Source organism: Pinus tabuliformis, chromosome J (genome assembly GCF_031772625.1).
Source record: "Pinus tabuliformis cultivar Carrire ecotype Pingquan chromosome J, CPIR1, whole genome shotgun sequence".
Lineage (NCBI taxonomy): Eukaryota > Viridiplantae > Streptophyta > Pinopsida > Pinales > Pinaceae > Pinus > Pinus tabuliformis.
In genome coordinates this window covers 513,434,711-513,506,799 of record NC_142295.1, presented here as the reverse complement: position 1 = coordinate 513,506,799, position 72,089 = coordinate 513,434,711, and the positions used below count along the sequence as shown (strand labels likewise).

Below are 72,089 nucleotides of genomic sequence, written 5' to 3'. Positions count from 1 at the left end.
CCTTTAGTGAGACTATGACATAGACAATAAAACTTCTGAAAACTACTAACCAACAAATAACCTTTTGTATTGTCTATTCTTGTTTGTTGATATGATGCAAAGTGAAGCAAATGTCAAACTACTCTAGCTGTTTACTTATTTGTTTTAGCAAATAAATTATCTATCAAACTAATAACTGTAAATATCAGTACACAATTAAACCAAAAAAACAACAACACAAATGTCATTTTGCAAAAACATAGCTAAAAGTAATTCTTGCAAAAAAACTTGTTTTCCCATTCCATATAAATAAATACCGATAAAAATAGAATGAGCTCACAAAAAATGATATTATCAAAATGCCATGTTTTTCTTCAATTAAGAACAATTTATAAAATTACACTTGGAAATTTAGATTCAATACTTTGAAATTAGAAACTAAAATAGAATAGTTTGGTATTAGTTTCAAAATAATTGGCCTTTTTTTAAGCAATTAGTTAGGTCTAAACTTTCCTTGTATATATGAACTTGAGCTATAAATTCATCTTCTTCTTCACACATAACATCATAACTAAATGAACTAAAAACTACATGCACATGAATCATGTATACAAATAAGCAATGACATGCCACCACGTGGCTCTTGTTTTATTAATCCCTATAAAGGAAAGAGGACCTTGGTTCTCACGAGGAGTCACATTCTTTTGGTTTATTTTTGTTTTATAAGTGTTTTAACATTTTTTATTTTTTTTGTCAGAGAAAAATCGTAACTTTCTATTAATAACAAAAAAAAAAGTTACATTTGTAGATGCATAATTCCATTAAAAAAATTGTCCCTAAAGACCATTGTATAGCTTAAAGCACTTGTTGTAGCCATACTACCAAAAAGAAATCTTAACCAGATAAAGTGGGTTTTTCCCTTTTACCTTTTTTCTTTTGAACTTTTTGCCAAACCCCAGATTTTGTAGAGGAACAATGGTAAGTTATTTCCCTTCTGAACATTTTGGCACTTCCTTGTTAGAGTTTGAGCTCTCTGAGACATGTGTTCGCTTTGTTCCACCCGCTCCTTGGCTTTTGCCCTATTTTCCTTGATGATTTTTAGGACTTTGAATCATCGATAGGTTGGAGGAAAACTCTGCATGTTGGGATGGTCCCTTTTGCATATGTTCTCCCTCAGTGTGGGGATCTTGTTGATTTTGGGCCTCTTGTTGTTGCTAACTCTCAAACTTTTCTTCCTTTTCATTCTCCGAAAGAGGAGGATCTGGAAATTTCCAACCCTTTGGCTTTTGTGGTTTCTTCTTTGCCCTTTTTTTGCTCGCGGACATGAATTTTGCAAGTGCCTTGTTTGTTGGCAAATATGACATCTGAAAGTTGTGTTTTCAAAATCTAAACTTTGTGTCCACTTGAAGTCTTGGTGGATCATATGGATGCGATTTGGAAGACTTTTTCTCATGTCAATCTCCACACATATACAGGAAAAAAGTAAAAATTCTTTTCTCCATTCTTTCCCGATCCATCTTTAGAAAACTTCCCAATGAGTTTCCAATTCCTTCTAGGACTTGGTGATTACAAAAGGAGAGAGAGATATTATGTGACCTTACCCATACCAACATCTTCGTAACTACCATTACTATGGCATCGAAACTAGGAGACCATGGAGTGACAAAAAGTCATGGTCTTCCCCAAAGCTATGGTCTTTCATTCAGGACATAATCCATATCTTTCTGAGTGTCAAATTGAACCACAAAAAAACCCTTTTGCACAGAGATAAATATCGCAATTTTTAGTCCAATTAAGATAGATCCATTGATGAAGATCATATGACTTTGGCCAGAAGCCATTAAAATGACATATAATAGCTCTGGTTTGTAGAACAATGAAGAGACCACTTGCCTCAGGCAGGTTAATTAGAAAATATGGAGCTTTTTCCATCTTCTTGACTAGGTAAGGACCTAGAATTGTCGAATTTGGATATTGTTGACTTGTTGGGGTAGATTTCCCTTTCATTGCATCCTTAAATGAAGTTGGACCTTTGGTAGTTGATGATGATGGATTGTTCATTATAGGGGCTTCGCCACATAACCTCAAAATTGTAATAATTGTGAAATTACGCTCGATGCCATAATCTCTCATGTTGAGGCCATCTTGAAGTGATTTGCCCTCAAAAACCAGGTTTTGGATATTGGTCAGAATACCTTGTTTTTTATGCACCTTCGTTTTCAGTTTTGATACCAAATTTCCATTTAAATCCTTAAAAAAAATTGGAACTCCTCTTTGTAGGCCTGAATTGAATCTTGATATTTACAATTCGGATATGGAGGGAAAGTGGTCCATATCGTAGATCTGGGATGATGCTTGAATACTCCAACTGGATCCAAATCTGCAAGGGCATAATAATGGGGATCTGGACCCCACCTACTCCATGCATCTTCCGCGATCAGGCCTGAACTTGCCTTTTTTCCATCAGATGACCTAGTGATAGATCCATAGTCGCAAGGCTTGGATTCAATCTCCATATCCTGATGGCATGGCCCCGAGTCCATATCTCCCTGCCCCTTCTAGATACCACACTTAAGGTAGGGTGATTTAACAGATCCGACCTGAAATTTTCAGGTTCTCTCATTAAATTACAAATAAGTCGAGTAGTCAGGTTCTGTCTATTCGATCCATCGAATGTTCGCTGACAAGGACCGCGAGATACCCCGGTGGAGAGAAGCCGCCATTGGACACGATGCTGAGCACATAGCCTTCGGTCCAAGTCGGCCTCGTTTGTTGTATTGGAGAATAGTTCCAAAACCCTGCCCTCCCGTTCTGTAAAACAATTTTGCAGAGGGAAAAAACATATGACTCCATCAAAAAGCACCATGAAAATCTAGATTATTGATTGCCGTATGAGAGCTGAAATAATTTGCTTTAAGCAAACAATAATACAGGACCGAGTCTAATCAAAACTCCCTTACGATCCCGTCGACATACTCCTCGGATCTAAACCGGAGCCGGAGCTCGGTAGCGTAGGCAGAGGCCCGCAACATTACGCTAACCCTCCATTCTTTTTTGAGAATAGCAGGAAGATATCGCAAATTCACTCTTTCTCTTTCTTTTTTTAGATTTAAAAATAAAATTATTTGTTTATATTTTTAATTTTAATTAATATAAAAATTAAGATGGAATTTAATTAATTGAACTATAAAGGAAATTATATATTTACGAGAGATTTTTTGGCCAAAATCACATGAGATACCATTTGTCGACACGTTTTTAACCAATCAGTGTGGTTCATTGTCATGAGAAGATGAAAAAACCAATCCAGCTTAGCATGTTAAATGGTCTTAGCAGAGCCTCCAACGGTTAACTTGACCAACGACTAATTTTGACTTTTGGACCAAGGTTATTTTTTTTTTTTTGAAGGAAATTAGTTATATTAGGTGACCAATCCCGTAAAATATATATATATAATAATTTTAATTGGTGTTAATAGTTAGTTAAAATGTATTATTTAATAATTAAAAAATATGAGTTATTTAGTATTCAAATGGAAAGTAGTTATATAAAGGGCCTTTCTTATAATATATGTCTAAATTAAATGTATATATAAATATAAATATATATTAATGGGTTGTTAAGATAAAAGTTAGTTAGAATTAATAAATATATCAGAACGAGAAAATAAAATTAAGTTAACTTAAAAATCTAAATGAAAAAAATAAATAAATAATAGATAAATAATGAGAAAATAATATTAAGTTTAAAAAAATAAAAATAAATAAATAACGAGATAATAATATTAAGTTTAAAATAAATAAATAAATGAAGAGAAAATAATATTAAAAAAAATAAAAATAAATAAATAAATGACGAGAAAATAATATCAAAAAAATAAATAAATAAATGACAAGAAAATAATATTAAGTTAAAAAAAATAATAAATAAATAAGAGGAGCCAAAAAACGAGGAGGGGGCAGAAAAAACGACTAAGAAGAGAGTGTTGGGATCCAGCACCTACTGATTTTCCAGCCATCCTCTCTATTGAGATTGCTCAGCCTCTTTTCAATCTCAAGAGCTTCCCTAAATTTCCGATGATGGAAATGCGAAACCTTAGCAATAACACTAGCCTCCTCAATACAAACATGATGATTGGTTTTTTCTGCATGTTCAACTAAAGCGGAAGACTTTGCTCTTCTATGCTTAAGGTCAGTTGTGTGCTCACTAATCCTTTGATTAATGGAGCGACCAGTCTCACCAATATAAGGGGTTCCACAGGAACATGGGATAATATATACCCCTTTCATATCTTTGGGGTCGATAGGATCCTTCACTAATCTGAGGGACGAACGAATGGTGTTAAGGGGCCTAAATGTCACAGAGACACTATGCATCTTGAGAATCCTTGCAATCCTTGAGATTAATAATGATTCTAACATGAAAAATAATAAGATATTGGATTTTGATAATAATAATCATAGTTCTAATGGTATTAATAATGATTCTAACAGGGAAAATAATAATATATTGAATTTTGATATTAATAATCATAGTACTAATGGCATTAATAATCTTCACCCTTCTTCTCATTCTAATAACAGGGTTATTAATCTTTCCAGTTTCTCCTTTCCCCCTTCTGTTTTTAAAGTTTTGGGTAAAGGGTTAAATTTTGCCTTAGCCCCTAAGAAGATCCCTGTGGATGATATCATTTGTGACATAGAGTTTGGGATCAGAGGTTTACCTGATAGGATCAAGGATACTATTAGGCAAGATTGTGTGGTTGTCTTGAGAAAGGCTAAGCCCCCTAAGAGCAACCTTAGCAAGGAAGAATCAGTAGCTCTCAGATCCTTAAACCAGAACAAAGATATCATTGTTCTAAAGGCAGACAAGGGTGGTGTTGCCGTCATTCTTAACAAGGTTGATTACCGCAGCAAGATGTTGGATCATCTTCATAATAGTGGTAGCTACAAAAAGCTTCCCAAAAATCCTTTAAAGAAGGTTGCTAGGAATGTGGCTCTTGCCATTAAATCCATTAGCTCAGTGAGTTCCCTGCACCATAAACTCATTGAGAGCAACCCTATCACTCCTAGAATCTATGGTCTCCCCAAAATTCACAAGGAAGGAGCTCCCTTAAGGCCCATTGTCAACACCATTGGAGGTCCTACCTACCTTCTTGCTAAGTTTCTTGCGTTAAAGCTTAAGCCCTTAGTTGGTCGTACGGAGTCCTTCGTTAAAGACTCTACTTCCTTTATTGATGAACTCAAGGACATTAAGCTTGACCCTAGGGACATTCTTGTTAGTTTTGATGTAGTTTCCCTGTTCACTTGCATCCCTATTAATGAGGCCATGGAGGTGATCAACCGCCTAACTGATCCTGATACTGCCAGGTTAGTTGAGATCTGCCTCACTTCCACCTTTTTCATTTTTGAGTGAGAGTTCTTCGAGCAAACCTATGGGGTCACCATGGGCTCACCCCTATCCCTTGTTGTTGCTAATCTTTTTATGGAAGATTTTGAGTCCAAGGCTCTAAACTCTTCCCGGCTCTTGCCAAAGCTTTGGAAAAGGTATGTGGATGACACCAATGTCATCTGGTCTCACGGCTAAGAAGAATTAGATCTCTTCTTCGAACATCTCAACAATCAATCCTCAGCCATTAAGTTCACCAAGGAGCAGGAAGTTGATGGTTGCCTCTCGTTCCTTGATATTCTTATTTCTAAGAATAGTGATGGTTCCCTCGCCCACCAAGTTTTTCGGAAGAAAACGCATACGGAGCAGTTTCTTCATGCTTGTTCCCACCATTTCCCAGCTCAAAAGATGGGTGTTCTCAATACCCTTGCTACTCGGGCCCTAAGGATCTCGGATAAGAAGAGTTTTGAGAAAGAAAAATCCCATCTCCTTGATGTCTTTGTTGAGAATGGTTATAGTAGATACTTGGGTCAGAAGGCTTTCCTTAAAGCTACCAAGAATTCTCTAACTAGAAGGGTACCGAAGGAATGGATTCCAGGTGTCCATCTTCCGTTTGTTCAGGGGACCACTGATAAGATTGCAAGGATTCTCAAGATGCATAGTGTCCCAGTGACCTTTAGGCCCCTTAACACCATTCGTTCGTCCCTCAGATAAGTGAAGGATCCTATCGACCCCAAAGATATGAAAGGGGTATATATTATCCTCTATTCCTATGGGACCCCCTATATTGGTGAGACTGGTCGCTCCATTAATCAAAGGATTAGTGAGCACGTAGCTGACCTTAAGCATAGAAGAATAAAGTCTTTTGCTTTCGCTAAACATGCAGAAAAAACCAATCATCATGTTTGTATTGAGGAGGCTAATGTTATTGCTAAGGTTTCGCACTTCCATCATCGAAAATTTGGGGAAGCTCTTGAGATTGAAAAGAGGCCGAGCAATCTCAACAGAGAGGATGGCTGGAAAATCAGTAGGTGCTGGATCCCAGCACTCTCTTCTTAGTCGTTTTTTCTACTCCCTTCCTCGTTTTTTGGCTTCTCTTATTTTTTTTTATTTTTTTTTACTCTCTTTTTTTAACTTAATATTATTTTCTTGTCATTTATTTATTTATTTATTTGATATTATTTTCTCGTCATTTATTTATTTATTTATCTTTGATATTATTTTCTCGTCGTTTATTTATTTATTTTTTAAACTTAATATTATTTTCTCGTTATTTATTTATTTTTTATCATTTAGATTTTTAAATTAACTTAATTTTATTTTCTCATTTTGATATATTTATTAATTCCAACTAACTTTTATCTTAACAACCCATTAATATATATTTATATTTATATATACATTTAATTTAGACATATATTATAAGAAAGGTCCTTTATATAACTACTTCCATTTGAATACTAAATAACTTATAAGTTTTAATTATTAAATAATACCTTTTAACTAACTATTAACACCAATTAAAATTATTATATATATATATATATATATATTTTACGGGATTGGTCACCTAATATAATTAATTTTCTAAAAAAAAAAAAATTGACCCTGGTCCAAAAGTCAAAATTAGTCGTTGGTCAAGTTAACCATTGGAGGCTCTGCGCAGACTATTTAACATGCTAAGTTGGATCTGTTTCTTCAACTTGTCCCGACAATGAACCACATTGGTTGGTTCAAAACGCGTCGACAAATGGTATTTCATGTGATTTTCGCTGAAAAATCTCTCTAAACTTGATATGGATCACAGAAGCCTCAACTCTACAAATTATATATTTTTAAAACTATTAAACATATTTTTATTTATTTTTATAAATATTTATGTAAAATTATATTTTAATTTTAATGATTTATTTTGTTTATGAAAATAATAATATAATATTTATATGGTTAATTAGGGAAATCATTTATTTGTTTATTTAAAATATTTAATATATATTTTAAGGCGTTTTTTGTTATAGAAAATACATTTTTGAATGTTTAAATAGAGTCAATACCTTCCAAAACCTTCTGGCACTCCAATTCTACAAATTAAACAATTTAAACTCAAGTTTTTAAATTCTCTGCCAGATTTTGGTAAAAATTAACTAGAAAAAACTATACTACGCTTATTTTTAATTATTGATAAATAAATTTTAAATAACATAAAATTAGTTAAACTATTTTTTTTTTGTCGATCAAACCACTTCTATTAATTCGTCAAAACATTACATATTTTCAAGAAATGCCCTTCTCTCTCATCCTCACTCTGACCATATTTGTTGGTCATGAAAAAGAAACAAAAACTAATAGCCATATGCCAAAAATTCTAGCGAGTCCACACAAAAAATGCACACAGTCTCCAAAATACAAAGAGAATACATATATAGCCAACTATCATCACTAATTATGGGGTGGAGTTGGAGCTTTGCCGACGTTAAGGTGGTTTGGGGTTCTAGGACCCCCGTGTACATGGAACTGCAAGTGATTGTTCCTGCCCTCAATCAAATCGAGCCTTTCGTGAATATGCCTTTGACTCCTCCGAAGAGAAGCCAACCTATCGTACATTTCCCACCGATTATGTTGTAAGTCGTTCATGAAAGCGATTATTTCATTGATCGTCGTGTTTATGCTGCCCAAACTCTACCAAGGGTGTAGTTTCCCTTTGTAATTGTTCGTCCTCTGACTCCAAAGAAGGAGGCTCTACCGCAAGAACAAGCGTAGGAAAATTTGATTGTGCGAATTCGACTTCAAAACTCGCATATGCACCTCCTTCGCCATCTGCGACACTCGCTCTATTGCCTTAGCCCGCCATATCCCCACGAAGAGCCCCCACATGCCACGATCACCCTCTCTGACGAAACATACCTCGAGAGTGTCCCAACCACCAAAACCAGTTAAATACCACCCCCCATGCACCAGGGTTTATTAGGGAAACCTCCCTATCATGCATAGAAACATGGAACCCCTCTAACCCAACAAAACCATACCATAATAATACAGGAGTTGCACCCTCCAAGAATCGAGGATGCCAATAAGACACTACCAAAGAGTTATTATTTATGGGGTGGGAGCCAAAGACACAATATATCAAACACCCACCCTTAAACTTGAGGCAACCAACAAGCACAAATCCGAAGCATAAACCAATGGAAACTACTAAAACTCCACTAAAAACCACAGAGCACATAAAACAGAAAACACAAGAATCTCATGGCCACCACCCCAGAATATCCAACAGTGTCAGAGTTCTTAAAGCAAGGACAAAGTACAATGATACTTAATAGGAAAACCAGAAGAAATTGCCCCACCCTTTGGATATTCATAGTGATGTCCCACCGAAAAAACCTTCTCCATGCCTCAAACACCCAACCTCTGAAATTCTTCACACCACCTTTAACCAAGGTCCTAGACTCTGCAATGTAGCGCTTTGATCTCACCAGGCCAACCACCCCATCGCACAACATGCACTTTCCTCCCTACAATGCTCAAACTAGCAGGCATGCACAGGGTGGCAACCTGTGCATACACAACGTTCCCCTTGCCACCTTCCAATTCTCCCATAACTAGACAAACTATATGCTGGAAGCAAGTCACCATCCAAAATATAAACCACTGAGCATTTCTCTTGAAGTTTTTAGGCTTGCGACGCCCCTCCTTCCACTTGGCTCTAAGGCTCATCATCAGCTATCAGATCAATCTGTGGGATTAACCACCCCCACCCTCATTTAGTTCACTGCATTCATTCATCCACATCAGGGTTCTTTACTAGTTAAACTAATATTTTTATCCAATAAAAAAATATAATATAATTTTAAAACTAACATTTGCACCAAAAGGGTGCAAAGACATGCTTATAGAAGTTTAGATGAATGTAGTGTGTTTTTCACTATTCGATTGGGTTAATCATATTTTTCACTTTTTGACTAAGTTATAGTTTAGATGATGTGCTTTACACTTTATCGACTCATTAACTCTCGATTTTCCCTTTCCGATTAAGATAAATAAATAAGTAAATATTACCAGTTAATATGGGGTGGTGGGATAGGAGGAAAATAAAACACAGTTGGAAGAACTTGAAAATCAATGTCATATTCCCATCGCGCCAACTGCCTTATGTTGGCTCCATGAGTGTTGTATGTAGTGGGTCCATGCAGAAGACATATAAGGAAATTTCGGAGGTAAAAGTGGTGGAAATAAAAAATAGAAATAAGATAAATTAATCTGCCATCATTATTATCAACGACTACAAAGCAACATGAACCTTAACAACCCTTACTGGAAACGTGTGGAGTGATGCATGTCTTATCATTTTCTTTTTAAATGATGCGAAATCCCCGAAATTGCATGCAAAATCCCACACCCAAACAACTGAGATTTTGTTAACTCCATACACAGGTAACATCAGGACAATCAAATCAAAATTAACGAAATTAGAAACTAAATAAACTAAGAGATTGTATACAATGTAAATTTTTGAAACATTGAAATTTCATAAACTTGAGTATGAAGATCTCACTTCAAGTAAACCAGTGGAGTGTGAAGATCTCGCTGCAAGTAAACTAGTCTCTATCTGATGAGCACTTCAATTCAAGTTAATCACATGAAATGACCAGAATGCATGAGCACTCCCTCGGCTATCAGAATTCCAACATTTGATAGATCAACCTGCTTCCTTCTCCATGTGCCAAGCTTCAACAATAGGAAATAGACAATTTTCAAAATTCTGGGAAAAATAATTGGGTGTGGAGGGAATTACTAAACTTCTTGAACCATTAATCTATGTACGTCATGCCCCATAATCATACGTCATTTCGCATAAACGACTTCAGATTTTGCAACTTTCCTATCACATAAGTGGAAGAAATGATGCTAACCAGTGTCATGCCATTTGTTAAAATTGAACAGTTGGTTGGAGCGTCATCTACAGAGGCGATAGATTTGCCCGTAAGGCAAAAAATGGTTGGAATCCGATATTTCTTTTTTTTCAAAAAATATGGAAGTAGAAGTGTTTGAATCATGTTTTTGAAGGTGGATTTGGATTCAACACCACAAAAAACCCATGGGCTATAACCTGGATTTACAAAAAAATTCGTCCAATTTTTATCAAAATCAGGTCAGAATTTCTAAGATTTTCTGGTCAAATTTGAAGCCTAATTAAGGTGTTGGGGAGTGAAAATCAGTGGGACAACGTGTTTGGAATCCTTGTTAGGAGGTACTTGGGTAACTTGTCGGCTTGTGAATGTAACAACTGGAATCTATGTGAAATGCTAGTTGGAAAAAAGTGCAAATTGTTTGGAGTTTTGTTAAATTTTATTAAAAAAAAATCAAATATTCAGAAAATAAATCAATAAATAATAATGTTGAATAAGAAGTAAGAAGATTGAGAAGTTACATTGTCATGTTTAATAGGCTAGATATATTAAAACAACAAATTCAAGTCCAAAATAATATTTATTTGCAATGGAAATTAAAACAAAAGTCTCATTGATTTGGAAAGAACAAACATCTTTAATTCAAGGAAAAAAAATGGTGGAAGGAAGGAAATTTTGAAATGCAACAAAAATTTGATAACTAAAGCAAGCAGATTTGCAGACAAAAAATGTGAATTTAACCATGACTATGCCTAAATTAAAGATTAAATATCCAACTTGTAGTTTTTTGAAACCTTAGAATTTAAAATCGAGGATGGCGCTAGCCTTGGACTTCAAAAGGAAAGAACACTCATGACACTGCCTTAACAACACATAGGGTTTCCCACGACAAAGATAATATCAACCTACCGTCAAAGCTCACGAACATAGAAACACAGGGGCTTCCACAGGTTGAGAGCGACATTTACCTTGCATCAAGTGTTGTTTAAGAATAAAATCTTCCAGTGTTAAAATAAATTTAAAATGTTAGATTCAATAAAACAAAATTTTTCTTGATATACAAAAAATAAAGCTTAAATATTAACCGTCCATAGTTGCAAAGGTGCTCCGACTAAACCTATTGAAAATATAGGTACAAAGAACGAAAATTTGAAGTCCAACCATGAGTGCATAAAAATAACTACCAATGTATCTTCTCCATTGAAATGAAGTGCGCTTGTTCGAAGAAAGAAGTTAAAATGTGTAGAGTTAGGTCCTCCTGCTGGGCCTTCAATGTTGTAAGCATAGGAAGCCATAATTGAAACTTCACAATCCCTACCCCTATTCATTCTCATGGTCCTCTGCAACACTATGAGACTCAAAAATGTAGAAAATCTATTCCCCACAAATGTATCAGCATGGAGGCATACTTCATAATTGAAGATTGGATGAGATAAGGATACTTTTTGTAGATATCCAACACACCCACTATCTTTTTTTCCTAAGGGGCTAAGAAGCCACTCCATCCCTCCAACAACGTCTTGTCCTCCAGAAGACCATCGACAACAACTAGATAAACAACATACAACTTCTCTAATCCAGGAATGTTAGCAACTCTCTTTATAATTTCCTCCTTACTACTGTAAATTCTCAAGTCCTTGCCATTTCTAGCTCTAGGCCTCATCTCCGGCTTCTTGCAATGGGCCATCCAATCTTTCTCAAGTCTCATATGGACCGTCACATATTTGGGTTGAAACATGACTAGGCTCATTGTTATTTTATTATGATCAATTCCAGTAGGAGAGATCAAGCTCTTGAGCTTGGATACAACTCTAAAGACTTCGACGGACAAATTATGGACAAGGACGAGACATTCAAAGACACTGGCATAATGCCAGATAGGTCAATGGTCGTGCCAAAGAAAAGGGTGCTTACCCTCCAATTTAATAATAGTGTGCCTATTGATCTTAGGGGCGCTGCATTTTTCCAGCTGCACCATATCCCTCTCCTCCATCCATTGCCGCTCGTTCCCCTTGGCCACAGCGAAGACATCAAAAAACATGCTCGAATTCATGTGGCTTATGCGAACGAAGCCGCTGTAGAAAGAATTGAAATGATTTAGGGAGAAGAGGGAAACACAACTAGAAGAACTTGACAGAAACGCATAGGCCGTTGTAGAAAGAATTGAAACGATTTAGGCAGAAGAGGGAAACACAACTAGAAGAACTTGACAGAAACTGTTGCGCTGCACTACATTTATTGCTCCGTGGCAAAATGGTCAGTTTAACGAAAAGCAAACCTTTGTATGGGCACTGTTGAGAATCGACACTGTTGAGGACAACGAATCTCAACAATATCACCAATAAGAACCTCACAATATAATGCCTATCAACATAAAAATTGAAAAATACCTTTAAAATGAATAAATATTAATTAAACATAGAAATATCTCCAACTATCATGAAATTTTTTTGTTTAAAACCACTATTAAAAATGAAACCAATTAGACTCCAAAGTAATTGCAGTTATAATAATGTTGTTCGATACTAGGGGAGAGATTCCTAATGTTGTGCAGGGACCAGTAATTGATATAGTACTGGTCCCACCAAACTACCATAAATTGAGACTTTTGAAACCAATATTTAAACAAAAATAAATAACATTAAGTATAAATAGGTATTAATTTATGTCCAAAATTTCCCCATACATTGACTGGGCCCACAACTGTCCATAAATAGTATTTTACTAGTTAAGACTGCAAACCATATTGACCCAACTAGAAAACAGCTAAAACCATAAAGGCTTCCAAAATGGTCTATTCCAGAAGTAGAAAGCAGCAGTCACTTCAACCCCCACTCATCAGAACTGCAGCTTTGCATCCCAAATAAATATGCCTACCTGCACATAACAAAAGGGAATGTATGTCAGCCATAACTGTTGTGTTGTTCAACAACTAAACCCCATATTTTCAATAAATGACACCCAACCCAATAACATTTAAACCCACTTTGTGCAATAAATGACACCCAAATCCAATAACTGCAATAAATGACACCCAATTCACTCTATTTCTCATTAAAACAGATCAAAGCACACGGATCAACAAATAACCAATTCCAAACCATTAGATCACATCAAATTAAATCCAGACCACACATTCAAAATGAAGCCATTACAATCCATGTGCATCCATGTCCACCAATTAAATTCAAGTGCCCAAAACTATAAAAGAAGTCCACCCACTGTTGAATTTGCATCTTACGCTTTCAAACCATTCAGCAAACTTAAAGACAACATCACAAAACAGTTGCCAATATATCCAGGTTAGTTATATGAATTACAACTCATTCTTCTTACAGTTTTGTTTTCATTGTTTTCATTTATCAGATTTCTTACATGATCTGTCTGGCCATAACTGCTAGAAGGATACCTAGATGGTTTCACAAACAGCCATTGAAAGTCATTGTTCTTACAGTTCTGTTTTCATTGTTTTCATTTATCAGAGTTCTTACATGATCTGTCTGGCCATACTAAATATTTAGAGTAACTAAATATTCCGAGGGAGGTTTTTCTTGGTTTTCTTGAAGATAATAGGGACGCGGTTCAAAAGAGTTCCATGCTACTGTAGCAAAAATAAATTCAAAATTTTATTTAATAACCATGCGGCAACAATGATGATAACAAGAGCAGACAATCTCGATTATAATTTATCATAAACTAGAGACACATCAACAGGGCTCTTTAGTGCCTTCATTACATAGGTAAGCCTATGTTTTTGGTAGTCATTGCTTGATGCTGGATAGTGCACAGAAAAACTATGTTCGGCTTTAACGTTCAAATTCTCTCTGATCCAGGAGTCACCCTTGGATCTCATCATGAATTATTTTGGCGGCTGAAAGCATTTTAATTTAAATTGGCCGCATTGAGATCAAGATCAGAACAATCGAACAGCAACGCATATGGAAATTTACAGAAACCAGAACAATCGAACTGGAAATTTACAAAAACCAAGATGACTCTAACGATTGCTTCCGAGTCAAAGTTCAATTCCAGTAATAAGAAATTATCCCAATACAGTTTAGCGTCAAAAGAGACTTCACTAATTTGAATGAGTATGGTATCAAAAATCATTGTGGTATTGGCATGGACCATTATCTTTGTTGTGTTTTATAGTGAGATATGGGCTCAAAGGAATCATGCTTTGAGATGGTCAAAGGAGGAAAACAAAACATTGATAAACTACTCGACAGTTATCCTGGTTTTCATCACTTCTGAGATTTTGGCATTGCTTCTTTTTATTCTTCCTTGAGATTGTTGCTTGCAAATTTCCTCTTCAACTACTATTTCCAAATCAAACATATGGTCTCTCCAATGAACGCAAAATTGAAGATTAAAAATATTCCATGCAAGTGGCATGTTTTACTTAATCAAAGTAACAAAATTTCTGTGGTGTGATCATGGGTCCTGGTTATTCATGTATTTATTGGACACCTTGATATGGTATTCCATTCTCACATCCTTCATTTTTTGTGGGAATATTCTCCCATCTTGGTGAGATAAGGAATATTAGACATTTGAGGTTGTGAGTGCTATCCAAAACCTAGAGAAAATATTAAAATGTAAATCCATCAATGTGAAAACTAATTTTTGCAGGTGGCCCTAGGAGGTGAATTTTGACTGCTTATTTCAGGAAAACGAAGCAAAATTTTGAAAATCCACGAGAAGTTGCAGTACTGAGACATTTTTGGCAATGCCAAATAGCAAAAAAAATGGAAATTGATATTTGAAACAACTATCATAGAATCCTACTTCAATCCATATAAAAGTTGCTAAACTGATGAACAGGCAGGCAATTGAGAGACCACAAGGCTGATCACAGCTGCAAGTTGTTCCCAACATAGAATTTATGCCTGGAATGGTGGCCATGGACTGCAATGGAGAAGTTGCAGTACTGAGACATTTTTGGCAATGCCAAACAGCAAAAAAAAATGGAAAATGATATTTGAAACAACTATCATAGAATCCTACTTGAATCCATATTAAAGTTGCTAAACTGATGAACAGGCAGGAAATTGAGAGACTACGAAGTAATGCAATTCGATTTCCTGTAACATACATGTTGATAATTTCCTGTAATAAAGGAAAAGTATTTTTGCAGAAGTAATAAAGCATAATTTACAAATATTTTAATGTCTAAAAGTATGCAATAATTTTATAGGTTGTTGCATCTATGGCAAAAGAAAGTTACTCTGCTCGTACAAGGAGAAGTGGCAGGAAAGTGACAAGGGGTGCGCAGCTGCAATGCACATCGTCTGATGATGACAGGTCAGCTGATGTCAATGCCAACAATGCACCAAGGAACATTGTTGAGGATGACCATGTGACATCAACTGATGTTAACACACCATCAGCCACAGAACCACCATCAACAACAGTCCAAGGGGCAAGCTCAACTAAAAAGATCAGTGCTATAAGAGGATGGACAAAAGAACAAACGTTAGTTGCAATTGACGACATAGAGTTTAATGGATACCCAGTTCGAGCATCTGCAAAAAAACATGGTATTCCTCCCTCATCAATACATTATTGGATAAATGGATTGACTCATACAAAACGTAGAGGGCCTCTTACAGTTATGACCGAGGAGGAGGAGGCCGAGGTGGTTGAGTGGTGTAAAGAGATGGCCCAACTGGGACATGGGCTAGAGTTGATACAACTCAAATCAACAGTTGCTCAAATCTGTCAAGGGAGGCCAAACCCATTCAAAGATGGGTTTCTTGGTAAATCATGGTGGTTTGGGTTTAAAAAAGGCATCCAGAACTTGTATTGCGTATTGCTGAGGGCCTTGACAGAGACATAGCATTAAATTTGCGCCCTGTAGTTGTGCAAAAGTTCTATGACACACTTTCTAGTGCTTACGATAAACATTCTTATGGAGCAGACCATGTATGGAACTATGATGAAACAGGTTTACAGGCAGGGAGGAATTGTGGCATACGAGTAATTGCCAAGAGAGGGAGCCGAAATGTGCCAAAGATTTTTCCCAAGAGCAGGGAGTGGATAACTATTTTATGTTGTGTCAATGCAATTGGTACTTCAATCCCAGGATTTTATCTATTCAAAGGTAAAAATCAACTGAAAAACTATATACAAAACTATGAACCAGGTGCATGCATGGCTGCACATCCCCATGCATGGATGACTAAAGAACTGTTTCTAAGTTGGCTTTTTCACTTTGTTGCATCGGTACCAGGTGGCGTCTCACCTAATAACAGACACCATGGCCATGGGAGCCACATGGTTGTACAAACAATTGAGGAAGCAAACAATTTAGGCATTGACCTGTTGACATTGCCAGCTCATACCACTCACAGACTGCAACCCCTTGATGTTAGTGTGTTTGGCCCTTTCAAGAACTATTTCAGGTCAGAGCGCGCTGCATGGATGGCAAAGAATCCAGGGGTTGAGGTGAAAAGGTTTGAGCTAGCAGAGCTTGCAAGTAAAGCTTTTAAAAGGGCTTTGACACCATCAAATATCAAGGCTGGCTTTAGGAGGACAGGAATCTGGCCACTGAACTATGATGCTCTTATGCATGATACTAGTTGTAGCCAAGCGTTTCATGTGGATGGTCAGGAAGAAGGGAATGCCCAAACAGGTGTTGAAGTGCAAGAAGTAGATGACCAAGATGATGTTGTTGCAGCTGGTAATATGATTTCCCTGTCTCAAGGACACTTATATGTTGAAGATGATGAAACTGTATGTGAAACACAATATAACAATGAACAAATTCGCAGTAACATGGAGATCGTTCCACCAACTCAAGAACATGAAATTCCTGTTGCTGATATTGTTAATGATATTGTTGAACATGCAGTTGACAATGACCAATTGACATTGCCAAGCCAAGTAACCCCACCTTCATGGCTAGCAGAAGCAATGATCAATATGAATGCACATAGTGTCTCAGCAACCAATGAAGAAAGCATGAACATGCCCTCACAACCAGCAGAATTGAACAGTGAAATTGTTCATTTTTTTGTGGACAATAGATTAATGGAAGAAGATGAAGGACATAATGAGACATCAAATGAAGATAATGATATAGTTCAATCAGTTCCAACAAATACTGAAAGGGAAGTACCAAGCAATGACATGCAGGTGAGAGGGGTGGAGAAGACACTTGGACGGTTCCTAAAGCTACCAGTAGAGAGAGTATCAAAGAAAAAAAAGCAAGGTGCACCGGGTAGTCTTCGTCTGGGCCGAAGCTCACAGTTACTCACCTCAGAGGACTATATAAACCTGTTAGTTGAGTCTTAAAAAAAAGAAATTTGAAATGCAAGAATTAAAATAGAAAAAGAAGGATCTAGTCAAGGAGAAGAAGGCAGCAAGGATTGTTGCAGCACAACGTCGACCAAATGAAAGGATTGAAAGAGATAAAGCAAGGCAAGTTAAGGACCAACAAAAGCAAATGGCAAGACAGGAAAAGGAAAAATGAAAGGCACAACAAATGCTTGAAAAGGAACAAGGGATGATCAACGATACAAGAATAGCTGATGAAACCAGGATTATTTCAAACTCATTGGACTCCATTGCAGATAATACACCATTATTCCAAGATCTCATAAACATTCAAGTGCCCCACTATCAAACTGAGGGTTTACCCACTTGCCTTGTTCCTACCAGAGTTGGTGCCAATTCTCTATATGCTCATTACACACCTCCACTTAATGTAGGGGTCAGTAGTGCAAATGTGAGGTATGGGTACTTAGTACCTCCATGGTTGGAAGCTGCAAATTGGAATCAATCATATGGCAACAATCAACCATTTCCTAATCAGCCCTTGACTGGTAGGCCAACCTACCTGGCTCAAGAAGGTAACTCGGGGAGTTTTGGCACTCAAGATTCTCAGGGCCATAAAGAATAGGGGTGTCATATGTTTTTGGTTCTAACCACATTATGATAACAATGTAAACTTTGAAACGGGAACTGATACTGTTACCCGTTTCGTAGAGATAGCAAAAAAGTGACCTGATTTTGAAAAGGGGTGATGCAGAACGAACATGTTTTTTTTAGAGCATAGTTTTTGACACTTTAATTTTTTTATGTACATTATGTTTTAGAATCGTTTTAGAATGGTTGTGATTTTCAGGCTGATTTTAAAAAGTGAGTATTCTGCATCACCCCCTTTTTTCAAAAGACCTGTTTTTTGGCTTTAAATTTTCTAATGTATAAAATGTAAATAATTATTTTGTAAATTTGATCATTTTTGAAGTGGTCATTTTCTTCACATTTTCTTGTTTTTTTATTTTAATTTTAACTTCTTTTTTTAGTGAGGTTTTTATAGTTTTGCATTTTTAAATTAGAAGGTCGATATTTAGAATTTTCATATTCTATATATTTATACATCCTTAATTAATTTTTCAATCCACATGAAATAATTGTTTCTAAAAAACAATATTTTTTAACAATGAACATAAAAATAACCATTTTTAACATAAATATAACTAAAAAACTACACGTTTTGATAATTTTTTGCTAGAATTGACATGTCAAAATCACAATTTTTACACGAAAATTTTAACTAAAAATGGTTAAATAATATATATATTTTTTTATGAATTTCATGTCAAAAAAATAATAATAATCACTTTTTTTTCAAAAAATAATGATTAACTTAAAAATTAATGCGAAAATCACATCTTAGAAATATTGAACGCATAACAACCTTAATTGAGTGTTTATTCTTCTCATAAAATGTCAAAGTCAAAACATTGCAAAGCTTTATTTCCAAGCATAACTTAAATTTAATCAACAATGTCACGTAATCCAAACTCTTCGTCCTCTAGGGTTTCATCATTGTCTTCTTCCACAATATTTTCTGCTTCCTTTTGCTCATTTTCCTCTTCTAATGGATCTTTGATGTCTGCGAATCTCCCAATGTATGTCTTTCCAAACATTCCATGTAATGGTGGGTGGGGTTCCTTTGCCTTTTTTGCCACACGTGATTCACTAAAGTCCCCTTTCTTCAACCCAATTTCTTGCATTGCATCTGGAAGAAATTGAAAAGCATTAATTCTTTGCTGAATGAAAGGCTGAAATGTTTAGAAATTTTCTTGAATAACTATTTCAAATACCATTTATGAAAAGATGGTAATGCAAGCACATAGAACCAATAAATAAGATTTCAAAGATGCAAGAGAATGTTATTGCCTAGTGGACAAATCTCTAGTCTCTCTACAAACAAGCTACACCAAAACCATAAAAAAAACTAAGCAAGTTATTAAACCTTCCTAATTTTAGTTTATTAAGCATAGGTCACTATGTGTTAAATATCATAGTCTAAAAATAAAATAAGTAACTTGCACCTCAAACTTACATTGAAAAGAAACATTAATACAAATGATCCAATTTCAATTGAGAACAATAGTTTATTATGAGGAAAACAAAAAGAAAAAACCCTTCTAATTCTAATTGAAACAAAGAGAAAATTTCAATATAAAAAACTCAACACCCATATCTAGATACATTATCACCGCATCTCTTTGACTACAAATCAAGCACTAGAGAAAATTTTTAATATAAAAACCTGAGCATCCATATATAGATACATCAACACCCCATCTTTTTGAGTAAAAATCAAGCACTCCTCTTTGTACATTAAAAAGGAGGGATGAATCAATCTATCTTGGTTTATGAGGAGCAATGAAAGGAATTTTTTTTATAATCTTCTAGCTTAGATCAATTAAATAAAAAGGTGTAATAACTAATCATTTAGTTTGGGTTGTTGTTTCTAAAAGGGTATGGCCCAAAGCTTAATTATGTCCAATGTCACTTCATAATCTAATGATATGTAAGAAAGATCTCTTCCACTTGAATTAATAAGACACTAGAAACCTCACATACTCAAAACAAACCTATTGAAAACCAATTTGATTCAATAGATCTAATCAAAACAAACATACAAGAGAATGTAAAAATGAACATTTGAGTATACTCAAATCTTAAAATTTGTGATCCCAATTCATAATTCTTTATTTATTTCTATCTCATCATATGTTAATTATTTTAGCAAAAGAAAAAGACACCTACATTTCTATCTTATTCAGAGTTCATTATTTTGGAAAAGAGAAAGAAACCTATGTGTTCATCTAGAACATGGAGAAGAGGTAAACCGTGTTAGATTGTCTCTTTTTCTTTCGCAATACACACCAATAACCACTCTTTTTAGCTTGCCAATATTATTTAGCATCAAAAAATATTTGACAATGGAAGATTGGCAAATATTGTGTCATACACAATGATTGGAAAATATTGTGTCATACCCAATGAAAAACAGGATGGGAAGAAAACAAATAGATGTGGCAGATCCATGGGTGAAAAAGAAAAGTCATAAATACTAAACATATTGCAGATTTTTATAACTGCTTGCAAACCTGGCATAGATGCCTAATCTATGCATCATGAATAAGAGATTTGGATAGGTTATAATTCTAAGCTTAATAGAATTGTCAAAACTTGTGACTTTACAAACTCCTTTCTGTTTGGGCACAAGGTGGTCCTATAAAACCACAAGCTCTTCTACCTTATTATTCATGATGATGCCAAAATCAATAAACATATTATAAACATTTTCTTCCTTATGTCACCTCCTCAACGCCCATGTCACTTTTATAAAATAAAATGTATTTATCATTCTACTCAACATTCATTTTTATCAAAATTCAATATTTTCACAAACATGAAATCACTTTAAAACATTTTATACCAATTTTCAAAATTAATAAAACAAACTCAACTAATTTAATAATGGTGAATTGTAATATATAAAAAGAACTCACTACATATCATCCACTACCAATGTTAATCAAGTGAAGAAAAAAACACTATAATTCATCCAAACACACTTAATTTTATATTTATTAAAAAAAAATCAAAATTATATATGTTCAAGTCTACATGTGAAATTCATTTATATGATTAAGACTTGCTTACACACTTGTTTCCCTTGTAATCAATTCATCTCAATAGAATTATCAACGAAAACAAATCTTATCTATGCAAAGAGATAAAAGATAAGCTTCTTTGAAAAACTTTTTTATTTCCACCAAGTGATTTGTCTATTTATCAATTTAATAATGATGTGTGGAATTAAACCATATCAATTTATTATAAATTATTGAAATTTTTATTTATTAACACCAATCTAGTCAAAACGATCCCAAATCTCCCAAAAACGATTGTTTTAACCTCATGCATTCAAACAAAATGAGCCTAATAGACCCTAAACAAAATGAATTAAGTGAGTTGTTGACTCAGCCTAACAAACCCTAACTAACATAGCCTGATCACATGCCAACTTCAAGTCATTAACTAAAATAGTCGAAAGACCCTCACCCTATATCTCAAGTCTTGAAGCACTGGTACCCCCACCGCGTTGGAGTAAACAATGAAAGCCAGAGGGTTCAGCCCCTTTGATAATTCCTTCCCAATAAGAACACCGTTCACTGCATAACTAATCTGCATACCCAGCAAGGAGGCATAGATGCCCAACACTTCCAGACTGCAGAAAGGGCGTTTGTCACTGTACATTTTGGATTGGCTCTTCTTCAATTAAAATCCCCCCTCCTAAATTTTCACATTACAGATCACAAGCAAAGCTGCTTCTTTTTAGAAAAAAAGGTTAAAATATAACTCCGTGCAAGTCTAGATCCCGGAATGAAGGATTTTAAGGGCTGATATTCCTACTAGCTGCAGCAGAGCAATACTGATAGTTTTGGACTGCTAAAACAGTCAACTCCTACACAACGTTGTGAAGATATCATGCATCGACAGAGCTTTTGCATTGAAAATAGTAGATGGGGGCGATTCTCAGAATCGCCCCACCACCTGACGATTCTCAGAATTTCAAAACCCAAAGCTTTTCAAATGGTTTTACTGAATTTTCTAGGTTATTTTAGTTATATAAAAATGATTTTTTACACGGTCAAATCAAATCAGCGGTGTGGACAGTTCTCCCAGCTGAGTGACTAATAAAATCATTTTTCATTATCAGGAGAACAACATATTCATAAACCACCCCCAGGTCACGCAAGTGTCTGCATGCCCTAGCCAGTGTAACCAGTATATCTTTTTCTTTCTCCTTTGAAATGCTATGTGCGTCAATGTCACTATTAATGTTAAATTTCTCTTCCAAACAATTGCAAAGCCATGAAAGGGCGACAAAAGACATTGATACAGGCTGGAAATGCATCCCCAGAGCCGAGTAATAGGACTGCCGAGAGTATAAATTTGTCAATGCAATGAATTATGCTGGCACATAGTTATTCGACAAGCAATAGAGTTGGAGTACCAACTCGTTTTCAAATCACTTTCAAGGCTTCTGAGGGGGAACACTCTGGGTCCCTCAAGTTTTAGAATTGAAGTTATGGATGCATACCAGAGCTGCAGCCCTTATTAATTGAAGTTTCATTAATATAATTAACTCATTATTATTATATTCGATGAAAATCATGTTACCTACTATTATTTATCACAATGAAAATCATGTTATCTACAATTATTTATCAATGGTGGTAACCTACAGGATTTACTTTTATAGCATGTTTCTGATTTTCAAACTAAAATATTAAACTCCTGACAAAGTCAAAACAATTTTAAAAAACATCCTCCAACTAAATTATCACAAAAATTCATTGAAAATAGCAGATGGGGTGATTCGTAGCAGATGGGGGCGATTCTGAGAATCGCCGGGTGGTGGGGCGATTCTGAGAATCGACCCGCCACCAGTGGGCAGGGCGATTCTAAGAATCGCCCCACCACCCGGCGATTCTCAAAATTTCAAAACCCAAAGCTTTTCAAATGGTTTTACTGAATTTGCTAGGTTTAGTTATATAAAAATGATTTTTTTACACGGTCAAATCAAATCAACGGTGTGGACAGTTCTCCCAGTTGAGTGAATAATAAAATCGTTTTTCATTATCAGGAGAACAACATATTCATAAACCACCCCCAGGTCACGCAAGTGTCTGCATGCCATAGCCAATGTAACCAGTATATCTTTTTATTTCTCCTTTAAAATGCTATGTGCGTCAATGTCACTATTAATGTTAAATTTCTCATCCAAACAATTGCAAAGCCATGAAAGGGCGGCAAAAGACATTGATACGGGCTGGAAATGCGTCCCCAGAGCCAAGTAATAGGACTGCTGTGAGTATAAATTTGTCAATGCAACGAATTATGCTGGCACGCAGTTATTCGATAAGCAATAGAGTTGGAGTACGAACTGGTTTTCAAATCACTTTCAAGGCTTCTGAGGGGGAACACTCTGGGTCCCTCAAGTTTCAGAATTGAAGTTATGGATGCATACCAGAGCTGCAGCCCTTATTAATTGAAGTTTCATTAGTATAATTAACTCATTATTATTATATTCGATGAAAATCATGTTACCTACTATTATTTATCACAATGAAAATCATGTTATCTACAATTATTTATCAATGGTGGTAACCTACAGGCTTTTACTTTTATGGCATGTTTCTGATTTTCAAACTAAAATATTAAACTCCTGACAAAGTCAAAACAATTTTTAAAAACATCCTCCAACTAAATCATCACAAAAATTCATTGAAAATAGCAGATGGGGCGATTCATAGCAGATGGGGGCGATTTTAAGAATCGCCGGATGGTGGGGCGATTCTCAGAATCGCCCCACCACCCGGCGATTCTCAGAATTTCAAAACCCAAAGCTTTTCAAATGGTTTTACTGAATTTGCTAGGTTATTTTAGTTATATAAAAATGATTTTTTACACGGTCAAATCAAATCAGCGGTGTGGACAGTTCTCCCAGCTGAGTGACTAATAAAATCGTTTTTCATTATCAGGAGAACAACATATTCATAAACCACCCCCAAGTCACGCAAGTGTCTGCATGCCCTAGCCAGTGTAACCAGTATATCTTTTTCTTTCTCCTTTGAAATGCTATGTGCGTCAATGTCACTATTAATGTTAAATTTCTCTTCCAAACAATTGCAAAGCCATGAAAGGGCGGTAAAAGACATTGATACGGGCTGGAAATGCGTCCCCAGAGCCGAGTAACAGGACTGCCGAGAGTATAAATTTGTCAATGCAACGAATTATGCTGGCACGCAGTTATTCGACAAGCAATAGAGTTGGAGTACCAACTGGTTTTCAAATCACTTTCAAGGCTTCTGAGGGGGAACACTCTGGGTCCCTCAAGTTTCAGAATTGAAGTTATGGATGCATACCAGAGCTGCAGCCCTTATTAATTGAAGTTTCATTAATATAATTAACTCATTATTATTATATTCGATGAAAATCATGTTACCTACTATTATTTATCACAATGAAAATCATGTTATCTACAATTATTTATCAATGGTGGTAACCTACAGGCTTTTACTTTTATGGCATGTTTCTGATTTTCAAACTAAAATATTAAACTCCTGACAAAGTCAAAACAATTTTAAAAAACATCCTCCAACTAAATTATCACAAAAATTATTTACCATCTTCCAAATTTTAAATATTTATATTTAATAGATAAATTATCCCATAAATAATAATTTACCAATCACCTATAACCTTAGTCTCTATCAAATAAATAATATAAAACCTATCACTTCTGAATTGACATGAGGTTCACTTTCAATCTTCTGATATTTTCAGAGGAAAAGATATTTCCCATAATCCGGTGGGTACTTAGTAGCAAGTGCCTTCACTTTATGAATCCCATATTTTTCATACTCTACATGCTGCCTTGTCCTTAACTTATCTTAGATTTGGTACTGTTGTGTGGAAAAATCCTAGCACTGCGAAAGATCTGTGGGAAAGGGTCACTGAGGTGGATATTTTGTAGTGTGTGCCTTTAAAATTGAGGCAGAAATGGTATCATATCTATAATATTGGGGAAATGCCATGGAATTTTTAAGCATAAAGTTGAGGCAGAAATGGTATCACAGTAATAATATTCGGGAAATGACATGGCAGTATGTGGCTGGCCGTTTGATTGTTTGTGGATATAATTGTTTGTATGTTGTTTTCATGTTAATACTGACAATGACGATCAATGAGAAAAGAGATGAGGTGTGATACATCTTACGGTGTGTCCGTTCAGCAAGATAAGACTCCCACAGATCTTGTACATATTCTTCTCACAATTCACCACTTGTTGTAGGTACTTCTGCCAAGTTTTTCTTTACGAAAACTGCGAATGAATATTAAGCGGAAGTCAATTTAAAAAACTAAGTAATATATCTTTTACATTGAATTAATGGATAATCCTGTCGTCAATTTAAAAAACTAAGTAATATATCTTTTACTGACCGATTTTCCTCACTCTGATAAATATTTGATTTAGGATCAAACATAATATGATATAATTATATAACTGAATAATAAGAAAATAATCAAATTAATGACTAAATGATAGATATAAGATCAAATTAATGACTAAATGTCAGATATAAGATAGTTGGTAATAGGGTGTGTTGTGAAGTCATTAGGGTTATTATTGACTCCTTAAATATGACTCAAGGATTTCTAAAAGTATTCTTCCAATATTAATGAGTTTCTATGTCTACAATGTAATCACCACAATGAAATAATAAGCATTTACTACCAACTAGATGTTCATAGCCCCATAAAAGGTTTTTATATCCCTCGTTACTTCCCCCATTGGGGTGCTTTTCATTTATTTTATTTCTCCCTTTTCTTTTATTTAGATATGAGGATGGGTAACATTTAATTGATAATAGTGGGGGAAGCAACACACTGAATAACCATATTAATAGGGGTGTCTCCTTATATTGGGTGTAAATTCTTGACCTAATTAACTTTTTAGCACTGTTGCCAAGGGAGATGTTTTTACGCTGTTGTTAAGATATTCGTAGTGAATTTGATAAATGTAATCGTTTCTCAATGGTAATTGATGTTAACGGAGGTCCAAACTTAGTTTGCTCATTTTGGTTGTGTTTCCCATTGTGGTATTAGCGTCCATGTGCTCCTCATGAGTCACCTGCAACAAAATAAGACAAACACAAAATACCATGTAACTATATTTAAAACGCCATCAAAGTTATTATTGTGGTTCATAAGATGACAGTGACAGTGACCTTCCTTTAAAGGTTTGGAAATAAATTAAAATAGATTATTATTATGGCCTTAGATACTCTAATCAAAGTAAATCGAGTGGTCGTAGGTAGCTCATCGTATTCTCCCTACATGTGGGGTATGATTTCACTTATGATACATTATTAGGATTTTGATTGACACTAGAGTTATCTTCTGGGAACTTGCTTGTTTTTTCCAATTATTTCATTCTTGAGAGAAAATCCTCTAGCATCTAGGTTTGGGATTTATTGATAGCAAATGAAGTTATCCTACCTTCATTTCTCGGGAACACATTTATGAGGGAGTAATAAGGTTCTTGAGGTGTAACTGAGTTGCTTTAGAACAAATGAAACTTGCTTCTAGGATTCCTTGTGAACTTTTTGTGAACATATTTTATGGAGAGGGCGATTAGTTTAGCGAGGGTCATTAGAGGAGATTCACTGTAATCTGACTCCAGTTCCTCTTTTTAGCGAAATCCTGGCCTCCTATGAATTTGTCATGCTCAAAATTAAAATAAGGATAATCAGGAAAATGTGCTTGATGTGATATGGTAAATTTGTCCATCTATGTTTAGGTGTAATAACCATGGCATGTAATGGATGAAAACATGTTGAATTTATACTTAGGAAAGAAAAATGATGTTCTACCAAAAACATTAATGTGTTTTTTTCCTCATAAACAACTTTGTTTGGCACATAAAAATTTGGTTTTACTAGCATTTTTTAAAAAGTTTGAAAATTGACCCTAAAATAAAAATTCATCGTTCTAGTATCATCACTTTTTCGTTTTGAAGCTATATTTTGCACGAAAATTTCATATAAATTTCGTAGTCACTGCCATTTTTAAAACATGTTCAAAATTGACCCCTAAAAAATAAAATCATCGTTTCAGTATACACACTTTTCATTTTTAGCACCGTTTTTGATGTTTTTTCAGGATTTTTTGGCCAGAGTTCCCGTTTTGAGTTTACAGTTCCCGTTTCAAAGTTTACATTGTTATGATGTGGATTTTGGATGGATTGTATCTTTTTCTTGGCACAGAAACATTTTGGCTTACAACACTAGATTGTATCTTTTTCTTGTCACAAAAACATTTTGGCTTACAACACTAGATTGTATCTTTTTCTTGTCATAGAAACATTTTGGCTTACAACCTAGTAGTGATTTCTTGTGGCAACCTAACTGTGTGTTGAAAATAAATTTTCAATGGAATATGTCTTTCTGTAAAATATTAATTTGAATCAGAGCAGGAATAGAGCACTGGAAAATAAGTTGTTGGTCAATTTTGACAGCGTTGCATATGCAGCATTCACTCCAAAAAAGAAAATTGCTTTGATGTTGATATGAATCAGAGTTGATTCATGATTCACTCACAATTCCTGTTAGATGGAGTCATGGACACAACCTTATGAAATTCAACACATAATAGGCCATAACAATAAAATAACAGATTCAATACACAATTCCCATATACTTCTAACGATATACAGCACTAGAAAAGAGCAAACTTTACTCAAAATAACGAATAATGTACCAATAACATTTATGACCGTTTTCCAAGTAAAATCTTATAAAGGTGGTCAATGAGGCCTTGACAATGACCAACTATATCTGCAGCATTCCTTCAAAAAAAGAAAATTGCTTTGATGTTGATCTGAGTTAGAGTTGATTCATGACTCAGCAAGCATAACTCGCAACTGTTGTTACATGGACACAACCTTATTAAATGTAACACATAACAAGCCATTAGAAAGATAGTTCCAACATCTCATTCTTACAATAAAATAACAGATTCGACACTCCATTCCCATATACTTCTGAAGGTACATAGCACTAGAATAGAGAAAACTTAACTAAAAATAACAAATAATGTACTAATAACAATTGAGTGTTTTCTAAGTAAAATTTTATAAAGTTGGTCAATGAGGCCTTGACAATGAGCAACCACACCTGTGGAAGCTCGTACTCAATTACCAAAGTACTCTAATGCAAGTCAAACGTCAACAGAAAAGGACTATGGATATCCTTCATTCGCAAGCAAACACAACCGCAACCATTCATGGGTGGGGTAAATGAAATTTCACCCATCTGTGAAAGAACTGAATGGTGCCAAGCCAAAATAATTTATCATCGTCCTCAAGATCCCTTTCCATGAACATCTGTGCTTACGGTACAAGAATGAGTATTGAAAACATAAAATAAATATTGGTATTTCTGCTTTAATTTTCCCATCTCGTCCCATTTAAGACAACTATGAGACAATATCCATCATAAGCTTCTTTCTCACAGAACTAAGCAGTAATTTCCAGCTTCTAATGAATCATAAATTTTGAAAAAATAATCATGTCTATCAGCATAACATACATGCAAGGCTTAACTTGCAGTTTCAACAGGCCAGACAAGCATCAACAAATAAGAACAAAAAACTATGCTTGCCAGTCTAAATAATGTCCAAGTCAGTCAACTGCCTCCCCTTTCAAAATTATTCTTAATCCTAGGTGGATGCAGTCCTTAGGATATTCAATCTAAGGCTTAAAGTGTTGAGACAGGGAATTTCCATGTTAATAATCGAGGTTTGAATCAGAGCAGGAATAGAGCACTGGAAAATAAGTTGTTGGTCAATTTTGACAGCGTTGCATATGCAGCATTCACTCCAAAAAAGAAAATTGCTTTGATGTTGATCTGAATCAGAGTTGATTCATGATTCACTCACAATTCCTGTTAGATGGAGTCATGGACACAACCTTATGAAACGCAAGGCCATAACAATAAAATAACAGATTCAATACACCATTCCCATATACTTCTAAAGATATACAACACTAGAAAAGAACAAACTTTACTCAAAATAACAAATAATGTACCAATAACATTTATGACCGTTTTCCAAGTAAAATCTTATAAAGGTGGTCAATGAGGCCTTGACAATGACCAACTATATCTGCAGCATTCCTTCCAAAAAAGAAAATTGCTTTGATGTTGATCTAAGTTAGAGTTGCTTCATGACTCAGCAAGCATAACTCGCAACTGTTGTTACATGGACACAACCTTATTAAATGTAACACATAACAAGCCATTAGAAAGATAGTTCCAACATCTCATTCTTACAATAAAATAATAGATTCGACACTCCATTCCCATATACTTCTGAAGGTACATAACACTAGAATAGAGAAAACTTAACTAAAAATAACAGATAATGTAATAATAACAATTGAGTGTTTTCTAAGTAAAATTTTATAAAGTTGGTCAATGAGGCCTTGACAATGAGCAACCACGCCTGTGGAAGCTCGTACTCAATTACCAAAGTACTCTAATGCAAGTCAAATGTCAGCAGAAAAGGAGTATGGATATCCTTCATTCACGAGCAAACACAACCGCAACCATTCATGGGTGGGGCAAATGAAATTTCACCCATCTGTAGTGTAGTATAGAATTTTGGAAAAGATTTATGTAATCCTTTACTAAGGCTTTGCAGTGTACTTAGCAGAAATGGATTGGGTGAGTTCAAGGTATGAAATCCTTTACTTGGGCAATTGCCATCTAATTGTGGTTCAAATTCATACTTTTAGAAGGGTTTTATCTTACTGAATCTAAATACTGTTGCCATTACAGCTCTGTGTGATTGGAAATCTTTGCCCTGAAACTGTAGAAGAGGCCAAAGCTATGGTTCCATCCCTTAAGGTAAGCCTAAAGTTACCTGTTCTTTATGATCGAAAGGATGTTTATTATTTCTGAATTGTGAATCCTATTAACTCATGAAATTTGATTAACATAACTACGCTATTGCATTTTTATTGGTGTAACTATGTTTTGCGATTTGCATAGTCACTTCATTTATTTTGGCTTTTATATCTTTAAAGGCATAGAATGTATGTTATACCAATACGTAGTGCCTTAGCAGTTCTAATGCCACTGGTCATTGTTCTGAAATGACTTTTTTTTTTATATGTTACAGACAAAGGGACGTGCATGTGATGATGAAAGAACTGAGAAAATGCTTAATGATCTTGCAATGATCAAGAAATTTGAATAGGATATTCTAATTGATCTGCTCTACTACATGGTACATATACGGCTCGTGGAAATATTGAATGTGCTATTGGTGAAAAATGCTTGAATGCGGCATTGTTCAAATTTTTTTAATTTTTGTGTTTGTCCTCTCTAAGGTGAAACAACATTCTATGATACTTGTTGCAATTAGATATATAAATATGGTACATATCAAGATCTAGTTCACACACTAAAGCTTCCCATTACTGAGATGCATAGCTCACGGCCTATGTTTCTTTGTTTGTATATCTTTGACAATTTTATAAAGCGTTTATGACTAGTGTTATGGCTTTCAGTAGTTTAGTTACATCACAAATTTGGAGGAAGCTTTTCATGTTAATAAAATCTTTAGCTTCCGGACAAAATGTGATTATTTGTGATCAAAGAGTCTTTTCATTGTATCGTCAAAGTTTTTATGCATCGTGTATCTCGATATGTAAGGATTTTGCATTTTAAAACCCACAATTTCTCTCAAATAAGAGCTACTTTTAGTGTGCGACTTTGCTTTCTACTTCTATAGCTAACTATGTCTATAGATAGTGAATTGTTTCTTTTTATATTATAAATTTTCTTTCTTGAAAACTACCCCTTTCTTGAATACAAACCTTACAAAAAAACATGGAAGGATCCGACTTGGCTATGGTCATTCTACTCAAAGAAGCTGAGATTCAGAATGACCTGATAGTTGTTTAGAAGTTGGTAAATGTACATTGTAAACTAGTTGTGGCATAGTAGCATACATTAAAAGCCCCAAAAAAGGTCTTTTAGCCAGGATGACATGTTGTCTTAAAAGCCCCAATAAAATAAATAAATTTTGAAAACATAAAATAAATATTGGTATTTCTGCTTTAATTTTCCCATCTCGCCCCATTTAAGACAACTATGAGACAATATCCATCATAAGCTTCTTTATCACAGAACTAAGTAATAATTTCCAGCTTCTAATGAATCATAAATTTTGAAAAAATAATCATGTCTATCAGCATAACATACATGCAAGGCTTAACATACAGTGGCACACCCTACATTTCCTTTCTCAGATAACAGAATAAGGTAAAATAATGTCTCTAAACACGTGCAATAAGAACTTGGTTTCACTGTGTCAAACTTTTTTTCACTGTTTCACTGGTTTCTATGCAACAAATAAGAACTTTTAAGAAGGCAACCAATTGCCCTTATCTCACAATGTTCAACCCAAAAAGAACAGTAAGGAAATGGTTAATAAACCAGTGCACTTTATCCCTGCAAACAAAACCCTAAAACCCTAACCTGCAAAACCCTAAACCCTCAAAACAAAACCCCTAACCTACAAAACCCAAAACCTGTCTGCAAATTTAACAAAAATTCCACAAAACCCAAAACCTGTCTGCAAATTTAACAAAAATTCCAATAAACAAGGTGAGGTGTTGAAAAACACATCAGAAATGGCTGGTAGGATTAAAATCCTACCGGACAGAAGCCATGTCCAAGTCCAGAGCTCGCCAAACCTTCGACAGACCTTCTCCAGTGCTCGACACACCTGCCACACCTGCAACAAGTGGGAAATTAGCAAATGGAGGAAAAAAAAACCAAAAAAACCACACAAAAACCACCAAAACCTGCCATTACCTGTAAATGCCACCTTCGACCTCGAACTGGCTGAAATTGGTACTGGCTCCTCCCCAAATAGCAAATAGCGCGAATTAAACAACCACCCAGGAAACCCTAAACCACCGGCAGTCCAGACTGAACAACAATAGTAGGCGGAAAACCACAAGAACAACAGAAACCCTGTTCCAACCATGGATTTGTGCAAGCAAACAATGGCGGACATCAGCTCAACCATGGCGGACGAAGCGCACAAGTAATGGAGCCGTCCCGCGCCATCGTCGGTGGAGGGCTTCGAACAAACACCGGACCCGAACAGAAAACCCACAAGCAAACGACACATCGCGGCAAATAAACAGAAACGAGCGGGCGGAAGGTCGACAAACCCTGTTTTATTTCCTGACATGTTGTACAACATGTGGTAGCCCACGCTGGACGCGTGTCGTACAATTGCATATGCTGTCCACGTCCTCGTAGGCCAGGTGGAGGGGAGGGCGCACAGGAAATGGCGTCCCTCCCCTACCCGTCGTATGCCAAGGTTTCTGTAATGGTGAACCTCTAGGATAGGATGGTTTAATACATATATTGTTTTTTAAATCTTTCAAAAATATATGTAAAATCCATTGAATTTAATGGTTGTTGTTGTCTTGTAGTCATCCAAAACCGCTATAAAAACGCCGTAAAACCCTTCATAAACCCGATGCGCGAAATTGAAAACCCTCAACCCTTCAGAGTATCTGTGATCAGCGCAGAGCCTGCCTGCTGTTTTTTTCGCTCTGCGCCCTCCAACACATCCGTCGCCATGCCTCTCGCTCTCTCTAGTGCTATGCGCACGCGCCCGCTTATGGCATTCTGCTCCTCCTCTGCGAGGAAGCTCTCATCACAATCCCCACACCCTATATCCTCCCTATTCTGCTCCTCCTCTGCGAGGAAGCTCTCATCACAATCCCCACACCCTATATCCTCCCGTTCTGCCCGTCTATCTTCCCCGCTGTTCAACAACCCTTTGGTCGCCATCTCCCATGGAGTCGTGCAGGCGCCCAAGTTTCCAGTGAGTCGGCTTATAGTACGCTGCAAGGTTACAAACAATTCAGGGTATTCCCCGCTTTCCAATTCATCGCCGAACTGGAGCGACCGGCCGCCAGTGGAGACTGCACCCCTTTTTCCCGGCTGCGACTACGAGCACTGGCTCATTGTCATGGACCCCCCCAACGAGGGCAAGGCCACCAAGCAGGAAATGATAGACTGCTATATCCAAACCCTCGCTAAGGTTCTGGGAAGGTAAGGGTATTTGCATCCTTTTACAGCGAATCTTTGTAGGTTTATCTGTTTTGTCTGATTGATGGATTGTTTTCAATGGCGGTTCTTACAGCGAGGAAGCTGCGAAAAAGTCCATCTACAATGTATCCTGCGAACGATACTATGGATTTGGATGCCAGATCGACGAGGAAACGTCCAATAAACTCGTGGGTATGTTCTAATTCGCTCTTTTTCCCATTTTTCGTTACGAATATGTCGTAATCAAATGCAAGGGAAGTTACCTATTTATTGGGTATTTCCTCTTACCCAAAGCAAGTTTCTCTTCCTCAATCGGGGAGAATATCAATTAATGCAGCGTCGTTTCATACCATTCAAATTTGAATCCTTAGCAGAAGACTTGCATTTGGCCCCATGACAAATTCAAGTGCACAAGCACAAGCCCACCCCACAAGGGACAACCAAATGGCTGGGAGACTTCAAACCCCGAAGAAAGCAGTAACATTGCCAACCCTTCAAGCCCCTTTTTAAAATGAAGAATACACTGCTATAATTATAAATGTATAAGTAATGTGAAATTATATTACCTTCTCCTTAAGTTGTGTGAATATCAATTAATGCAAAGTCAGCTTATAACATTTAAATCTGAATCCTTAGCACAGGACTTGCACCTGGCCCCATCACAAATGCAAGCACACAAGCACAAGCCCAGCACACGAGTCGCAATCATATAGCTGGGAGACTTGAAACCTGGCGAATGCAGTAGCATCACTCCCCCGCAAATCCCCCTTGCGATGAAGATTTTAAATTCGAATTGTACTTATAAAGGTATAAATATGTGAAATTAGTTTTCCCTTTCCCAAATACGGGTGAATATCAATTAATGTATAACCAGTTTATAACATTCAAAACTGAATCTTCTGCACAAGACTTTAACCGGACTCCATCGCAAATACAAGCACACAGCCACAAGCTCAGCCCACAAGGGGGAAGCAATGGCTGGCATTAACATCCCTATCCTGCAAGAACCCCTGTGATTGAAGTTACAAATTTGGATAACATATACTTATAAATGCATAATATTTGATACACTGTGATGGTCTTTCGTAAAACCTGCTTGCCCTTAGCCCTAAGTTTATTTAGGAGCTTAAAGCTTGGAAAAAGCCATCCCTATCATAATAGTCTTATAATTATTTGGGTCAGCACCCTCGATTTGTAACCTGCACTCAAATCATTTAATGGCCTTCATTTACATAACACTTGAAGATTCTCCAAGAAATTCCAAACAGACCAAAAAACCATAGTTCAGAGATAGAGAGAGAGAGAGAACTTTCTTCTTTTGGTCACATCTCATCACAAGACTGAATATGAGCTTTTTTTATGAGAGGTGAGGGAGGTGAAGAAGACTATCTGTGCCTAAGCCCTCACAAGCGACATAAGTCAGCTTTTATAGGCTACACAAGTGAGATGTCTAGTCTAGTGTACAACTATCAGGCTCCAATAGTGACATTATGCATGCTGATGACTCAAGGTAATGTAGCTACATAAGGTAAGATGACCCAAGGGGGGGCATATATGTGGTTAAATGGACATGGAATATGCAAAAGTTTATGTAATAGGGCCATTTTAATAATGAAGGAACCCCATGTGCAATGTGTGGATATGTATATATAGAGAACATGTATTTATTATGGGGAGATATGATTTGGAATGTATGAATGTATTTGGGTATTTGGAGTAGTTTTCCTATTATCATCTGTATTGAAGTTGTGCTCCACTCTCACATTGTTGTACATGGTGTGTACTTTTTATTTTTATGTTTTTGGATCATAATAGCCAATTAGGGCTTGAAATCCTTATCCATCTTGCACAATGCTCCACATTTTTGTAGGGTGCTCTCCAAACAAGTGGCTCCTCTGTGTGGTCTTAGTGAAGGGCGTCCAGTGAATTGCCAAGAGATCTTCAATGCCCAAGGGAAGAACACTAAGTTTGCAATCAATTGAATTCGAGCATCCATTGAGCAAACTTATCTTAGCTGTGCATATCCATTAGGAATCATCTCTCATTCTACAATCCATTTTGGACCACCCAAGGTCTAAACACACACCATGTACCCCAAATCTCATGAAGCATCCCCAAACATGGTGTAAATACTTTGGAGTAACCTCAAATCTAACACAAACATGCTACTCTATGTTGTTATGAACTCATGCTACTACAAGGCAAGTGAACAAGGCTAGGTGCAAGTCTTATGTGAGTTTTAATCTTGATGGCATAAGGGGTAATGCTTTAAGATTTTTCCTACTGAAAATAAATAATTTGAAGCAATGTTATCAAACTTGGAATAGACCAAAATATAACAAGGCAAAATAATAAAGAGTTTGAATTAGATCGAGAAAAGAATTTGGAATAATTGGCAAATATAAAAAATGAAGATATATACATTATGAATTAAAAAAAACATTTTTCATTGATCTTCAATGAAGTGGCCCATACGATGCAAAACATCAATATATGTCCAAAATTTCATGGATTGGTTTATATCTTAAATACAATATGAACCTAGACAACAAACCAACTATTGGGAGCATTTGCTTATAATAGTTAACCAAATAGTAAATATCGAAGTCTACTACTAAAGTGTAAAAGAACTAAGAAGTGGATTCTCCCATGTATTTAATTGCTTGACCCTTGAGGATTTCCAAGTCCTCAATGTGAAAAAGAGGAGCCCCTTTTGATCAAAGCCAATCAATTGTATGATCTAGCTCTACATTCTCCAAGTTTAGGTCAATAGCTAAATGATCTGAACTTGTTATCATTGTCATCAATAGCAAATAGACTTGTCCATTGGGGCAGGGCCGACTTGACATGTAGGCCGGCTTGGCATCCACCTGTCCACTGGGGCAGGGCCGGCTTGGCATCCAGAGGGGTTTTTGACCCAAAAATACATATCTAAAAATTCTTCTCTTTTTCTTTTACAATCGGTCCAAATAGGACTTTGACTCGAAAACCTAGAAGCACGAAGAACATACTTATCCAGAAAAATAATAATAAGTTTTTTCTTTTATTTTGCTTTTTACATAAAATACATAATGGTACAAATTATGAAGACCAAAACTAGTTACATTTTCCAACAGTTGTGGCAATCCATATATTTGAGATCTGTATCAATTTCTTTGCATCCTTCTAGATTATTGGGCATAAGGATGGAGCATTATATGTCCAATGTTTTCCTTTGTGCCCTTGCTTGGATAGCATTTTCATGGTCCATTCTTGCCCCTTTTACAACATGTCCCAAGTCAGTACCTTATTTCAAAGAGCCAACTATAAGATAATCCTAGTTTTCTTAGGAGCCTAACTTAATCTTAGACCAACACCAAACCTTTTGTTTTTCGTGACCACATATCATGACCTTGTAACCTTCTTTAGCCTTATCTTGCACCCATGTCAATGAGTTTGTTTTATCCTTGAGCCTTATATGGCCCTTTCTCGACTTTGCCACTAGTAAGTTCCAGCTAACTTCCCTTTCCCCTTCCAAGTCCATTGGTTAAGCTATCTCCACCCATGTGACTAGATAGAGGTTGAAGCAACATTCTCAACTTGATTTAAGTAATCAAAGGCTTTACCATGTAACTATTGTAAGTCATAAGGAGGTAATAAAGTTGTGTTCCCACATTACCTATACCCCATTCCCAACCTTCTAGGACAATTTGCTTCAAACTAATGGGAGAAGCCAAAACTAACACCTTTCATTGATCTGACATTGATTTATGCTCTTGTTGGGATTTTGTTCCATTCCAAGAATGAGCCTTGCACAACCTACTTTTGCTCCATTCTTTCTTCCATAGATTGTCTTTAGTCCACAAATTTCACAATATTTTGGCAGCTAAAGATTTCCCAAACAAGTGAAACACCAACCACCCATATGCATAGGCTTTGCTAACCATTTAACTAGATGAATTCCTTGGTTGTCGTTTTGACCTCCCCATAAAAATATGAAATGCCTTTTCGGAATAAAAGCAAGAACACTTTTTGAGAAAAAAAGCAAGTGAAGTGCTAATACACAACAATTGCTTCTAAAACTGACTGAACTATGGTTAATCTTGTACCTCTTGATAGAGATTTGTTTAATGTTACACCAATGGAAATTATACCCTTTATACTTCCAATTAGCCATCTCCAATTTCTTTTACCATAAATATTAGTTTTAAGGATGAATGCCAAGTACTTGAAAACTTCTTGAAAGACAAAGGCTCTGTAGGGAAACATAGCAACGGAATTTTGTTCCACTTCTTGCCTTGGCCTGTTGAAATTGAATATATATATATTTTTGCATTCACCTCCATGCAAGTGGCCACACAAGGAGTTTCAAGAATTACTTGAATCCTTTTGGGTTCCCTTTGAAATCCATTTAAAAATAACAAAATATCATCTGCAAATAAAAGATGTGTTAATGATACAAAACCTGTCTTTATACCTTGGATACTACCTCTCCTTTTTGCTTCCACGATAGCCCTACTCAGATCCTTTTCTACTAAGAGGGACATTGTTTTTTTTTGGGGGGGGGGTTGGGTGAGTTGGGGTGAGTACATCCCTTGTTTTAATTCCCCAGATTGATTGAAGAAGCTATAAGTTGCCGTATTGCTATCAAAATTCGTGGAGGTTACACATCTAATGATTCAATTTAAAACATAAAGGTTAGGCCCTACATGAGTAAAAGTTAAGATGAAATGCAACCAATTTGTTTTCTCATATGCCTTAGATAGATCCAACTTTATAACCATTGTTAACCTCTTATTATCTCCTCATATTCCTTTAAACCTTCTCTCTAGATTTATATCTTGTTGTAGCCCAACCCGTCACTTTAATTTTAATGCTTTTCATAGTCTTTGCAAATTGTACACAAACTAGAGTCCCCGAACTACCATTAAGCCCACTTTGTTCTTTTATAGTGAAGTTTTGTAACTCTTCCTCCGACCAACCAAAGTTAAGTCTAAAAGGGGATGATGGCTTATCATTATTTAACTCAATTAAAGGATTGCAAGACTATGATTGGAACCTTTACCACTTCCAACCCATGTTTTGGATCTATCCATCTTCCCCATGAGATTCTTAGTGCTTAAAAATCTATCCAGATGCTTTGAAACACCATCATTCCCTAGTCTACCATTCCTCCATGTCTGAGCAATATGGAATAGTTCAACATCAAGGAGTCCTCGCTCAAACCTATATTTGAAAAATCCTTTAATTTGTTAACTATCGCCGAAGGTCCTCAAATCGTTTGCCCATTCCAAGTAAATTTCTAATCTCCACCAATAACTACAAACTCTCCCTTTTAAGATATTAAGAGTGACAAAATATTTCACAACACCTTTGTTTGTCGTCATATGTCATATACAGTTAAAACAGAGACAATGATGCCCATGACCCTTCCTTCAAATATTGTACATAAACCTTCTAGATTGTTTGAAACCCTAAATTTCTTTTGCTTCTCTTCCTCCTAGCGAGAAATCTCATCCCTTGTAAGTGGGGTCTCTTCCTAAGCGAGTTCCTTGGGTATAGGCTCTAGTTAAGCTTGTGCAACCTTCCCATTCCCTTTGATTAGTATCTAAAACATGAATGGACCTTTCCTCAACTAGGGCTGGTTGATCCATAGTTGAAATTGGTGCTTCATCCTTTGAATGAGCCTCTATATTTTCAGTTTTCTCCTCCAAAGTTTCTTAATAAAAGGCTTTGGACAATATTTGGTAGTGTGACCTTACACATGACACAGTACACACTTGAAAGGAATGTTGTGTAATCTAAAACTTGTGATTGTATCATGTGGTCCATTTCAATGTCCACACTCTCCACCAAACCCTCCTTTGTGTGAGTTTCCACATAAACCACAAAAGCCTTGTGTAATAGATCCGGGGCAATTTTGACACTTGGGCTTTGTAGGGTTTCAACAAATTTTTCCTTTCAATGCACAATTATCTCAATACAATAACATCTTCTCAAACAAAAAAATACCAATTGTTGCTATAAACTGTATGGAACAAATAAATTCTTAAACCTTCCATCATTACAACAATTAACCTCACAATGCAATATATTGTCCACAACAATAGGGAACAAGGTCATAATATGATCCACATTCATTCATTTGACATAATTTTGACAAAACTACTAATTACAAAATTAATTGTCTGTTAATTGCTAAAACTTTGTATGAAACTTGGACTGTTTACAATGTGCCTGAGTTTGCCTCGTGTTCGAATTAGATCTCTGCCTTAGTCTTTAGCAATTTTTCCTTGTAGGATCTGATCTTCCACTCTGAGTGTTGGCCATAGACCATGCTTCAGGATTTGCCCTACAAATATCACCATAGATGATTTGTTCTACTTCAGGACTCCACAAATGACCTCAGAGAGGTTTGCGTCAAATTACAGAAGAGTTGTGTGTCACCTTAGGTGCTTGGAATTCCAGTGGAACCAACACGGAATTTGTTACAATTCCAGACTGCCACAAGCCCTTGGATTCTTTTGCATTCAATCTTGACACCCCAATATGCCCAAAGATAATGCGTGCTTCAGTGAAGGTCTTAACTAGAAGTTCGCTTAGCCTAAAATAAAATTGACTGTCCCCTCTTGAATTCAACCTGTTATAGGATTACATACAAAGTACTGTGTTTGCTTCAACATTGACTTGTCTAGAATTCTAGATCATTGTTATCAGAACTGGTGGCACTGGCTGGTCCAACCGGTTTGGAGACCAAACTAGTCTGATTCGAGGTTCAGAATAAAAAATGGCTGATTTGGTGCCTAACCCGCCTTTTTTCCACTGAATCAGCCGCCGGTATTGTACCAAATTGACCGGTTCTGCATAAGTTGATCAAAGATATTTGAAATGCAATTTTTTTACGAAAAACATAAACTTTTGAGTGGGACAACCTAATATTGAAGCCTATGGCCCTGGTATTGCTATGCATTTCATTTTCATCCTTTTACTTAAATTTTTAACATTACCATGAAATGGCTCAGGATGTTTGAGAGTGGTTCCGACCTCCTTGGATTTCAAATGGAGAAAGTAGAATTTTAGATCTTACTCATAATCTAACAAACTTAACAGTGTTGCTGGATTTTAGGATTGGGGGGACTGCAATGTTTCCATTAGATTTGGTGATGTACGAGGGTATGTAACTAGTATTTAATCAAGAACACCAAACCCTTTATGTACCTTGATGTTAGTGGGATTGATTGTCAAACTACTCTATCACGACCCTACTAAAAATGTACCCATCACTCAATCAAAATCTTGGTTCTACATGCTATGTTTTTTCTATCTGATTTTAATGCTTAAAGGTTGATATTGATGACAAAAATCCTAATATAGGCAATGATATTGGTGATAGGTAGGCATTTGTTTTAGCATGATTTTTTTGGATGCTAGAGGTCATATAGGGTGTGTTTGTTGATGTATTTTTGGTTCAGAGACGAATTGTAGTTAATGCTATTTTGGTCATGTGCATCGTTACATGCTATATAAATAAGAACTTTTGCTTATTTGTGAATAACTGATTTGGATTCATATGGATGCACATGAATATATATATGTTTTTTTGTTGTTGTTGTTGTTGTTGTTGTTTATTTTCGTTGTTCTTTTTAATTTTATTATTTTAATTTAAATATTTTGTGTTTTTGGTCGATCGTTTTGTGTTTTAGTTTTTTTACCAGTTTTGATAGGTTCTTGGTTTAGAGGCTTTTCCGGTTTGATCACCGGTTCAGTTCTCATAACATTATTCCAAATTGACCCGTACATCCCAGAAGTAAAATTCTAATGGGTGGATGTACCTTAGAGCGAATCAACCTGTTTGATGAACTTCCTTAGTCCAGAAGCCCTGTGCTAGAACAAGAGAAAAGTAGGAAGAAGAAATAAGTTTACCAATTAGGGTGGAATCTTTCATCACTAAAATTGATAAGAGAGAAGGGGTCTTAAAACCCCCAAAGCTAAGGTTAAAAAATAGAAGAAATGACTCACAATTGATGATCCAAAATGAATTAACCCTCTTGTATTTATGAATTTCCTAGACGGGTCTCTTCTTCTTAATTGGTTGAGTAAATTTGACTCTAAAGTCCAATTTTGGGTTTCTTTGCTCAATTACCCTCAAAACCCAAAACACAAATAAATTCATAACTCCATGAATACTTATTGAAATCGGATGATCTTTAGATCAATCCTACACCTCTCAATGAGAGGGATCCATGAAAAATATTAGTTGACATAAATAAGATGACCCACATGGAGTTTGGCCCTAGTTGCCAATTTTAACATGAACACATTTCCATCTCCAATTGTTTTTGTCCAAACTCTACTGGAAGCACTGACACTTTAATTTAGATGGAATTTTAGTAGGTGCTTTGAAACACACATGCTAGAGTTTCAAGGAAAGAAATGTATTCTAAAACTAACTGCCATTTAGGATTTTACTAGCATTTACCTTACCTTAAGGGCTTAGAATGAAGCAAGAAACCAAGCCAACTTCAAGCGAGTGTAATAAATATGATCGCACCTCATAATTGGTTTCCAGTCAAAGAGTTTAAGGCATCTATTGCGATTTGCCTCCTAAAATCTTGCATATAAGAGCCTTACCCATGTACATCATGGTTTGGTTCACTCCCAAATCCTCACTGAATTAACAACAACCATGTTAACCCTTGACTCTGTCTTCATGATTACTGTATTTGTCTCTTAGGGTTCTGAGTCTCTTGAGTTTTTTTTCTTTCTCCTTACCTAAGAAATCTCCACATAGACTTTAGATCCAAATTTGATTCCACAAATCCTACTCCTTTAGGCAAATTTACGAATGTCTATTCATTAAACTTTAAGAGCTCTGCTTGACCCCATTCATAAGTCGCTTTGGCTCTAATATTCGATGAGGCCATTGTGATTCTATGCCTCCCGAGGTAAAAGTTCCCTACTCTCAAGACTAGAGGATGATAATCCTTTCTCTGTCCTCTTCTTCGAAACAGAAGGTACGTTTGACAAAGCTTGGGCTACATTGCAAGGATAGTATCTCAGAACCTTCAATGCACCTGATCCATCACTAAAATTCAAAACCAGGAATTCAGCCTTTAGAAGTGGGCTCTTGATATCAGACCCATTATTGATTCTAACATCACTTGACAAAGACTATGAAATGACCTTGTCAACTTCTCGTGTCTCCAACCCTAATGTTCCTTTCTTCTCACCAAATCTCCCCTTCTTGTCACCCCAAGAATTAAGACCTAGAAACTCAATTCCTTTGTGGGTTCAAATGTTTACTCTTTTTGTAGGGTCTTTCTAATAATTCATGAATTTGATGTCTTCATTGATTTTGCAGAGCATAGCCTTCCAACATTGCTTTGTACACTGATTCCAACCAATATGGTTTTAACTAATGAGTTCCATTGTTCTAGTTGGACCTAGCATACACACACAGGGGTTCATGGACATTTTATTAAGCTAGAGGCCATAGTGGTATTGCAAAATTTGTTTTGTTTTGGGGACTTGGCCTTCTTGATTGAAAATACTGTTTCAGATAGCTTGTGTTTGTGATAAAGGTCTCAAGTCCCTTATTGATTCCTTTCGAGGGGATACTTGTATATTTGAAAGGCTGGAAATTAAGCTGATAGGATTGGGTGGCAAGGACAGTTTTCTTTGAATCCTTCTAGGGGAGGCTTCCTTGGGAGACTTGCCTTGAATGGAAGAAGATGGCAGGGAGTTTTTAGGGGAAGAGTACTTGTTTGGGATTGGAAACTGAATCTCTCCAACCATTCAAGATTCTGAAACTGAACTCTTAAGATTAGGGTTAGAGTTTACTTGGATCCTGATGTAGCTGTGGGAGACAATTCCTTGCTAAGGACCAAACCAGTCCCGATTAGACCGGTTCCGGTCGGTAAACCGGTTCATTAGGTGGACCGGTACGGTCACCGGTTTCGGTTTTAAAAACATTGGTCCAAACTCACATGTGGACATCTTGGCATATAGTTGCTGCTCCTCTTAAATGTGCAACATCTCCTCCACATGCTGCAAATGCTCCTCCCAAGTTTTGTTGTAGATCAAGATGTCGTCAAAGAAAACTATCACATATCTGCACAACTGCTTGCGGAACACATGGTTCATGCAAGACTAGAAGGTATTCGGGGCATTGGTTAGCCCAAAGGGCATCACCAAAAACTCAAAATGTCCATAGTGACACTTGAATGCTGTCTTCGGGATATCTTTCTCTCTCACTCGAATATGATGGTATCCCAAACATAGATCCATCTTGGTGAAATATTTCGCCCCCTTGAGCTCATCCATCAACTTGTCAATGCGTGGAATGGGATGCCTATTCTTCAGAGTCCTCTTGTTCAGAGCTCTGTAATCAATACACATGTGGAGGGTCCCATCATTTCTCTTCACCAACACCATGGATGAAGCAAAAGGACTAGAATTGGGCCTGACATCATACATGTCCCAACGCCAACAACTCCCATATGGCCTGCTCTATCTCATCCCTATAAGCCTTTAGATGCTGGTACGATGTGGTGATAACTGCATTCACACCCTCCTCTAACTCGATGGTGTGCTCAAATCCTTGATTTGGTTGACAACCTGGTGGATGTCTCTGAAAAATGTTGGATACTTGTCCAATATCGCTTCAATATCAGAATGGGGTGGTCGTGGCTGACTTCCTTCCTTTGAGATCTTGAGCTCCACGACCCACTCTATATCTCCATGTAAATATGCCTCCATCTTGTGCGCTAACACTGTCTGGGGTTGGTATGAGTGCATGCCCCTTAGTACAACTAGCTTCCCATCTAGCCCTGTGAACTCCATCTCTAATCTCCTCTAGTCTGTGGTAACACACCCTAAAGTGTAGAGCCACTGGACACCCATAACCACATTGGTGTTTAGTTCATCAATGACAAAGAAGTGCTCTGTCATCGAATAGTTCCCCATAGTCTCTGGGCACTAAGATGAAAAGCCCTCAAAAGTCTCATTATGTATCCCTCTCCTCTCCACCATTTGAGCATTGACAAAATTGTGGGTAGCCCCACTGTCTACCAACACCGACACACGCTGCCCCTGCACTGTGCCCTTGATACTCAATGTCAAGTACTTCGGTAGCCCCCGAAGCGAAGCAATGACTCCTCTCATAGGCAGGAAAGGACCTCCTCTAGGTGGGGGAGGTGGGTCTCCTCCAATGACTTGGTGCCCACCGTCACCTCCATCATCCTTCGTCTCAGCATCATCCTCTGGCTCATTGTCAGAGAAAACCTCCATATAGTAGGCCTTGCCCTTGGTGAATCTATCCTGAGGTGCCGACGACTCTTGGCATGTGAGGCACAACTTCCTCCTCCTGAGGTCTCTTCTCATCTCATCATCCCCCATCCCCTGGCATCTCCCTCTGTGGTAGGGGCCTGGTATGTCTACCCCTCTATTGGTAAGGGGGTCTAGCAGGTGCTGGTGCCTAGTCTTGGGAATTGCGTCTTGCAAGTCCCGGGTCTTACTCATTGCGTCTTGAAGTGAAATAGGCCTGTTCAAACTTACTAACTTGTGCAGAGGCTTAACTAGGCCCTCCACAACTAGGAAGACACTCGTAGACTTTGACAGGTTTGGTACCATCATAGATACCCTCAAGAACTCTAAAATGTAATGCTTTGGGTGCCTTGTCTGCTTGAGCTGAGTCTGCTCTTTGAAGTGCGCCTCAGGGTCACTCCTATCAAAGTGCTCTACCACCCTCTTGATAAAAGCCTCCTAATATGTCACATTGGCGTGTCCCAACGTGGACAACCCACGGAACCACCAATCATGGGGTTGCCCCTACGAGTGTAGGGTCACTATTTTAATGGCTTCCACCTCCGTCATCTGGTTAAGCTGGAAATAAGTATCTAGTTTCTCAACCCAAGCTTTATCGGTGCATTTTTGAGGAGCCATCAAAAGTGGGAAGGTACAACCTCCCAATTTAAGTGTTGTAGATCCGAGCTCTACGAAGAGGAGTTATTGGTTCCCTGCCCTTATTGCTGTGCTTGAGTTGGTAGAAATCGTTAAAGGTCAAAGCAGCTCAGAATTCTCACCCCCCCCATAGACTGCCCCTCACAGAAATAGTGTGATTGCCACTCAGGGAAATAGTGCCCCATAGGCATCTCATCAGTCTCAAGTTGCTCCCCAGTCTGTGTGGTCAAGAATGTGGGCATGGTAGATCTGGGTGGTCCATTATAGGTGAGATGGTGGTGTGGATTGTTAGCTTTCTCAGTGTGGTGGGATGCCCTTGAACTCACTCCCCCTATGAACTTTTTGTGGCCGTTTTGGATGCACTGCTGTCTCATCTCATCCATCACCTCCTTCTGCCCACTCACAAACTCATTCAACGCCCTCAGGATCCCTTTGCCTGTCATCTCGACTGTCTCCCCCTAGGGGGCCTGTAGATTTGGGGTAATCTCTAGTTGCCTTTCTTTGCTCCTGTACTTGTACCTCTGATAAGTTATGTTCTCCTTTTCTGTTGGGGTCATAAGAAAAATCTCGCATAGCTGGCCAAATCACAACTTTAATACCACTGTAATATTCCTAGAGGAAAATTAAGTGATAACAACAGTGAAATCATTAACATGCAACCAAAATGTACACACATGTAGATTTATCAGTGACACTAGAAATAACACCCAAAATGCTGAACCATTTTTATATATTAATCAAATGGGGTATACAATGAGTAGGAATAGAAGAACCTGGGCTTGCTACAACAAGCAAAGCGAAACCCAGGTGATGAACTACCCAAGTGCAAGGTGAGCTCCCCTCCATGTTCAGCGCTGGCCTAGTAATCTCTACTATTTCTGCTAGATAAAAAATATGATTTCTGCTCTACCCAGTGCTCAATTGTTTTTGTAATTTTACCTGGTGTATTTTCTCCCTATGGCCAACAAAACCCAAAAAAATATTGGCACCAATCCAACTCTCTAGAAAATCCACAATAGTGTGTGTTGACCCAACTCATCCTCCTGTGCGTACTGTTGGAGCAATCTGTGGAATGCTCTCCCAAGTCTCCAAGGATTTCCCTCTGAAATCCCCTTGCAATTCCTCCTCAATTTTCATGTCCTTCCAGCTCTTCTTTCACACAATATCGCCCACCAAAACCCTAGCAAAATTCCCAGCCAATGATGGTCTGCGTAGGTCCCTAGAAATCCTCCAATTCGAGCTAGGAAATTCCTCCACACTTAGCCTTGCAAAATCCTTCAATGCACCAGCAAATTTGCAGCACAATCTTTCCTAAAATCCTAGGAATTCGCTGGCTGTGTAACTGCCTCAAGGAATGCGTGTTCCTTTTCCAGTGCCCAGTCTGCTCACAAGATGCGTTGAATTCTTTGGCAAATGGCTCTGGAATAGCTTTGCAATGAAGAAATCGAACTCCTCCCGTAGAGTGGCACTCGAAGTTCATTGAAGAAAGAGTTGAGATTCCCGCTCGAAAATCACTTGTGTTGAACAACACAATGTTGACTTGGCTCATCAACTCAAGCAAACAAAGGTTCAATTCAGAAATTGGCCAAAGTCCCAAAATGAAGCCCTCATCCTCCATTTATCTTTGCTGCCCTTCCTTCCTCCATGTGGGCTTGACAAATCAAGTTCCCTCCTTTCTTTCTTCCCCACAAGTTCGAAATCTCCTAAGGGATGTGAATTCCCTTTGGAGTGGCATCCACATCCCACATCCTCTTTAATTTATCTTCTTTTGTAATGTTTGGAGCCTTCTTTTCTCAAAATGTCAAGTGGGGTCCTCCTAACCCACTTGTCCTAAGTCAAACATACCCAAAATATCAAATTGTGCAAAAATGTATTTCCTTAACAAGGCTTGCTAAATGGGGACATCACACTTTAGTGCCTTGTTCCATTTCCTACTATATATAGTTAAACTAATTAGACATACGTTAAATTGTAATTGTTTGTTTGTCCGCTTTTGTTGCCCTACATTTGCTTTTAGATCGACTCTATGTGCATACAAGGCGTAATACTATGGCATAAAGTGATAGTGCTCTTGTTATATGGGGTCCTACATTGCTAAACAAACTTAAAAGGATCTGCAAGGCACGACTTTACAACCCCCACAAGACAAAACATGAGTATGATAAGGGGCAGACCGAATCTGAAACATAGTTCCATACTGTGTGTAAATTTGGGATAGGTTCTAATTTTGTCTGCATGTTGGTTTGCGTGCACTGTGTTTATTCCCACATGGATATCATATCTGACGTAGAGGTGGTTTGTGAGCACCAAATTGCATGAACGACAATCTCTTGACTTGTAGCAAAACAAGCAATGGTTGGCAGTAAGGATACTTGCGAATCTTCCATGATGTTCCTCAAACAAGAATACAAAGTATTGTGCTATATGGCCAACAATTTTTTTTGTCAGTGTGGATATAATTCTAAGATAATGCTACAATATAAAACACACATACTAATGCCTAGACTAGCCAGTAAAAGGAACAAGCATGCACACCAAAAAGGACCCTTGGATTAATACTTGAGGAAATCCTTGTTTAAAATTCCTCTCTCAAAGCAACAATACATTCTTGTGTGTTAATTGTACTAATTCAAGGGATCATATCTATAAGTGAGTCTAACTTTTCTCACTACCTGATATATGCTACATGCTTTCTTGCATTTCTCGCATGAACCTAGTAACATCCCCAGTCACACATGTAACTTGATGCATGTCTCGCACAAGGCAACTTGTCCAATTAAACACATTCAGAGCAGTGGTCGTCGAATTCTGAAACTGATATCATTGTACTCTTTTATACACTAAAGGAGGCTAGATAGTCATGATATAAGATGTAGTGGCATGGATTTATGTGAGGATAGGAAGGTGAAAAGAACTTGGCATGAGACTCAAAGGACACAAAGAATGCGATTAACCAGAAACTAGAGGATGACATATGGAGATACCCCTTGAATAATAATAAGAATTCCGCACCCATCTTCTCAAGAATTATGAGTGACAAATGAGCAGAGAATGTTTCCATTCCAATTCAAACAAAAAAGAATGGTGCTGGTGGCTATGATGGTGGGACTGAGAGGAAGGAAGCCTAAGTAATGGTTGGAGGCTAGGGCATAGGTGGGTAAATTTGCTTTATAAACATGGCGTTACCTAGCTATGGATTTATGTGAGGATAGGAAGGTGAAAGAACTTGGCATGAGACTCAAAGGACACAAAGAATGCCATTAACCAGAAACTAGAGGATGACATATGGAGATAACAAGGGGTATGTTGTTGGGCACTCAAAGGGAGATGTAGGAGGTTGCTTAAACAACATAACAAGAGTAAAATAATGTAGTCCGAGATCACATTGGAAGGTGCGTGGTTGGAAAGCATTGTCAACTGTCAAGGAGGGTCCAAATAAGTAGATTCTCAATGAGGACATATTAGAGAATCATTTCAACGTATAATGCTGAAGCATGGCCCTAATGTGAGAGAGACACTAATGCATACCGAGTTGAAAGGAAATGGTCTTGAAGAGATGCATGTAACCACATAACTAGTAGATGGTGTGTACATGAGCCAAGGAATTGGAGTGCATGCACATATGGGCCAAGAGTACAATCAAAGCTATGCCAATTTGGAAGCAAGTTTTGGTGTGCAAGTCCCAGGGTTGATGTAAGGGCATCCTATTCTCTCTTGGATTGAAATTGCTGCTAGTTTTGGGGACATGCATTCTGAACATCTATTGGCTTGTGGTTATCTATGCTGATTGTAAGTTATCTTACTACAATTACATATCCCATGTGATGGGATTTTGTCTCAGATCAATGCTTCTTTTAATTTTGTGTATGTTAGGAAGAGATGCTTACGTAACATTAATATCCTTGGGTTGATGTGATAGCATCCTTCTCTCTATCGTGCTAACATTGGTGATAGTTTGGGTGTCACGCCTTTCTAACCCTCTTTGGCTTGTGATTATCTATGTAATGTTGTGATTGCAAGTTATCTTACTATAGTGGCATATCTCCGATGATGGGATTTTGTTCCATGTTAATGCTCCTTTTAGTTGGGAGTTGTCTTTAGCGCGACTTTTTGGACTTTCCAGTGGAAAAATTTGAGGTGAAATCTTGATTTGTGTTATTTAAACTAGTTTTTTGTCTGTATATATGGATTCAGCACCTTGGAAAACCCCTAGGGCACTTCAATTGCACAGGATTACCCATCAAGCTTGTGATTTCAATAAATTCCCGTCGATTTTAGGGAAATTTGACAGGAAAAACCCACCGTAAAAACTTCCAAAAAGTCACACTAAAGACAACTCCCTTTTAATTGTATGTGTTTGTCATGAAGAAGTTCTTATGCAACATAACCGCCCGCCCCCCTCTACCACCCACTAATCCAGTCTTCTCAACATTTTTGTCAAATTCGAAGCAGGCTTTGGGTTGGAGGCACCCTTTAGGTGAAGTATGTTAGAATTTTGGGCCCTAGACATAGTGCACGCATACACATTAGATCTAGTAATAGTATCGAATTAACTAATTAACTGAAACACAATGATGTACCTAACCAAAAACAAATTTTGGACAATGAAACTTATAAAACTAGAAAACATATCATGCATAGTTATTAGTAACATATTACACACAAGTTTTTCTTAATCAACAATTCTTCATTAAATTCTTCTTGGAACCTACTTGGTCTCGCTCACTGGGATAATGGCCCTTGAGGAAATTACATATACAACAATTACCCATGGATCTGATCTAGTGGATCAAGCCCTAGATTCGTCCTCGATTTGGTTGATCTGGATCTCCTTTGATGCTTTGTGCTCTTTCCTCGGACCTGGCACAACTAACTATCTCACTCACAAAAAACTTGTAATATTACTCATGCATATCTCTTGCTTGAGAGAATCTCTCTCTCAATGTCTCGTGCCCTTGCACGTCTTTGTGCTGTCTTGCCAACGACATGCCATCACAACCCTCTTTGTTGTCAATAGGCCATCTCGGCCATGTTTGCCATCGACAGGCCATCTCGGCCGTCATTGTTGTCAATAGACCTAACTCGGCCCTCTTTACCCAACTTGGCCCTATCGGCCTTCTTTGCTGTCAACAAGCCCTCTCTGACCTCTTGTCTGTCAAGAAGACCTCTTCTCCCTCATGCTATCAATTGACCCTCTCAACCCTCTTGCTATCAACAGACCCTCTTGGCTATCAGCATGCCGACCCTCTTGGTTATCAACAAGCTTGAGGCTTAATCGACCCTCTCCTCCACAAGATGCTCACCTACCTACTACGCTCCATAGGCCCTCTCAACCCTCCAGGACTCTGAGCCCTACTCAATGTTTTCCTACACAGGATGCTCTCATGCCGACCACCTTCCACAAGTCCTCTTGGCCCTCAAGGGGTTTAAGGCCTACTCGTCCCTCTCCTCCTCAAGATGCTCTCTTGTGGACCTGCTATAGGCCCTCTCAACCCTCCATAAAGTTGGAGGCCTACTCATCCTTGTCCTCCACAAAATGCTCTCTTGCCAACCTGCCATAGGCCGTCTTGGCCCTCCACAGGTCTGAGGCCTCCACAAGAGATGCTCTCTTGGCAACTCGCCATAGGTCTGAGACCCACTCGGCCTTTTCCTCCCAAGATGCTATCTTGCCATCCACCTTCCACAAGCCCTCTCAGTTCTTAAGGGGTCTGAGGCCTGCTTGGCCTTCTCCTCCACAAGATGCTCTATTGTCGACCACAAGAATGATCACTCACCCTTGTACTTATACTTTTCCAAAGGGTGTAATACCATGGGTTATCAGAATACCACGGGTCATCAAAATACCATGGTTCTATGGGTGGAAAGCTCCATAAATTAGTCCACTTGCCCCACATATGAGAATACTCCCAATGCTACTCCAAACATCAACAAATTATTGATAGAACAAGTTGTTAATGACATGTTGAATATGGGTCATGTGGGAGCTCAACCTTCTTTGACATGTAGAATATGGGGTTTTGTGGGATTTCAACCTTTTCTGATATGGAGAATATGGACCTTCTGGAATTTCAACCTTTGCTACTATAAGGTTTATTTATGTATACTATGCATGTAATTAGCTTGGTTTATCATTTGCTCCATAAATTTGAATGATCTTTCTGCCTCTTGTATGTTCTTTGACACTCGCACTTATCAGTTAACAATTTGTACGATATTTTGTGATCTGGGTACCTTTATGTACATGCCCTAGGCATTGTGGACTCAATTATTGCCTTATATTCCAAGGATACTGGCAGCTTTTGGCTTTATCTTAAGTTGAAAGTTTCTTGGCATATTGCAGGGCTTCCTGGAGTGGTCTTTGTTCTGCCAGATTCATATGTGGATGCAGAATATAAGGATTATGGAGGTAAGAACTCAAAGTTATCAGCTCAGTGGTTTCTCTTTTTGTTTTCTCAATTTAGGTTTTGCCATTCCAAAATATTTTTTGAATGGTGTTTCAGCGGAACTATTAGTTGATGGGAAGATAGTTGAGAGATCTCCAGAAAGACAGCGTCGTGTCACTCCTGCCCCTCAGCGGAACAATGATAGACCCAGATATAATGACAGAACAAGATACCAAAGAAGGAGGGAAAATCAAAATCAAGGTAAGCAATGTGAATGCTATACTTTGTTACATGCAAAAGGGAAAAAAGTTGCCTTATCAACCTTTTGCCTCATCACTTATGTTTGCAATCAGATATATACATGTTTTTGCTTCAGCTGTGTCAAATTTTTTGTCTCTTATGCATGTGGATTTCATTTATTATTCATGCAGGTCGTTGATCAGCATAGTCTCCTGAAAATGAGCGAAAATAGACAATTGATGGTATGCCATGGACTAGAACAGGTGCAATAACCTGATTGTGATGTAATTCTGCTTCCGAGTGGTCATCATTAGAACATCCCACATTGGTTGTTCGCTGTACACCTTCATAACAAGGGTCTTTTACCTTCTGTTAAGGTGGGTGAAATCTTGTTTTCCTGAAAAATATGTTATGGGAGTCAGATGTATAGGTAGCATTTGAATGCTCTGTTTGATGGACTTCTTCTAATAGCGAGCTTATGGATGCCTTAACTTCTAAATGAGACATACTAATGGCAAGGTTAGGTTTTTTGGATTCTTTCGAGGATTGAGTCCAGTTTATTATGGCCCTAAACCTGTAAAAAATACATTCTATAATGGCAAGACTACGTGTTTGGATTGTTTACAACTCTATATTGGTAAAGACTATTTAATGCTTTAACTTTTAAGTATATTTTCTCACGGCAGTTTCTGCTTGGTTTTACAACGGTGCCGTTTTCTTTTGAAACAGAAATTTGAAACCACTTTGGTTTCTAAATTTTTCTCTTGGTGGAGTGTCAGAGGAAATGCCTTTGTTATGATAATGCAACTTGGCTTTTTTATTAAGCCCATTTGTTAATTTTGATAAGGGCTTTATTTGTTCAACTACTAGGTAGGGTAAGGAAAAAAATCTTTGTTGATATTGTCATTTTGTCCCTTGCGTTTTATTGTGGAGCCCAGCTTTTGTGAGTGGACTGTAAGGAAAATAGCCTATAGGGGCTCATTTTGGTGTTGGGTCCCGCTGAGGTGGCGATACCAAGATGTGTCGGAGGACATATTTGATTTCTGTATCGATCTAGTAACATTCTTCGACTTCAAAATGCAGAACCTGTGCTGATAAGTAATCACCATCAGATAGAATGCGCTTAGCTAGTTCTGAAATGCCTTTTGGATACAGTTCAAAGTATATGCTGTTTACCAGCAAGAGTCAACTGATTCTTAATTACACGTGGTGTATTTGTTTCCTTAGATTGAAAGCCAAAGTGGCCGAAGACAGACAACATTGGCGTTATGTATTCAAATGTGAATTGATTTTGATGGTTCTTTAATTCAAGTTCCAGCTTTTCAGGACAGGAACTGCAATTTTCCGAATCTTTGTTGCCCCCCTATTGCATGAATACTTCGAGTACTTGATAATGTTAGAAGCTGGTTGTTATGGCTTTCATATGGTAGTTTTCTTCTATTGGTATATCCCAGATCAGAGAGGGAACTTGAAAACCATATAATCCTTGTAATTTTTGTCCTCATATATGGATGCATTTGGAATTTTGGATGAAGATTTTATTAAAAAATACATGGTCTGCAGCGTTCTGAGATTGGTAGAATTCCAGTATTTATCAGATATTTTTTCTTTTAAAGAACCGTGAAATATTTGTTGGACGTGGAAGCTGATTTAGGATGGTTGTGGTAGCTTGTGGGATATTGCAATATTAGCCCAAAACAAGGGGTGATTTTTGATAAATGAATATTGTCCAATTTTGTGTTTTGTAGTTTCTAATTGAAGTATGTCTGGTTTCTTCTTTCCCAAGAACCTTGCCGCAATAGTGACAACTTTCGAAATCGTTATGATTGCTATTTGGCATTCTTGTGTTTCAAGTGTTTGTACGTAGAACATAATCACGATGTTCATTGATTTCCAGTGATCTCTTCGGAGTAGTATATTTAATTTAATTTATCCTTTGAAGTTCGCTGGGGTTTAATTTAGTATTTTTAGGGTACTTAATTGTCTCTAGAAAAAAGTATGTTTGCTGATCTTATTAAATTGGGGAGGGTGGCGATATGGTCATTATTTTTACACTAGAGCCATGTCTAAAGGAAGGCCATTAAAGTAAGGGACTTTTTGTACCTAAATATACTATAGGATTATTGATTTTTAAGAAAGCTTTTGGAATTTTTTTGGCTTTATTTTTGCGTTATTTTTTATTTGTTGGGGTGGCTGTGTTGGTCTACAGTGTTCTATTTGTAGTATCTTTTTTCACTTACAATTACTTGAAAATGTGAAGGGTAAACTGCATGTGGAGTGATTGTATAGTTGTGAATATAAGGGGGGTTGGGGTAGGCGGTAAGTAATCAATACCCATGGCACCTTAATTGCGACATGAAATTTAGGAATGTTTTTGAGTGTTAAAATATGGGAATTAATTCTGTAGCTTGGTGGTGCTTATGAAATAATAACATGGCTTGGTTCTTTTGTCAATTGATACATGAAATTCAATAATGATGGGAATGTTGAGTGTTAAAATATGGGAATTAATTCTGTAGCTTGGTGGTGGTTGCGAAATAACTTGGCTTGGTTCTCTTGTCAATTGTTAAATGAAATTTAATAATGATAGGGGAAAGAAGAATTTATGTACGGTTTGGTTGTCAATTGTCAATTTCAGCATATGACAATGTTGAGAAGAGTTATCCTTGCATGGTCTTCTCCTACTCTTTTTTACATGAGTTGTTTCACTAAACTCATGATTCATGAAGGCCTACATGGTTAATATCATTTGGCTTTGGCATGCTGTGGTTGATAATGTCATATGTTTTCACTGAAGTCCACTGATTTTCACTAACAAACAGAGATCTAATTACAACTTATCTATCCAATCTTGTTTGTCATTTGGATTACAACTCACTTACCTAGTAGTACTTAGACTTGGACCTAGTAGGACAGAGACTTGGACCTAGTTTCAGTTACAACCCAGCTCATATGTTTTCACTCAAATCCACTGATTTCCATTACCAAACAGAGATCTAATTACAACTCATCTATTCAAGCACAGAAGAGTGACTAGGTAGGGTGGGTTCACCTCCACTGAAACTAGTCCAAGGAGAAAATGGGGTCTTAAAAACCTCAAAGCCTCAGGCTCAAAGAGAAATTGAGACAAAAAAATCCAATCCAATGATGCCTCAATTGATTCTAACCGTCTAGTATTTATACATTTCTTTGAGGGGATTTTTCTCTTTAATTAATTGAGTGGGGTTCGCAAGCAACCCAAACTTTTTGGGATTTTTTGCTACCCCAAACTTGCCCCCTGTTGCCCAAACATTGGGAATTTTGGGGTTTTCCCCTTTATCCAAGACTATAGCCTATGAGGATCGATAGGCTACTTCTTCCCTTGGGCCAGTTAATCCTTTGGGAACATTACACTCCCCCCTTCTTGACATTACTTATCCCCCATGATAGATTTGGGTGCAACAAAAGTTGTCCCCTTGTGTTCGAGGGTGAAGATTGCTCCCTTGCCTTACATCCTCCTTTTTGGCCATTTTCAATTTCTACATCAACATAGCACATTCTCTGCCCTAATTTGGGATATCTAGGGCTGGTAAGATGTATCTTCTTCAACTCAGTGTTTTGTGGAGCCGCTTTATGATAGAATGAGGGTATGGTAGATGCTTTGAATGCCACACTTTTCCTACGCATTTTTATCTTAGCTTTTTGCAACTCCCATGTTTGGACTTGCAATTGGTTTTTCTCTGCTTCCTTCGCATTCAAATTTGCTTTTAATTTTGAAAAAACCTTTTCATGCTTCTCAACTCTCTCATTACATCTAACGCTGAAAACGACCTCACATGGAGCATTGCCAGACTTGCTCTTAGAACCTCAGATTTATTTTCAATTGCAGTGGAGGAAAAGGTGTAATGGGCATCTTCCCCTAGTTTTGTATGCTTGGGTGGATCCAATTTCTCGCCACCTAGATGGAGAGTTTTAGAGAGCAAAAGGTCACGAACAATTTGTGTATTCTTTTTCACTAACATCTTGCCCCCTTTAGGCACTGAAGAGGGTAGGGGACCCTCTTGCACCAATATGCTGGTTCATGTCACTGGCTACTACCTTGACATGCCACACCCTTGTAGAAGTCCTTTTGTCAGTGGCAAGAGAAAATGGTTGTGGAACCATATACTTCAATCGTGCAGTTCTGCTTTTTGTTGGCTGATGGATTGAACTTCCTGTAGCTAGCACTGTAACTTCCATATGTTCCAAAGGAGACCTTTCTCCCCTCAAGTTAATGCTACCTCTTGGTGTAAACCTTTTAATCCCTTTGATGGAAGTACTTGGGTGAAGTGGCCTCGACCTCTGTATTTGAAAACATTCATTTTTACTAAGCGCACTTGAACTAGGCCTATGTGATTTCAACTGTGTCATACTCCGGCTACTAGAGTTTTTGCTCTTTTCCCTGTGTGCCATATTAGACTGCCCTGCAGTTGGAGTATGTATTTCAGATTGACATTTGTGGTCATCAATGCTGGAGGTTGGCTCAACCCATACATTAGCAAGATATTTAGGCACTGGTTTCTTGATTGTTATATTATGAAAATCCCGATGTCCAGATGACCAACTCCCATGTTCAGTGAAAACTATTGAGGAAATTGTGTAAAGCATAGGTGCCGTCGATGCAAATATTGGAGCTGGCCACTCAGTATCACATGTCGAGTTGGCAGATGATGCATGAGTATTGTGGGTAGAATGAATAGACTAGATCCGACTTAATATACCGGAGTTCTGAACAAGGGCTGTCATTGAGTTGTATGATGATGGCTTCTCAAACTCCTCTAAGCAGGAAGAGAATTGAGGGTCTCGACCATTAGATAAAGGGATAAATATTAAAGTTATAATCCATAACCAACGAGATCAAACTCTTTTCCAGGACACTGAATTTTCCACCCTCCTGATCTTCATTCTCATAATTTTGTTGGCTGCACCCCCCTTGATTTGAGGGTCATTCGACTCGTCAAGTTCAAAACACTTGGCTATTATCTGAATATTTTAACTTGACTTTATGAGCTTCACTCGTCATACCCACTTGAGTTTTGTCATTGTATTTCTCAGGGGACAATTTTTTGAGCATCTTTTGTTGTATTTTTGGCAAACTATTTACTCTGTTATTCCCTTTCAACTACAGAATCCTGGTACCCTTCAGTGGCTTCTAAATCAAGCAATTTTGGACTCTCATCATTAAGTAATCTAGGATCTTTCTGAACAATGTGAGAAACCAACGTATACTTTTTACTGCGTTCTTGATCAGCTTGAATTTCACTGTTTAATATTTGCTATACTGGAACTTCAAGAATTGGAATATTAAGGATAAATTCCTCGTTTGAATTTGCACCGACTGAAACTACAATGTGTTCTTTATTTGTGGTTTCATCAACAATGTCTGAATCATGTGATTTTTCTCTACCTTTGTCATAATGAAGTCGTCATCTTGCTATCCATCAAGGCATTCCTTGTTGAATTTTCCTATGTTCTGTCCAAAAAGCACATTAAGGTTGTCGTGTATGTGAGGGTTGTTGCTTTCCTCGTCACGATTGTTTTGTACCTCAGTTATGAGAGATTGGGGTCTCTCTAGTTCTATTTCTGAGCACACAATTTGTGTTAAAAATATCCTTAAAATGCCATGGCATGGGCCTCCTTCCCAGTCTTGATAGAAGTTGTCCGTTTCCATTTATTGTTGTTTTCTTTGTTGACATCCACTGCTACATTATCACAATTCATGGGGCTGGACATGGGACTAGACTTATCGTTCTTTTTCTGAAGATATAACTATGACCAATCATTTGAGCGTGCTTTTGCCCTTACTTCAACTTCTCTTGTACTTTGTTTTTCTATCTTGGGCTTACCATCAGTGTCACTTGATCTTTTTTTCTTGTAGCTAGCCCAAGAATTGTTCCATTTCTTTATACGTGCTTTCTGTTGTGAGCTCTTATCATCAAGTTGAAGAGATTGATCTCTTTTATTGACATGAATGTATAGCCATGTACATTGACCTAGGTGCGATTTCTTCTCCACAAACACATGTTTTATCGCTGTATACTTATGAAGATAAGTGATAAGACTAAACCAAAATTCCTAATGCTTTGGGAGAAGTCATCACTCTAATTTGAAATAGCATTGGTCACTTACCCAATAAACTAGATCTCATTGTAATCCCTCACGCTGGTAGGATGCATAGCTCTGATACCACTTTAGTGACCTAAGGTAATTTTGCTCCGGGGTTTTTGATAATTAGGGTTTCAGTAATAGGACAATTGGTTCATTTAGTGACACAATGTTTGAGTAAGCAAAATTGTCTATAATGAGAAGAATTGCTTTCTTAGCAACACCACACCTTATTTCAACACAATTCCATAATTCATCCAATCCACAGAGTCAATAAATTGAGTGCACACCCCACAGAGTTTGAACAATAAGTAATATACCCTAACTATCTACCAAATACCCGGGTATCCATAGTAATTATGTGACTGGAAATTCCTATGAACTCTTACTGGAAGAACCTCAAGATGAAGCCTTGATTCTGCTATAGAATTCAACCAAGGGTTACTAGACTTCAGAAGTTGGGACCGAGAGGACGAATAAACTCTATTTAGGGTTTGTCCCATGTCTCCGAAATATTTAGGAAATTCCTCCCAAAATCTGTCTCGGACAACTATGTGTCTCAAAAAATCTCACCAGTTCATCAAGTAACCTCAAGGGAGTGTTCATTTCTCTTTGAACGGATTTTGCTTATGCCCAAAATACTTTGGGTTGCTTTAAAAAGAAACTTCACTAGTTTGTCTTAGGTGATTTTTGTATTGATTCATCACAAATGGCCACAGAAAATCCACCTAGTCGCCTTCAGTGATTTTCAACTGCCTCAGGGATTTCGGCATGTTGGCCTCAGAGGTTTGCCTCGAGAATGCGACCTCCTACTCAGAGGAATTTCAGCGTGCTTCCAAGGGTCTTTTACTTTTGCCACGGAGTGAACCTGCAATGATTAAGTCTAACAAAACTTCAATCTTTCCAGGACATGTCCTCAGAGAAACTCGTCTAGCTTTAGGGTGACTATATATTTCCCAAAATAGTTTGTTGCTTATTCTGATAGTTAAATCGCTATCGCTAGAACAAAAGAAAAGTGAGTAGGTAGGTTGGGATCTTCTGATGGTTAAATCGCTGTCGCTAGAACAAAAGAAAAGTGAGTAGGTAGGGTGGGATCAACTCCACTGAAACTAGTCTAAGGAGAAAATGGGGTCCTTAAACCCTTAGAGCCTTAGGCTCAAAGAAAAACAAAGACAAAAAATCCAATCCAATGATGCCTCAATTGATTATAAACCTCTTGCATTTATAGATTTCCTTGAGGGGATTTTTCTCCTTAATTAATTGAGTGGGGTTCACAACAAACCTATTTTTCAACTTTTGTTCCCCTAGTTGCCCATACCTTTCCCCCTGTTGCCCAAACATTGGGAATTTTGTGGTTTTCCCTTTTATCCAAGACTATAACCTACGAGGATCGATAGACTACCTCGTCCCTTAGGTCAATTAATCCTTTGGGGACATTACAAAACTTTAAATAAATTTGAACTCTCTTTTGCTTATGGCCATTAAGAGCTTTCATTAAGTGTGACTTTGCAAACTTGATGCTAAAGAAGGCTTCATTATCATACATACATAAGAGTGTTGGTGAGTTCAAAGATTGTGTTGTAATGAGGGATTCGTTGATGGTTCCACATCTTGCTCCACCTTGATCTTTTGTCCATGCATTCCACGTTTAATTATATTTGTGTGAGCCCTTGGTGGACACAAGGAGGTGTTTCATGTTCTTTAATCTTGGTAGTTTGATGAAATTTTATCTGCTAGACTTGTGTTGGCTTCTTTTGATGTTTATTAGTGAACTTGTCTTTTGATGTTTATTATATGAGCATTTAAGTAGAGTCACATGAACCTTCGCCTAAATGAGGCGTTAATATGTAGTGACTTTGAAGAAGTATGGGAAAGGGGTTAATATGTAGTGATTTTGAGGAGGTATGGAAAAAGAGGGAGATTGTTAACACTATGCAAAAATGGACCATAAGTAGACTTTCCAAGGGGATTATAGCATTGAAAACGTGAGAGGGGAATGGAATCAAGGAGATTGACTTAAGTCGACTTTCATGTATGTGTTTCCTCATTTGGAAACAACTCAATAATTAATGGGAGAGAGTTGGTGAAGAAGGGAACAAATGAAAAAGGTTCTTAAATAAACATTGGTCAATGGTTGTTTTTTGCAAGGTGTAAAGGAATTAGAATTTTTTAGGTATAGGTGCCATCATCCATCATACATCTTGTTAGAATTCCATGCCCTCCATATCTGGTCTATGCTTTAGCTAGAATACATAAACACACTCAAAATGCCTAACTTCAAACTTTTACACAACAAAATATATTAACAATAAGATCAATGTACAATACATAAGATATATATGCTTGAACCTTTTTTTTTCTTGTTGTTCATTTAACAAGAAAATCCTCAGGGCTCCTGTGCCAGTAATAGTGGTCCTTTACATGTATTATGCCAAATACAATTTCAAATCCTTTGAACGAACACCTAGAGTTGAGGCTTTGTCTTGTAAGCCTTTCTTGCCTAAATATAGACACCTACAACTAACACTATTGTAGCTAACTAGGGCTTTACTAACCCTTCTTGAATTACTCAAACACCAATCAACTTACTTGGTAGTAGCGTTTCTCCTTGTTGTAGCAGACATACCTCCTTTTCTATCCATAGCAACCCTCTTCCAACCTCCTTATAGCTTCAACATGCTCCCTTGTTGTGGCCACCTTTCCTTTCCCTCTGCCAGTCCTTCAAAGCACTCAACCCTTTTTTCTCCTAGGCCTTGTTTGGGCCTTGATCCTCTTGTTGTCCTTGTGGCCTGCCTTAACAATCCTGCAACCATTTTTTAGTTGTTTCAGCCTCGCCTACCTTATCTAGGCCTCGTTCCTTTTGCATAACAATCTATAGGACTTGTGGCCCTCCTCCCTCGCTGCGACCTACTTTTCTAATATTAGACTACTCATTTCTTATTCTGTATCATTGATGGACCTGTGACCTCCTTCAGCCACACTTGTGGCCAACTATGTGGCCTTACTTGGCCAGGTGTGTGACCGTCCCATTCTAGCTGCTACTAGCTCTTGGCTAGCCTTTTCTAGGCTTCAACCCTCCTACGCAAATGTCCATAGGTCATGTGGTTAGTTGCGACCTCCTCTTGCAGTCCTCGAGCCTCCTATAGCAGAACTTCCATAGGGATTGCAACCTTCCTCCTTGAATACAACTTATTCTTTTGTCTCTTGTTAGTCTTGGAAAAAACCTACTCGACTTCTTTCCAACCATAGAAAACTTGACCAACCTTTCTATCCTCAAACTTGCTCTTGTGAATCCTTTTGCTACATGCAGATAGGTTACTTCTAGCCTCTTTCACCACACACGAAGAATGATCCTTTTCATTCTTGTCCTTGTATTTATACTTCTCCAAGGGGTGTGTCTCTTGGCGTTGTTGGTTGACCTAAGCTGAATTGACACCTTAAATCGACTTACCATTAAATTTAAAATATTAAATGCTTTTCCTTGGGTGCAAAACCCAAAAAACAAACTAGAGCGCACAAGGGACTTTTTAAAGGGGAAATACCTTTTGAGATACCCAATTTCAACCCTCCCTCTGAGTGAGGAAGGTATTGCCACCACCACTTGGAATTGGCCTTGCCTTCGATCTGATTCTCAACCACATCCAGTGAAATTTTTATTTATTGCAGTCACTGGAAATTATTCTTCTAACTGAAAACTTAATTATGCGGTTTATTTGCTACGACAAACAACGAATAAAATCACAACTGCAATTTTCACCATAAAAATATTGTGGAAAATAAAATATTAGAAACTGAGAAATTTTAGCACACACAAGAATTTTGACACAATTATTTTTGGACAATTGTCCCCAGGAAAACCAAACTTGGGAAAACCGGTGCAATAGATGAGGGTTTTATTATTATTCTTCAACATCAATTATGAGTACAATAATTTAGATGCCCAACTGGCAATCTAATCCGAGGAAAACGCTGGAAAAATTATCGTGAGAATTTTCTCTCACCCCACAACTTTCTTCTGCCTCCGAAATTGCTTCCCTAGACTCTGCCTTGAGCTCCCTGCATCCCCCTCTGCGTAGAGCTTACGCTGGTCCTCTGAGAATTTCGGCCTTCCTTCCTTTGCCTCTTTCGAGGATTGGAAATCTTCCTCCTAGAATACTATTGCCTCCTCTTGCACCTGCTATTCACCCTCCGGCTCTGCTGAGCTGCTGCTACTGAGAAAATCGAATTGCCTAGGCCACTGAGTATCTGCACTGGTGTGTTTTCCATCACCACTGATCTGGATCTTGGGGGGATGCCCCCAAGATCTAAAAGATTGAAATGGATCTTGTGGGGGAGGTCTCCAAGATCTGAAGAATTGCAATGCTAGAAAGAAAATGACAGAACACACAGTGAATAAACCACAAAGAAACTTTTTATTAAAATCGATAATAACTATAAACGCTACATTGTGGTAGACAATTTGTGCTTTTACAAAATGCGATTTGTTACTTATAGTATTTTTCAGTTACAATACCATGAGTTAATTCCACGGGTGAATGAATACCATGGGTGGATGTCAGAATGCCACGGGTCAATTCCATGGGTGAATGAATACCATGGGTGGATGTCACAATACCATGGGCAAATACCGTGAATGAATACAATGGGTGGATGTCACATACAATACCATGGGTGGATGCCACTTACAATACCATGGGTGGATAAATACCATGGGTTGATGTCATTTTCCATTCGGATCATTCCTCCTTCCTTAGGAAGAAATGGTCCCAATTGCGTGAAGTTCCCTCCTGCAAAGCCTTTGTTGAATATGAAGAGCTAGTGAAGAGAAAGGTTTTATGTGGTTAACCCATAACTAGAGAAAGGTTTTATGTGGTTAACCCATAACCATGATGAACGAAGATCTGAGGATAGAAATACCCTGTAATGCTTGTGACCCACTGTGATACTAACATTGTGCGACCTAGCAAATGGACTTCGATGAAGTGTGGGTTTGTGGATGACCCATAACCATGATGAATGAAGATTTGAGGATAGAGATTCCCTGTAAAGATTGTGACCAATTGTGATATTGATAGTGCGCAGCCTAACAAATGGACTTCGATGAAGTGTGGGTTTGTGTATGACCCATAACCATAACAAATGAAGATCCGAGGATAGAGATACCCTGTAATGCTTGTGACCAACTGTGATACTAACAGTGTGCGGCCTAGCAAATGGACTTCGATGACAAGGATTTTGTGCGATTGATCCATAACCGTGATGTTGGTTGTTGATGAAGTAGCAGGTGCCTACATAGCCTGGGGTGGGAGGGCATGTCTATAAATAACCCAAGCTGAATGCTGCTATGCTGAAACTGATGAATGTGAAGCAGGTGTCTACTAAAGCGGGGTGGGAGGGGGTGTTTCCAACAGGAACCTGCTCCGAACGCTGCTTCAGAACTAAAATGGACATAACTTGATCAATATAACTCAGAATATTTATTATAACCTGTTTTTGGAAGCAGAAGGACCATTTTGTATCTTCCAATGTGTTGGAAATCCTTATCTGGACAATCTAGAATTTCAGATTCGCACTGCAATGTTTTTCTGCTGTCACAAAAGTTCTGAAAAAATTGTTGATTTTAAATCAGCGATATCTCCCACATCCAAACTCCGGTTCAACCTTTTTTTTTTTAAATTGGGTGATTTTTCAAGAGGAGCTTAGATCTACAATCCTTTTTTCTGAAATTATGCACAAAAACTTCAAAAAATGATAGGAGATTCGCCGTCCACCAGTGGTTGTCAGAAAAAAATTCTACAACATCGCTGATTTTAAATCAGCGATATCTCTCTCATCCAGACTCTGATTCAGCCGATTTTTTTGTTTGAATTTTGGTATTTTTTTGCAAGGAATCTAGATCTGTTATTTTTTTTTTGTAAATATTGCACCAAATGTTTTAGATCTTATTTGCAAACTCTCCGCCAAAAGAAAGTCCTACAAAATAATGAAAAAAGAAAAATGCTTCTTGCTTGGCCCAAGAAAGTGCTCTATGGAAGTTGCGGCGCATGCCTGAAGTTTGTTGAATATTGCTGCAAAAATTTGAAATTAACATATGCATGAAACCCTCATTCCCATGGAATCGTAACCTTCTTTGATACCAATGATCCGGATCTTGGGGGGATGCCCAAATACATGAGAGACCTAATAAGCTGTCTAGACAAGGTGGGGTCGACATCCTTGTGACTATCCTCTTCCCTGTTCCACTGGTTGCGCCTTTGGCTGCCCCTACTGCTGGACCAAAGGATCTTCTGCTCATTGATTCTAATCATTTGCAGGCATCTCACGAGATCTCTTGAAAGCTCGGTCTTCCATGAAATTCACGTCTTGCCTTACTAAAATCTTCCTATTGCTAGGAATGTAGATTTTGTATGCCTTTGAGGTTTCATTGTACCCAACTAAGAACCCCTTCTCTGCAGTCTGATCCAGTTTGACATGTTTATCATTTGGCACGTAGCAATAAGCAATGCTGTCAAATTTTTTGAAGTGGCTAACTTATGGCTTCTTCCTTATGAAGACTCGTTCTAACGTTTTTTTCCCCAATGCTCTATGACGACTCTTGTTCTGAATATATACAACCATGTTACATGCCTCTTCCCATAGAAATATGGGTAGATCTTGGTTCATCTCCAACAATGGTTTTGTTTTTCCGCTCCGTTACACCATTTTGCTGTGGATTATATGGAGCTGTCCATTCTCTCTTGATGCCTTCCTTCGCACAAAAATATGTGAAGTCTTTATCAATATATTCTCCACTGTCATCTAAGCGAAGTACCTTGATCTTATTCCCTGTCATATTCTCCACGAGAGCTTTAAACTCTCTGAAATGATCGAAGAGTTCATATTTGGTCTTCAAGAAATAGATCCAGGTTTTATTGGAATGGTCATCAATTAAGGTGACAAAATATTCGGCACCGATGAGAGCTATAGTGGACATCGCGTTGCAAATATCTGAATGTATGAGTCCTAATACACCATCATCTCTGTTGTCACTTCTTGGAAATGTTGCCTTCGCATACTTCCAAAGTACACATCATCGTGTTTCGTGCTAAGTTTTGGAACCCCTGTTACCGTTTCTCTAAGCATCCTGAGTGATCCATGGTGTAGATGTCCCATTCTCCTATGCCATAACTCATTAAACTCCTTCACACTGCTACTGCCACTGCCTACTAGTGCCATTGGAGAATCAATCTGTAACCGATACAATCTATTACTTCGAACTTCAATCTGTCTTACCTTTTTCTAGCTTGGGTGTTTGACATACATTTTCTTCCCTACAAAGTGAATATCATAGCCCTTATCTTGTAACTGAGATATTGAAATCAGGTTCATACCCAATCCTGACACATGCAATACATACGTAGCGTTGGTGCTTGCTCCTGACTCCCTCTGAAAATCTATGGTACCTCTTCCTACTGGAGTACATTTCGTTCTGTTTCCCATAGTAATATGGAAGTCCATCTGCTCCTCTTTGTAGCTAGAGAAATATTCTCTAACCCCTATCATGTGAGATGATGTTCCACTTTCTATATACCAGACTCCTTGTGAAGCTGATTTTGCGAAGCAAGAAAATTCATCATCCACTCTGGAAGACAAATCTGAAGTTTCCTGAATGTTACTTTTGTCCATGGTTATGATGAAGAATTTATAGTGTTATATTCCTCTTTTCCACCCTGACGCTGGCTTTGCTCTAGCAAACTGCGGCAAAACCCTCTGCGTCCAGTTAGAGATCTTCCCAACGAAGGCATTGAGCTTCTCCCTCTGCCTCTGGAATCACTCGATTTGGAAGGATTGAAAAATCAGTCTTTCCTCAAGCAACTCGGCCTCCTAGAAAAATACAACACTGCCCTAGGAAATTTAGGTCTGCTGCCCTTGCGGAGCAACAAAATTCTTTTCCTTCATTTTCCTGAGCTCTCTGGCTAATCAAATGTGCTCTGTTACCATGTGAAATTTTTATCTATTGCAGCAACCGGAAATGATTCTTCTAACAGAAAAATTAATTATGATGTTTATTTGCTACAACAAACAACGAATAAAATAACCACTGCAATTTTCACCATAAAAATATTGCGGAAAATAAAATACTAAAAGATAAGAAATTCTAGCACACACACAAGAATTTTGAGACAATGATTTTTGGACAATTGTCCCCGGAAAAACCCAATTTGGGAAAATCGATGCAACAGATGAGGGTTTTATTATTATTCTTCAGCAACAAATATGAGTACAATACTTTAGATGCTCAACTGTCAATCTCATATGAGGAAAATATTGAAAAAATTATCGTGAGAATTTTCTCTCACCCCACAACTATTTTCTGCCTCCGAAGTTGCCTCCCTAGCCTCTGCACTGAGCTCCCTGCATCGCCCTCTGCGCAGAGCTTATGTTGGCCCTTTGAGAATTTCGACCTTCCTTCCTTTGCTTTTTCATGGGATTGGAAACCTTCTTCTCGGAATACCGCTGCCCTCCTCTTACACCTACTACTCACCCTCTAGCTCTATCTTCTTTGGTGAGTTGCTGTTACTGAGGAAATTGAGCTGCCTGGGAAACTGAGTATCTGCACTAGTGTGTTTTCCATCAACACATTGATCTCTTCTTATAATCCATTGCTAGAGCACCAACATCCAAGATTAAAACTTAATCAATGGCTATGATCATCTCTGAATCGATCCGTGCGAGTTTCTAGATGATTCTCACCTTATTTCAATTAACACTGATTAATTAACCATATTTGCTAAGTTTAGACTTAAGAAATATTTAAAAAATGGTTAATAATTTAATTGACACACTTCTAGAGAAATTTTCCAGAAATGATTTCTGGGTTTTCGAGATCTCATGTATTCTAGCCTCTGCACCAAATTTCGTGGCTAGAACACATATGATGCTACAAAAACGAACACATCCTTTTAAAAGACTTAGATCTTCAAAGACAAATGCTCTTATAAGCGAACCACTTCAAATCATCTTACATGGACATCCAAATCATGACTTTCCTTATTCCTAGAAATCTCCATCTCCATGAATTTTCTTTGCATGGCCATGAATTCTTTGCATGATCTAGACTTTCCTTGCATGGTCCATGTCTTCCTTGCATGCAACATGACTTTCCTTGCGTGCACCATGTCTTCCTTGCATGGTCTAGTACTTTCCTTGAATGGTCCATGACTTTCCTTGATGAAAATAGCAACAATAAATGCTAAATATAGAAGTGCTAAATTTAGTACTGCTATAAATAGTATTTTGGGATACCTTCTTATTTTAGTTAGTCCCTGAACTAAAATAGAGAAGTAAAAATTCGAATTTGATTTTAGCAACTGTTTGTAAAATAATTAATTAATTCACCATGAGTTAATTAGTTGTAGAAAATCAAACATGAAATTTATATGGGGACATGCAATAGTTCCTCCATTAATTGAGGAATTTATCCATCAGTTAAAGAGAAAAGGATGAGTTGTAATATTGGGTGTAATTAGTTGGCTCAGTTAACTGAGTCAAGTCCAGTTAGATTAATTCAAATAATTTGTTGTATTAATTGTGAGTTCAGTTAGTTAATGCATGCATGCATGTAATTGCTACACTTCAGATAACTGAATATTCTCTCATAAATAACTCATACATGTCAGTTCAGACAGAGACACAGTTGAGATCAGATGGAGGGGCAATGTACTATCAATTGCTAGAATATTCCATTGTGAATATCTTTTGCATGCAGAAGGAATTCTTTCCTTGGAGATTGTGCAGTTACTTTTTCATTTTTTGTGAGTGTGATGAGGCCAATTCACACATGTGGCATCACTGGACCCCAAGAAAAACTGCGCAAGGAAATAGGAGGCTTGGAGGGCTGAGGAAAGACATATCTCTTGTCTACTCAGTCTGTGAACTGTATTGTTTGATTACAGAGAGAGCATGATAGCTTGAGAGTTGATTCTTTTTGTAACTTGAACATTTTCCCACTTGTATGATAATACAGAGATTGGGGTTTTAGGCTGAGGCTTTCCTCAGATTATTTCCTCTGTGTTATGTGTGATTGATTTCTCATTCTCACTTATATGTGTTTTCATTGATCTTGCTCATATTCAATTAAGCTTTCGCAAAGTTTGTTGTAGAAGTAGATCTTGTATTTTGCTTTAGTATATTGCATAATCTGTTGATCTACAGTGGGAATTTCTACATGGTATCAGAGCAAAGGTGATCAAAGGCGAAGAACAGTATAAAAGAAGGGAAAAGTTCGAAGTTTCAAGTTCCTGAATATATAAATCGATTTCTTATCACATCTCAATTTCACCAGTGGCATTCAATGGTTTAAGACTCGAGTATGCCCTTGATGGCAGCTCGAATTATATAACTTGGAAGGATCGCATGGAAGTAATGTTAGAGGATAACGCTCTAAAGGACTTCATTGATCAAGAAGTCCCCAAGTCCACTGATACTACAGAATTGGCGGAATGGAAGAAATGTGTGGCTAGAGCAAGGAGAATCCTCTTGGAGGGAGTTCGAGACAACATTGTCTCGAGCCTCCATGGGAAGGAGACACCATTTTTGATGTGGAAAACATTGAAAGATCTATATCAGAACAACAACGATCAGAGGACACTGGTGTTGAAAGACAAGCTTCGGAAAATCAAGTGTGTAAAGGGCGACACGATCTCTACATATTTGAACCAGCTCACCACTTGCAGGGATGAACTTGGAAGTGTAGGGATCATGACCGCTGATGATGACACGGTGAGTTTTGCACTCCTTGGTCTTCTTAAGAGTTGGCATAGCTACCAAGACTCGGTTAATGGAAGAGAAAAACTGCCGGATTGGGAACGACTTTGGTCGGATTTGATGCAAGAGGAAATAAGAAGCACCAAAGATGGATCTTCATCGAAGCAAGATGACGAGGAAAATCTAGCCTTAGCGAGTAAGGCGAGGAAGGGGAAAGGAAATGCGTCCCATCCTAAATCCGATTCTTCCCATGGTCGGAAGAAGTTTGACAAATCGAAAGTGCGATGCTTTCATTGTCATGAAGTGGGCCCATATGCTACGAATTGTCCACAGAAGAAATCCAAGAAGGGTTCCTTGAAGGGATTTGATGGTGAGGCGCTGGCCTCACAATTTGAGTTGGATTTCTCGCTTATCGCATGCATGGTTTCATCTATGGTGGGATGTGTGTGGTACCTGGACAGTGGAGCTTCATTCCACATGTCAGGTGACAAGAATCTTTTCAGTACCTTGGAGGAGAAGAATCTCCAGATGCAGATCGAGATGGGTGATGACGGAAAGTACCGTGTTTCAGGTGAAGGTATGGTTGTGTTTCAGAGGGAGCATGGAGCTCCTCTCACTCTGACTGATGTAAAGTATGTACCGGGTCTGAAGAAGAATCTTGTGTCCGTTGCTATGCTAGAAGATAAAGGCTATGATGTAGTCTTTAGTAAAGGAAAGGTATTCTTGAGGCACATCGACACTGGACAGATAAAGCGAATTGGGATTCGAGTAAAGAATCTCTACAAGCTGGAGGTAGATGACTGCGCTGCATTGAGTTCCAAGGCTGAGATGGTGCAGAGCCAAGATGTTGGCGAGCTATGGCATAGAACACTAGGCCACTTGCACCATGGAGCCCTGAAGATCATGCAGCAGATTTCTACTGGACTTCCCAAGGGAAAACTGGAGCAGAAGAATACATGCAAAGGTTGTACCTTGGGTAAGTATGCAAAATCTTCCTTTCCGGATCGAGACAGTAGAGCTGGAGCAATCCTGGAACGAGTTCACTCAGATGTTTGTGGACCATTCTCTACAGCCTCCACCGCTAAACAAATGTACTATGTTATTTTTATTGATGATTTTTCTCGTAGATGCTGGATCTACTTTATGCAAAAGAAGGATCAGACCTTCTTGAGGTTTTGTGAGTTTAAAGCCTTGGCAGAGAAAGAATCTGGAAATAAAATAAAAGCCTTGTATAGCGACAATGGTGGAGAGTATGTCTCCCAATAGTTTAAAGACTTCTGCACTGTAAAAGGAATTAAACGGGAATTGATGGCACCCCATAACCCGCAGCAGAATGGGGTGGCTGAAAGGAAGAACAATTCGATTGTGGGAGCAACTCGAGCGATGTTGCATGACCAAAGCCTACCACTGCATTTGTGGGCTGAGGCATGCAATACAATAGTATACTTGTAGAATAGAAGCCCACACCGTACACTGGGAATGAAGACACCTATGGAGGCCTTTTCCGGGAAGCGACTAGATGTGAGTCACTTCCGAATCTTTGGATCGTCAGTTTACTGTCATGTGACCAAAGATGCCCGGAAGAAGCTAGATCCCACAACTGAGTTGGGAATACTTGTGGGTTACACGGATACACCCCACAACTATCAGATGTACCTTCCTACCAGTCAGAGGACAGTGGTATGCAGGGATTTGAAGTTTGACGAGCAGAAAGCCATGCAATTATCACTTGAGAGGGAGCTCAAGTTGCATGCAGAGGAGGAACTTTTAGTTCTTAAGGAGGAGGAGCCTCAGATTGATGCGGAGCAACCACATGCAAAGGATCCGGGAGTGGAGACATCCACTCATGCTGAGACCTCTAGAGATGGGCAAAAATGCTTAAGGGAAGCTGACAGGTTGATGCTGGATGCGCAGGAGAATGTCGGACAACCATCTTCTTAGTGCAGATAGAGGAGGTTGCCCGAGCGGTACACTTGGTACATGGCCTTGGTTGGGGAGTGTGTATATACCGAACCTTCTTCATTCGAGGAGGCAGTGCAAAAACGAGTCTGAGTTGATGCAATGGTAGAGGAGTAAAACTCTATCATTCGTAATAGTGTGTGGTATGTTGTCCCAAGACCTCAGGGTAAGTCAGTGGTGAGTTCTAGATGGCTTTACAAGGTAAAGCAGGCAGCTGATAGTAGTTTTGAGAAACATAAGGCAAGGTTTGTTTCCCGTGGTTTCTCACAGGTCGAGGGGATCGACTACAATGAAATTTTTTCTCCCGTAGCAAAGTACTCATCGATTAGATCGATGTTGGCACTATCAACTTAGATGGGGTGGAAGATCCACCAGATGGACGTGAAGACAACATTCCTCAATGGGAAGATTGAGGAGGAGGTGTACATTGAGTAGCTAAAGGGTTTCGAGACCTTTGATCATGAGTCACATGTGTGCCGACTCAAGAGGGCTTTGTATGGGCTAAAGTAAGCACCCCGTGCTTGGTACACCAGGATTGACAACTATTTCACTGGGTTGGGCTTCACCAAGAGTGAAGTAGATGCGAACCTTTAGGTACACTAGGATCGACAACTATTTCACCGGGTTGGGCTTCACCAAGAGTGAAGCAGATGTGAACCTTTATCACATCATGGTAGAAGGTAAACCATTGATCATTGTTCTTTATGTTGATGATCTGATTTTGACAGGTGATGATCAGCTGATACAGTCTTGCAAGGAGGACCTTGCAAGAGAGTTCGAAATGAAAGACATGGGTCTTATGCACTACTTTCTAGGCATGGAGGTGTGGCAGAAAGATGGTGAAGTATTTGTGTCTCAAGGCAAGTATGCCAATGAGATACTCAGGCGCTTTCACATGGAGAAGTGCAAGCCCATGTAGACTCCTCTAGTTGAGAACTGGAGGAAGGAGGATGCTACCTCAGGTGAGGTAGTAGCTGCTATTGTTGATCAGAAGATGGTGGGTTCACTTATGTATCTGATGAACACACGACCCGACCTATGCTTTGCGGTGAACCAGCTGAGTCAAGCTATGGTTCAACCTACCAAGCTGTTTAGGAAGGCAGCGAAGCATGTGTTGAGATACCTCAGAGGCACATCTTAGTTTAGATTGTGGTACAAACGGATAGAGGGAGTGAAGCTTCAGGGCTTCACAGATGTGGATTAGGTAGGGAGTCCATCAGACCGGAAGAACACTTCTGGAGGAATATTCAACCTTGGTTCAACTGCAGTTTCCTGGTACAGCAAGAAACAAAGGTCAGTTGCACTTAGCTTAGCAGACGCTGAATACATGGCTGCTAGTCAAGCTGCATGTGAGGCCATTTGGATGTGGAAGATTCTAGTGGGATTGTTTGGTCAGA

The 72,089-nt window shown here is 37.9% G+C and overlaps 1 protein-coding gene across 1 annotated transcript; it reads left to right on the top strand.

The window, feature by feature from the left end:
• Nucleotides 1–32,706: 32,706 nt before the first annotated feature.
• LOC149228017 (multiple organellar RNA editing factor 2, chloroplastic-like) lies at nt 32,707–52,529 on the top strand. Its single transcript, XM_089378035.1, has 5 exons — nt 32,707–33,304; nt 33,396–33,493; nt 51,582–51,647; nt 51,742–51,885; nt 52,056–52,529. Exons 1-5 carry the CDS (start codon nt 32,724–32,726, stop codon nt 52,061–52,063), a joined length of 897 nt encoding a protein of 298 aa, XP_089234161.1. The 5' UTR covers nt 32,707–32,723; the 3' UTR covers nt 52,064–52,529.
• The last annotated feature ends 19,560 nt before the right edge of the window (nt 52,530–72,089 follow it).

Bases quoted from the DNA above. Each gene is read 5' to 3' on its own strand.
- LOC149228017 (XM_089378035.1), top strand. From the start codon at position 32,724: ATGCGCGAAATTGAAAACCCTCAACCCTTCAGAGTATCTGTGATCAGC. The intron at 33,494-51,581 runs GTATGTTCTAAT...GGCATATTGCAG, and splicing joins AACGTCCAATAAACTCGTGG to GGCTTCCTGGAGTGGTCTTT. The intron at 51,648-51,741 runs GTAAGAACTCAA...ATGGTGTTTCAG, and splicing joins AGAATATAAGGATTATGGAG to CGGAACTATTAGTTGATGGG.